At 46.8% G+C, this 72,089-nt stretch overlaps 1 protein-coding gene across 1 annotated transcript; it reads right to left on the reverse strand.

Annotated features, from left to right (window-relative positions):
• Window positions 1-11,840: 11,840 nt before the first annotated feature.
• On the reverse strand, window positions 11,841-59,130 carry LOC147098713 (transient receptor potential cation channel subfamily V member 6-like; the record flags this gene model as incomplete). Its single annotated transcript, XM_085969168.1, has 9 exons — window positions 59,112-59,130; window positions 58,685-58,807; window positions 49,173-49,313; window positions 48,556-48,654; window positions 47,629-47,801; window positions 47,250-47,396; window positions 42,194-42,406; window positions 16,947-17,044; window positions 11,841-12,006 (listed from the first exon to the last, which is right to left on the reverse strand). Coding segments are annotated over exons 1-9 (1,179 nt in total), but the record flags the coding sequence as incomplete, so codon positions are not given.
• Window positions 59,131-72,089: the final 12,959 nt, after the last annotated feature.

Consider the following 72,089-nt stretch of genomic DNA (forward strand, 5'->3'; position numbering starts at 1 on the left):
ATGCCTTACAGTATATTTGTCTGTGTTTTTGATTGCTTGTGCCTGAGCAGCAGAGGTCATGTGACACAGACAAGCAGGCTGAGAGTTTTACTTTCTGTTTCATTCTAGATGCATCACAGCATGGTGTGTCCTGTAAAGGCTGTTAAAAAGAGTTGAACAGACTTTAGATTAAACAACATTCTCTTTCATAAATGAGTCGTTATTGAACCCACAAGGAAATCAATACATGGTGTCAGAAGTGGCTGAAAGAGAAAAAATCTGAAGTTAGCAACTCGATGGGACAGTGAAAGGAATTGTGGCAAGTAAGCGACATCAGCTCTCCACATATTAGCAAGCCAGAAGAGAACATCGTTGCTTACCATTAGAGAATAGCTAACGAAGTGAAAAATGGAAGGTTTACTCCCACCGGCGACGCTTCAGTTGTCAGGTAATGTGGCTGAAAATTGGAGAAGGTTCAAACAACGTTTAGAGTTGTATTTAGCGGCAATTGGAGCTGATGAGAAAAGTGATAAACAGAAATCGTCCGTGCTCTTACATGTAGTGGGTGATGCAGCGCTGGAGCTGTATAATAATTTCATATTTGCTGTTGATGGAGACAAAATGAAGCTAGATAAAATAATGGAACAGTTTGAGGCCTACTGCATACCTAAACGCAACGTTACATTTGAGAGGCACAAATTTTTCACATGTGTACAGAAAACGGGTGAGACTATTGATCAGTTTGTGACTGAACTGAGAAACCGAAGCGAATCGTGTGAATTTGGGGGACTGACAGGCTCGCTGATAAAAGACAGACTGGTGTGTGGTATTCCAGATAATGGTCTAAGGGAAAGACTGCTAAGAGAGCAAGATCTAGACCTGGGAAAAGCCATAGCACTGTGTAGGGCTACAGAGACTGTGAAGTTGCAGGCAAAGGAGCTGTTCAGTGACAGTAGCTGCAACGTGGATGCAATGAGTAAGAATGGACATAAACCGCTTAACAAAGAGAGCGCCAATGTGAAAAAAGAGGCGTGGCCAGCAAACAAAAATGAAAGGGACAATCGGAAGTCATGTAGTCGATGCGGTACACAGCATCCACCAAGAAAGTGTCCAGCATATGGTAAAACATGCAATAGATGCAACAAAAACAACCATTATGCCCGTTGCTGTAAGAACCAAGCGCAACAAAGCAAGGTCCATACAGTAGATGAAAGCGAGATAGAGGAATTCTATGTAGATGTGGTGTCTGAAAACAAAAAAGAAGAAAGAGACTGGATGTTGACACTAAAAGTGAACGACATACACATTCCATTTAAATTGGATACTGGAGCACAAGTTAATGTGATATCAGAGACCGATTTTAAGAGAATTAGACCCAGACCAAAGTTACATGGAATACAAGTGAAAGTGACCGGATACTCAGGTACTGATATACCAGTGAAAGGAAAATGCATTGTCAAAGTAACACACAAGGACAGAGAGCACACGCTAGCATTAATCGTGGTGCCAAATGATGTGCAAGCCATACTAGGTTTAAAACAGAGCAATAAAGAGAGAGCACTTCAAGCTTCCTACACGTGAAGAAATCATGGCACACTTTGCAAATGCAAAATATTTCAGCAAGTTAGATGCATCCTCAGGATTTTGGCAGATGAAGCTGGACGAAGCAAGTTCAAGACTGTGCACGTTCAACACTCCATTTGGCAGATACAGATTCCTAAGGTTACCATTTGGCATTGCCTCAGCTCCTGAAGTGTATCACAAGACTATCCATATGATCTATGAGCACCTGGAGGGAGTTGATACATCAATAGATGACATCATAGTATGGGGAACCACGAGAACTGAGCATGACGAGAGACTGAAAAAAGTGCTGGAAGCAACAAGGAAAACAAACCTGAAGCTGAATAGAGAGAAATGCCAGCTCGGGGTGACAGAACTGACATTTGTGGGAGATATCCTTAGCAGTGAGGGCATCAGACCAGATCCCAGAAAGGTGTCCGCCATTGAGAATATGCCAAAGCCACAATGCAAAAAGGACGTGCAGAGGTTTAATGGAATGATCAACTACATGGGGAAATTCATATCCAACCTCTCAGAAAAGATGGCGCCACTGAGAAGACTAACTGAAAAGAACATAGAATGGGAATGGAATCATGAGCATGAGAAGTCATGGAGCGATCTAAAGAAACTGCTCACAGAGGAACCAGTTCTGAGGTTTTATGACCCAGCGAGACCCATCAAGATATCATCAGATGCATCACAGAGTGGGCTCGGTGCCGTTCTTCTGCAACAATATGACTACTGGCAACCTATTGCATATGCATCGCGCTCAATGACAGACGCGGAGACGCGATATGCTCAAATAGAAAAGGAGCTGCTCAGCATCACATACGCCTGTGAAAGATTTCACCAGTTTGTGGCAGGACAAGCAATCAGTGTAGAGACTGACCATAAGCCCTTGATTGCATTGTTCCAAAAGCCACTAAATAGCTGTCCACTTAGAATACAAAGAATGATGATCAGGCTGCAACGCTATACACTGAATGTTGCGTACACACCGGGTAAGCTGATGTATACAGCAGACACGTTGTCCAGAGCTGTAGACCCAAGTGAGCCCGCAAACACCACAATGGATGAAAAAGTGAACGCTTACGTGGACATGATCACAAGTGCACTGCCCATAGCAGATGCAAAAATGGAGCTCATAAAGACTGAGACAAACAAAGATGAAACAATGAGACGACTGAGAAAAAGCATCTTGGATGGATGGCCCAACATGAAGCAAGACGGCACGGTGGCATAGTGGTTAGCACTGTTGCCTCACAGCGCCAGGGACCCGGGTTCAAATCCGGCCTCGGGTGACTGTCTGTGTGGAGTTTGCACATTCTCCCCGTGTTTGCGTGGGTTTTCTCCGGGTGCTCCGGTTTCCTCCCACAGTCCAAAGATGTGCAGGTTAGGTTGATTGGCTATGATAAATTGACCCTTAGTGTTAGGGGGATTAAATACGGGGGGTTACAGGGATCGGGTGGGATATGTGTCGGTGCAGGCTCGATGGGCCGAAATGGCCTCTATCTGCACTGTGGGGTTTCTCTGATTCTGTGAAGACTGCTCACCTGATATAGCAGAGTACTGGAACTGCAGGGCGGAACTATCAGTGGTCGAAGACATCATCTACAAAGGAAGTAAAATAGTTATCCCAAAGAGTCTGAGAAGAACGATGCTAAAAAAGATCCATGGAGGACATCTGGGAATCGAAAAGTGTAAGAAAAGAGCACGAGAGGTGATGTACTGGCCACGAATGAACCAAGATGTGACAAATGAGGTGTCAAACTGCACAATATGCCTGAAATATTGAGCAAGCAATCCGGTAGAACCACTAAAGCCACACCCAGCACCAGACAGACCTTACCAGAAGGTAGGCGCTGACCTATTCGTATGTCAAGGGAAGGACTATCTTGTCGTCACAGACTATTACTCCCTGTATCCACAGGTTTGTAGACTGTACACCACCACTGCAGAAGCTGTGATAAGAAGTATGAAAGCCATATTCTCCAGACATGGCGTGGCAAGCGAGGTCTTCACAGACAACGGACCCCAGTTTAACAATGCAAATTTCCGACACTTTGCCAAAGAGTGGGATTTTTCCACACAACGTCAAGTCCTCACTATCCACAGTCCAATGGACTAGTGGAAAAATCGGTCCAGACAGTGAAAAGACTGATGTACAAGGCAAAAGACAGTGGAACTGACTTCTACCAAAGCATGCTTGTATACCGCACAACGCCGCTCGAGTGTGGTATGTCACCAGCCCAACTCCTGATGGGACGTCGGCTAAGGTCAAACCTACCCATCCCGGAGAACCTCCTGAAAACAAAAGAGGGGGAGAAAGTGAGGAAGTTCAAAGAGCAACAGAAAGAAAAGCAAAAGTACTATTATGACAGAGGAACACAAAACCTACCTGAACTCCACACTGGTGACCAAGTAAGGTTCAAAGACAAAACAAACACATGGACGGAGAAGGGAACTGTCCTGAGTGAAGTTCAACCAAGATCATACACCATTCAGACAGATGAGGGTGCTGTTCTGAGAAGAAATCGTCGAGATCTTCTCATGGAACCAGCCACAGCAGGTCAAAAGACTGATACTGTTGAACAACCTGATCACACAGCAGTTCACGAGACTGATACTGTTGAACAACTTGATCACACAGCTGAGAACCAATCATCTGAGGCAACAACTCAGATTCAAGGACACTCAATCAGAAAATCCTCAAGACACGTGAAGCCTCCTGAGAGACTCATTGAGCAAATTTAAGGACTATTGTTATAGAAGGAAGTAATGTTATCTTATTCTTTCTTCAAGTTCTAGTGTATTGACATATTTCATGTGAACACACAAAGCAAAGGTAAAAAACCTTGATCATGATAATGATAATGTAAGTTCATTAAATGTTGTTAGTTAAAAGTAAATTACTTTTGTTTTAAGAAAGGGAGATGTAATGATATCAGCAAATAGTGATGATATTTGTCTGTGTTTGATTACTTATGCCTTACAGCATATTTGTCTGTGTTTTTGATTGCTTGTGCCTGAGCAGCAGAGGTCATGTGACACAGACAAGCAGGCTGAGAGTTTTACTTTCTGTTTCATTCTAGATGCATCACAGCATGGTGTGTCCTGTAAAGGCTGTTAAAAAGAGTTGAACAGACTTTAGATTAAACAACATTCTCTTTCATAAATGAGTCGTTATTGAATCCACAAGGAAATCAATACAATCACCTCAGAGGAAGTGTTGGCTCACTTCAACCCAACGCTGCCTATTCGTTTGGCTTGTGATGCTTCTCCATATGGTATTGGGGCAGTACTCTCACACAAGTTGCCAAATGGCCTGGAGAGGCCAGTCGCATTCGCATCCAGATCATTGACCTCTGCGGAGCGCAACTATGCTCAGATAGATAGGGAGGCTCTCAGCCTTGTGTGGGGAGTAAAGAAGTTTAATCATTACCTGCAGGGCCAAAAGTTTACGCTTCTGACAGACCACCAGCCGTTGGTATCCATTTTTAACCCTAAGAAGGGTGTTTCGGTGATGACAGCACAGAGACTCCAGAGATGGTCCCTTTTCCTAGGGGCACATCAGTATCAGATTGAATTCAAAGGTACAAAGCAGCATGGTAATGCTGATGGGCTGTCGCGCCTGCCACTACCTACAGAGGAGGGGGCACCGACGGTTGACCCTGTTGAGTTATTTCACTCGACCATCATCGAATGTTTACCAGTCACCAATGCAAGTATTGAAAGAGAAACCAGGAACGACCCAACACTGTCCCGGGTCTACAAAGTGACAGTGAAGGGATGGCCAGCACATGGTGATCCACTGTTACCGGCATTCTCAGCAAGACGAGAACAGCTGTCCGTCTGTCAAGGAACATTGATGTATGGAACAAGGCTGATTATTCCTCCTAAGTTAAGAGAGAGAGTTCTAAAGGAACTGCATGAAGGTCATCTGGGGGGAGTCAAGATGAAAAGCCTTGCTAGGGCTTATGTGTGGTGGCCGGGTATCGACCAACAGATAGAGGATCTGACGAAAAGCTGCTCAGGGTGCCAAAAAGTCCAAAATGCACCTTCGATTGCACCGCTGCATCCATGGGAATGGCCTTCAACCCCATGGCAACATGTACATATTGACTTTGCTGGTCCATTCATGGACTCCATGTTTTTAATTGCGGTGGACGCACATTCTAAATGGCCAGAAGTGATTAAGATGACTACCACTACCTCAGAAAAGACGATCGCGGTGCTAAGAATGATATTTGCAAGAAATGGATTGCCAGAACAAATATGTTCAGACAATGGACCACAGTTCATGTCAGAAGAATTCCAGAAATTCATGAAGAAGAATGGGGTGAAACATTATACCTCTGCCCCATATCATTCGGCTACAAACGGGTTGGCCGAGAGATTTGTACAAACGTTCAAAAAAGCAATAAAGGCCATGAGCGAAGATCAGATTCCACTACAACACAAGGTGGACAAATTCCTACTGGCATATCGAAATGCCACTTATGCAGTGACAAACCAAAGTCCTGCCATGATGTTCTATAACAGGAGGTTGCGGTCCAGGTTGGACTTGTTAAAACCAAATGTGCGGAGGGAAGTTGAAAACAAACAGTTCCACTCGGAGTTTCGAAATAGGACAACCAGTGTTAGCCCGGGACTATAAAAATGAGAAATGGCAATCTGGAACAATTCGGGCCAGACAAGGACCCCTGATGTACACGGTAGATATTGGTGAAAATGTAATACGGCGTCATGCTGACCAACTGGTAGAATCGAGAACCCATGGTTACGGCAGAGACAACCGTGGAAGAAGTTAGTGAACCTGAAGTGAAAGTACCTGATGATGATGTCCAATCCATAAGAGACCAACTAGATGAGTCACCCCAGCAACGAGAATCAGAGACCCCTGAAAGGCGTTATCCAACTCGAATCAGGAGGCCTCCTCAGAGACTGAATCTTTGAACTGTTTTGCATGAAGTTGTATATATATATATGTTATTATGTTATGTTAAATGGGGATATAACTGTTAAGCTAAAAAGGGAGGATTGTGGTGTATGTAACCTGTTCCACCTTAAGAGAACTACCTTAAGAGATGTACTACTTTCTCTTGGCTGCTGTATACTGTAATACCGGTGGTGACCACACCGGTATATAAGTGTTGTGTAGGGATTTGCTGGGCAGTTCAGCCCTGACCTCCGAATAGTAACGACCTGTTAAAAGTTATTCTTGTTGTCTGTGTCCAGTGATTGATCCTAAGCATAAGCAACACAGACTCAACACTTGTTAAAAGAAATCATACCAAGGTTTGGAATACCAATGCAGCTTTCAAGCGACAGAGGATCGCACTTCACTGGAGCAATTATAAAAGAACTATGTAAAGCTTTGCAGATTAACCAGCATTTTCACTGCAGTTATCATCCACAATCCGCAGGACTGGTGGAAAGACATAATGGAGTGCTGAAGAATAAACTTTCTGAACTTTGCAATGAAACTGGACTTAAATGGGTCGAACTATTACCCTTAGCATTGATGATAATGCGAGCAGCAACTAGCAGGACAAATGGACTGTCTCCACATGAGATTGTTATGGGACGACCCCTAAGACTGCCATTTTCGGCACCATTTACGGTGAAACAAATGGACATTCATAAAATGGACGAGGCTATGCTAAACTATTGCATCACATTAACTAAATGTATTTCCAGCTTTCACCAACAGGTAAAGGAAGCTCAAACGAGTCCAGCAGAGGGAAAGTGCCATGACTTGGAACCTGGAGATGACGTCTACGTGAAGGTTTTTAAAAGGAAGAAAGGTCTGCAACCACGCTTCGAAGGACCATATCAAGTGCTCCTGGCTTCAAACACAGCCGTAAAAGTCAAGGAAAGATCTTCCTGGATTCACGCATCCCACTGCAAGAAGGCACCGAATAGAGACAATTGAATTTTGAAAGACTCTATATTTTGTATACTAATCGGACTACTGAGTCTAATATGCCAAGGAGATGGGGAAAGATCCCGAAAGAAACGAGAATTACACGTGAATACTTTTTTGTACATGTCTTATGAATATGCTAGATGCAGTAAGTCAGTATGAAAACCCAAAGAACCAAGGCTGGGCTGACTGGATATTGGGAGGATGGCTGGGATTAGTAGGACAAATATTATTGCATGGACTGGTAGTAGTAATAGCCCTGATTGTATGCATTGCTCTGTTTGTCACAACGATTAAGTGTTGTTGCAATAGGTTAGGCAAGGCAGTCTTGCCTGCAATTAATATGATGATAGAGAGAGAAGTAAAGTCAGTAGAGGAAAAGAATGGTCCCCTAGATGAGGAACTGAGATGATTGAATAAAATACAATTATAAGGATTAGAAGACTTAGACAAAATATATTTACATATATATTCCACATGCTCTCCTCTTTCTGTAAAACATATTTTTCCACTCAGAACAGAACACAGAAACCCCACAGTGCAGATAGAGGCCATTTTGGCCCATCGAGCCTGCACCGACACATATCCCACCCGATCCCCGTAACCCCTACACCAACACATATCCCACCCTATCCCCGTAACCCCACGTATTTAATCCCCCTAACACGAAGGGTCAATTTATCATAGCCAATCAACCTAACCCGCACATCTTTGGACTCAAATGAGAACTGCAGGCTAATATAAGCTGCAGAACTATACAAAGACATAAACCTGAAATCAAATCAAACATAATTAAACCCTACAAGAACACACGCCCAAACACTAAGAATAGACAGAGAAGAAAGACGATCTTAGACAAGGTCAACCATCAATACAGGTAAATCCCGGGGATGGTTCAAAACGGCAAAGAAGTCGGTATCCTCGGCTAAAATCTAAATTTAGTACGAGGACCGATAGGAAGAGGTTAATTTCAGTTATGTTGTCCTAGTAAGGACAAAAGGGAAGAATGTGGAAGTACAGTTTCTCACTTAGACACAAAATGGCTTCCTAGGCATAGAATAAAAACTCAAATGGTCGACAGCATGATTCACTAATCACTTTCAAGGGGATGAGACAATTTAGGAATGCTACATACGTACTCCTTATCTGTGACAAGCTTAACAAGGAGCCTCGTTTACCAAACAAATAGCCAAGGACAGGATAAGGTAAACATCGGCCCACAGGCTCAGTTGGTACAGTGGGAGAACAGAAGGATCCCATAATAAAGGATTAATTAATATTATCTCAAGGTATTTCTGTTCGTTATTCTAACGAAGCCTGGAATACATTGTTCCAATAATTCGCAAGGTCTGTGCCTTTGTAATCAGGTATGATTCAAAACTATGTCATGTGGCATAGAAAGCCTGTTTTGTTTCTGTACTGTATAAATATGTTACAAATTCTGTATTACTTTGAAGAGTTCTGATGTAGCCTTTGACTACACAACCCTTCCCTTGCAAGCAAATAAAGCCTGTCTTTGACGATACTTTGTGTTTAAGAGTCTTACTCGGGAGTCGAGACTTCGACACTACCCAGTCTGGGCCCACACCTGACTCCAGTCCCTCACTACCCAGTCTGGGCCCACACCTGACTGCAGTCCCTCACTACCCAGTCTGGGCCCACACTTGACTCCAGTCCCTCACTACCCAGTCTGGGCCCACACCTGACTCCAGTCCCTCACTACCCAGTCTGGCTTACACTTGACTCCAGTCCCTCACTACCCAGTCTGGGCCCACACCTGACTGCAGTCCCTCACTACCCAGTCTGGCCTACACTTGACTCCAGTCCCTCACTACCCAGTCTGGGCCCACACCTGATTCCAGTCCCTCACTACCCAGTCTGGGCCTACACCTGACTCTAGACCCTCACTACCCAGTCTGGGCCCACACCTGACTCCAGTCCCTCACTACCCAGTCTGGGCCTACACCTGACTCCAGCCCCTCACTACCCGGTCCGGGCCCACACCTGACTCCAGTCCCTCACTACCCAGTCTGGGCCTACACCTGACTCCAGTCCCTCACTACCTAGTCTGGGCCCACACCAGACTCCAGTCCCTCACTACCCAGTCTGGGCCCACACCTGACTCCAGTCCCTCACTACCCGGTCTGGGCCCACACCTGACGCTAGTCCCTCACTACCCAGTCTGGGCCCACACCTGACTCCAGTCCCTCACTACCCAGTCTGGGCCCACACCTGACTCCAGTCCCTCACTACCCAGTCTGGGCCTACACCTGACTCCAGTCCCTCACTACCTAGTCTGGGCCCACACCAGACTCCAGTCCCTCACTACCCAGTCTGGGCCCACACCTGACTCCAGTCCCTCACTACCCAGTCTGGGCCTACACCTGACTCCAGTCCCTCACTACCCAGTCTGGGCCCACACCTGACTCCAGTCCCTCACTACCCAGTCTGGGCCCACACCTGACTCCAGTCCCTCACTACCCGGTCTGGGCCCACACCTGACTCCAGTTCCTCACTACCCAGTCTGGGCCCACACCTGACTCCAGTCCCTCACTACCCGGTCTGGACCCACACCTGACTCCAGTCCCTCACTACCCGGTCTGGGCCCACACCTGACTCCAGTCTCTCACTACCCAGTCTGGGCCTACAACTGACTCCAGTCCCTCACTACCCGGTCTGGGCCCACACCTGACTCCAGTCTCTCACTACCCAGTCTGGGCCTACACCTGACTCCAGTCCCTCACTGCCCAGTCTGGGCCCACACCTGACTCCAGTCTCTCACTACCCAGTCTGGGCCTACACCTGACTCCAGTCCCTCACTACCCGGTCTGGGCCTAAACCTGACTCCAGTCCCTCACTACCCGGTCTGGGCCTACACCTGACTCCAGTCCCTCACTAACCAGTCTGGGCCTACACCTGACTCCAGTCTCTCACTACCCAGTCTGGGCCCACACCTGACTCCAGTCCCTCACTACCCGGTCTGGGCCTACACCTGACTCCAGTCCCTCACTGCCCAGTCTGGGCCTACACCTGACTCCAGTCCCTCACTACCCAGTCTGGGCCCACACCTGACTCCAGTCCCTCACTACCCAGTCTGGGCCTACACCTGACTCCAGTCCCTCACTACCCAGTCTGGGCCCACACCTGACTCCAGTCCCTCACTAACCAGTCTGGGCCTACACCTGACTCCAGTCCCTCACTACCCAGTCTGGGCCTACCCCTGACTCCAGTCCCTCACTAACCAGTCTGGGCCTACACCTGACTCCAGTCCCTCACTGCCCAGTCTGGGCCTACACCTGACTCCAGTCCCTCACTACCCAGTCTGGGCCTACCCCTGACTCCAGTCCCTCACTAACCAGTCTGGGCCTACACCTGACTCCAGTCCCTCACTGCCCAGTCTGGGCCTACACCTGACTCCAGTCCCTCACTACCCAGTCTGGGCCTACCCCTGACTCCAGTCCCTCACTAACCAGTCTGGGCCTACACCTGACTCCAGTCTCTCACTACCCAGTCTGGGCCCACACCTGACTCCAGTCCCTCACTACCCAGTCTGGGCCCACACCTGACTCCAGTCCCTCACTGCCCAGTCTGGGCCTACCCCTGACTCCAGTCCCTCACTAACCAGTCTGGGCCTACACCTGACTCCAGTCCCTCACTAACCAGTCTGGGCCTACACCTGACTCCAGTCCCTCACTACCCAGTCTGGGCCTACCCCTGACTCCAGTCCCTCACTAACCAGTCTGGGCCTACACCTGACTCCAGTCCCTCACTGCCCAGTCTGGGCCTACACCTGACTCCAGTCCCTCACTACCCAGTCTGGGCCTACCCCTGACTCCAGTCCCTCACTAACCAGTCTGGGCCTACACCTGACTCAAGTCCCTCTTTACCCAGTCTGGGCCCACACCTGACTCCAGTCCCTCACTACCCAGTCTGGGCCCACACCTGACTCCAGTCCCTCACTATCCGGTCTGGGCCCACACCTGACTCCAGTCCCTCACTACCCAGTCTGGGCCCACACCTGACTCCAGCCCCTCACTACCCAGTCTGGGCCCACACCTGACTCTAGTCCCTCACTACCCAGTCTGGGCCTACACCTGACTCTAGTCCCTCACTACCCAGTCTGGGCCCACACCTGACTCTAGTCCCTCACTACCCAGTCTGGGCCTACACCTGACTCTAGTCACTCACTACCCAGTCTGGGCCCACACCTGACTCTAGTCCCTCACTACCCGGTCTGGGCCCACACCTGACTCCAGTCCCTCACTACCCGGTCTGGGCCTACACCTGACTCCAGTCGCTCACAGCCTGAACCATGGTGCTCTACGCACTCCCATCCCAGTCACCTCGATGATAACCCATGGCTACGGCTCACCTTCTGGATCATGATGGTGAAGGGACCGAGCATGTGGAACCCTCGGGCGAAGTACATGACGTTACACCAGCCCAGGACCAGGGCCAGCGACATGGCAATCACCTCTCCCTCCGTACTCGTCAACCTCAGCACCAAGATCACCAGCACCAGGCATGCATAGCTAATACTGCGAGAGAGAGAACGGGAGTGTGAGAGAGAGGGAGGGGAGAGGGAGCGAGAGAGAGGGATAGAGGGGGAGACCGAATGAGGGGGAGAGGGAAAGAGAGAGAGAGACAGAGAGAGACAGAGACAGAGACAGAGAGAGAGAGAGACAGAGAGAGAGAGACAGAGACAGAGAGCGATAGACAGAGAGAGACAGAGAGTGATAGACAGAGAGAGACAGAGAGAGAGACAGAGAGAGAGAGAGACAGAGAGAGAGAGAGAGAGCGATAGACAGAGAAAGATAGACAGAGAGAGAGAGAGACAGAGTGAGGGGTAGAGAGCGAGAGACAGAGAGAGAGACAGAGAGAGAGAGAGAGAGAGACAGAGAGTGAGAGAGACAGAGAGTGAGAGAGACAGAGAGAGAGAGAGAGAGAGACAGAGAGAGAGAGACAGAGAGAGAGACAGAGAGAGAGACAGAGAGAGAGACATAGAGAGAGAGACACAGAGAGAGACAGAGAGCGAATGACAGAGAGAGAGGTACAGACAGAGAGGTACAGAGAGAGAGAGACAGAGAGAGAGAGACAGAGAGACAGAGACAGAGAGAGAGAGACAGAGAGAGAGACAGAGAAACAGAGGGAGAGAGACAGAGAGAGTGACAGAGAGAGAGAGACACAGAGAGAGTCAGAGAGCGAATGACAGAGAGAGAGGTACAGACAGAGAGGTACAGAGAGAGAGAGACAGAGAGAAAGAGACAGAGAGACAGAGAGAGAGACAGAGCGAGAGAGACAGAGAGAGTGACAGAGAGAGAGAGAGGGACAGAGAGAGAGAGAGAGACAGGGAGAGAGATAGAGAGAGAGAGAGAAATAGAGAGAGGCAGAGGGAGAGATAGAGTGAGGGGGAGAGGGAGAGAGAGAGGGTGAGGGAAAGAGAGAGTGAGAGACAGAAAGTGTGTGGGAGGGAGAGAGAGGGAGTGAGAGAGAGTGGGAGAGACAGAATGAGGGAAAGCGGGAGAGAGTTATTTTGACAGAGAGAGAGTGCGATAGAGGGAGACAGAGAGTGATGGGGAGAGGGGGAGAGAGAGAGATAGAGGGAGAGACAGAGTGAGGGGCAGAGAGAGAGACATAGAGAGAGAGACACAGAGAGAGACAGAGAGCGAATGACAGAGAGAGAGGTACAGACAGAGAGGTACAGAGAGAGAGAGACAGAGAGAGAGAGACAGAGAGACAGAGACAGAGAGAGAGAGACAGAGAGAGAGACAGAGAAACAGAGGGAGAGAGACAGAGAGAGTGACAGAGAGAGAGAGACACAGAGAGAGTCAGAGAGCGAATGACAGAGAGAGAGGGTGAGGAAGACAGAGGGAGAATGAGAGAGACAGAGGGAGAGAGACGGAAAATAAGAGATACAGATGGAGAGACAGAGGGAGAGAGAGATAGAGAAAGAGACAGTGAGTGAGAGACAGAGTGAAAGGGACACCGGTCATACATCCATGCAGAAAAGTTCTGTTTGCTCTTCAAAAGCAACTGAAGGCAAAGTTGGACAGGATGGAAAGCCTGAACGTGATTCAGAAGATAGATGAGCCAACTGAGTGGGTGAGTTCCCTCGTCGTAGTGGACAAAAAGAATGGAAAGCTCAGAATTTGCTTGGATGCAAGAGATCTAAACAGAGCAATAAAGAGAGAGCACTTCAAGCTTCCTACACGTGAGGAAATCATGGCACAGTTTGCAAATGCAAAATATTTCAGCAAGTTACATGCATCATCAGGATTTTGGCAGATGAAGCTGGACGAAGCAAGTTCAAGACTGTGCACGTTCAACAGTCCATTTGGCAGATACAGATTCCTAAGGTTACCATTTGGCATTGCCTCAGCTCCTGAAGTGTATCACAAGACTATCCATATGATCTATGAGCACCTGGAGGGAGTTGATACATCAATGGATGACATCATAGTATGGGGAACCACAAGAACTGAGCATGACGAGAGACTGAAAAAAGTGCTGGAAGCAACAAGGAAAACAAACCTGAAGCTGAATAGAGAGAAATGCCAGCTCGGGGTGACAGAACCGACACTCGTGGGAGATATCCTTAGCAGTGAGGGCATCAGACCAGATCCCAGAAAGGTGTCCGCCATTGAGAATATGCCAAAGCCACAATGCAAAAAGAACATGCAGAGTTTTAATGGAATGATCAACTACATGGGGAAATTCATATCCAACCTCTCAGAAAAGATGGCGCCACTGAGAAGACTAACTGAAAAGAACATAGAATGGGAATGGAATCATGAGCATGAGATGTCATGCAGCGATCTAAAGAAACTGCTCACAGAGGAACCAGTTCTGAGGTTTTATGACCCAGCGAGACCCATCAAGATATCATCAGATGCATCACAGAGTGGGCTCGGTGCCGTTCTTCTGCAACAATATGACTACTGGCAACCTATTGCATATGCATCGCGCTCAATGACAGACGCAGAGACGTGATATGCTCAAATAGAAAAGGAGCTGCTCAGCATCACATACGCCTGTGAAAGATTTCACCAGTTTGTGGCAGGACAAGCAATCAGTGTAAAGACTGACCATAAGCCCTTGATTGCATTGTTCCAAAAGCCACTAAATAGCTGTCCACTTAGAATACAAAGAATGATGATCAGGCTGCAACGCTATACACTGAATGTTGCGTACACACCGGGTAAGCTGATGTATACAGCAGACACGTTGTCCAGAGCTGTAGACCCAAGTGAGCCCGCAAACACCACAATGGATGACAAAGTGAACACCTACGTGGACATGATCACAAGTGCACTGCCCATAGCAGATGCAAAAATGGAGCTCATAAAGACTGAGACAAACAAAGATGAAACAATGAGACGACTGAGAAAAAGCATCTTGGATGGATGGCCCAACATGAAGCAAGACTGCTCACCTGATATAGCAGAGTACTGGAACTGCAGGGCGGAACATCATCTACAAAGGAAGTAAAATAGTTATCCCAAAGAGTCTGAGAAGAGAGATGCTAAAAAAGATCCATGGAGGACATCTGGGAATCGAAAAGTGTAAGAAAAGAGCACGAGAGGTGATGTACTGGCCACGAATCAACCAAGATGTGACAAATGAGGTATCAAACTGCACAATATGCCTGAAATATCGAGCAAGCAATCCGGTAGAACCACTAAAGCCACACCCAGCACCAGACAGACCTTACCAAGGTAGGCGTTGACCTATTCGTATGTCAAGGGAAGGACTATCTTGTAGTCACAGACTATTACTCCCTGTATCCAGAGGTTTGTAGACTGCACACCACCACTGCAGATGCAAGCGAGGTCTTCACAGACAACGGACCTCAGTTTTACAATGCAAGTTTCCGACACTTTGCCAAAGAGTGGGACTTTGTCCACACAACGTCAAGTCCTCACTTTCCACAGTCCAATGGATTAGTGGAAAAATCGGTCCAGACAATGAAAAGGCTGATGTACAAGGCAAAAGACAGTGGAACTGAATTCTACCAAACCATGCTTGTATACCACACAACGCCGCTCGAGTGTGGTATGTCACCAGCCCAACTCCTGATGGGACGTCGGCTAAGGTCAAACCTACCCATCCCGGAGAACCTCCTCAAAACAAAAGAGGGGGAGAAAGTGAGGAAGTTCAAAGAGCAACAGAAAGAAAAGCAAAAGTACTACTATGACAGGGGAACACAAAACCAGTGTGGAGACACTGGTGACCAAGTAAGGTTCAAAGACAAAACAAACACATGGACTCAGAAGGGAACTGTCCTGAGTGAAGTTCAACCAAGATCATACACCATTCAGACAGATGAGGGTGCTGTTCTGAGAAGAAATCGTCGAGATCTTCTCATGGGACCAGCCACAGCAAGTCAAGAGACTGATATTGTTGAACAACCTGATCACACAGCTGAGAAAACATCATCTGAGGCAACAACTCAGATTCAAGGACAATCAATCAGAAAATCCTCAAGACACGTGAAGCTTCCTGAGAGACTCATTGAGCAAATTTAAGGACTATTGTTATAGAAGGAAGTAATGTTATCTTATTCTTTCTTCAAGTTCTAGTGTATTGACATATTTCATGTGAACACACAAAGCAAGGTTAACAAACCTTGACCATGATAATGATAATGTAAGTTAAATAAGTGTTACAGTTAAAATGCAGATTAATACAAAGAAAACATGTTGTTAGTTAAAAGTAAAATACTTTTGTTTTAAAAGGAGATGTAATGATATCAGCAAATAGAGATGGTATTTGCCTGTTCGATTATGATGCCTTAATGGCATGATTGCATGTATTGATTGCTTGTGCCTGACCAGCAGAGGGCATGTGACCGAGAGAAGCAAGGCAGTTAGTTTAGTTTCAGTTTCATTCTAGATGCATCACAGCATCGTGTCTCCTCTAAAAGCTGTATAAAAGAGTTGAACAGACTTTAGATTAAAACTCATTCTCTTTCATAAATGTCTCATCATTGAACCCACAAAGAAATCAATACAGGAATAACATCAGTAGAGATATAGTCAGTAACACAGGGCACTGGGGGAGAGGGGTTACTGAGTGATTGTGTGAGGGAGCTGGATTAACATCAGTAGAGGTACAGTCAGTGACACAGGGTGTTGGGGGAGAGGGGTTACTGAGTGACAGTGTGAGGGAGTTGGATTAACATCAGTAGAGATACAGTCAGTTACACAGGTCGCTGGGGGAGAGGGGTTACTGAGTGACAGTGTGAGGGAGCTGGATTAACATCAGTAGAGATACCGTCAGTAACACAGGGCACTGGGGGAGAGGGGTTACTGAGTGACAGTGTGAGGGAGCTGGATTAACATCAGTAGAGATACAGTCAGTAACACAAGGTGCTGGGGGAGAGGGGTTACTGAGTGACTGTGTGAGAGAGCTGGATTAACATCAGTAGAGATACAGTCAGTGACACAGGGTGCTGAGCGGCTATAGACCCTTTGATGACCCATCCGTTACCTCTAATAGTAAGATTACAAGTGCTCCGAACACACTGATCACCTCTCCCACCAGCCGAACCTGATCGTCATGCCTAATATAGGCTTCCTGTGAGAAAAGACAGAGAAACTGGGTTCAGTGTGAAAGTGAGACACACACACAGAGACACAGACACACACGTACACAGAGACACACACACTGACACACACTAACATGTACACACAGACACACGTACAGAGACACACACACTGACACACACACATACGCAGACACACGTGCACAGAGACACACACACTGACACACACACACTGACACACACACACACGCACAGACACATGTACAGAGACACACACACTGACACACACACACTCACACACTGAGACACACACACACACTCACACACTGAGACACACATATAGCACCTTTAACATAGTAAAATATCCCAAGCTTCACAGGAGGGTAATAAAACAAAATTTGATACTGAGTTCATAAGGATGAAATTAGGGCAGCTGACCAAATGCTTGGTCACAGAGGGAGGTTTTAAGGAGCGTCTTAAAAGTGGAAAGAGATGTATCGAGGCGGAAAGGTTTAGGGAGGGAATTCCAGAGCTTAGGGCCCAGGCAACAGAAGGCACGGCCACCAATGGTTCAACGATTAAAATCAGGGGTGCTCAAGAGGCCAGAATTAGAGGAGCGCAGATATCATGGTGGGTGGGTGGGGGGGTGGGGGTTGTAGGGCTGGAGGAGGTTACAGAGATAGGGAGGGTTGTAGGGCCTGGAGGAGATTACAGAGATAGGGAGGGTTGTGGGGCTGGAGGAGGTTACAGAGATAGGGAGGTTTGTAGGGGCTGGAGGTGGTTACAGAGATAGGAAGTGTTGTAGTGCCTGGAGGAGTTTACAGAGATAGGGAGGGTTGTAGGGCTGGAGGAGGTTACAGAGATAGGAAGTGTTGTAGTGCCTGGAGGAGTTTACAGAGATAGGGAGGGTTGTAGGGGCCGGAGGAGGTTACAGAGATAGGGAGGGTTGTTCGGGCTAGAGGAGGTTACAGAGATAGGGAGGGATGTGGGGGCAGGAGGAGGTTACAGAGATAGGGAGGGTTGTGGGGCTGGAGGAGGTTACAGAGATAGGGAGGGTTGTAGGGGCTGGAGCAGTTTACAGAGATAGGGAGGGTTGTCGGGGCTGGAGGAGGTTACAGAGATAGGGAGGGTTGTAGGGGTTGGAGGAGGTTACAGAGATAGGGAGGGTTGTAGGGCTGGAGGAGGTTACAGAGATAGGGAGGGTTGTAGGAGGTTACAGAGATAGGGAGGGTTGTAGGGCTGGAGGAGGTTACAGAGATAGGGAGGGTTGTAGGGGCTGGGGGTGGTTACAGAGATAGGGAGGGTTGTTGGGGCTGGAGGAGGTTACAGAGATAGGGAGGGTTGTAGGGCTGGAGGAGGTTACAGAGATAGGGAGGGTTCTAGGGGCTGGAGGTGGTTACAGAGATAGGGAGGGTAGTAGGGGCTGGAGGAGGTTACAGAGATAGGGAGGGTTGTAGCTTTGGAGGCGGTTACAGAGATAGGGAGAGTTGTAGCTTTGGAGGAGGTTACAGAGATAGGGAGGGTTGTAGGGCTGGAGGAGGTTACAGAGATATGGAGGGTAGTAGGGGCTGGAGGAGGCTGCAGAGATAGGGAAGGTTGTAGGGCTGGAGGAGTTTACATAGATAGCGAGGGTCGTAGGGCTGGAGGAGGTCACAGAGGTAGGCAGGATTGTAGTGCTGGAGGAGGTTACAGAGATAGGGAGGGGTATAGGGCTGGAGGAGGTTACAGAGGCAGGGAGGGTTGTAGTTTTGGAGGAGATTACAGAGATAGGGAGGGTTGTAAGGCTGGAGGAGGTTACAGAGATAGGGAGGGTTGTACGGCTGGAGGAGGATACAGAGATAGGGACGGTTGTAGGGGCTGGAGCAGGTTACAGAGATAGGGAGCGTTGTAGGGCTGGAGGAGGTTACAGAGATAGGGAGTGTTGTAGGGCTGGAGGAGGTTACAGAGATAGGGAGGGATATAGGGGCTGTAGGAGGTTACAGAGAGAGTGAGGTTTGTATACTGGAGGAGGTTACAGAGATAGGTTGGGTTGTAGGGGCTGGAGGAGTTACAGAGATAGGGAGGGTAGTAGGGGCTGGAGGAGGTTGCAGAGATAGGGAGGGTTGTAGGCCTGGAGGAGTTTACATACATAGCGAGGGTCGTAGGGCTGGAGGAGGTTACAGAGATAGGTAGGGTTGTAGTGCTGGAGGAGGTTACAGAGATAGGGAGGAGTATAGGGCTGGAGGAGGTTACAGAGGCAGGGAGGGTTGTAGTTTTGGAGGAGATTACAGAGATCGGGAGGGTTGTAGGGCTGGAGGAGGATACAGAGATAGGAAGCCTTGTAGGGGCTGGAGGAGGTTACAGAGATAGGGAGGGTTGAAGAGGCTGCAAGAGGTTGCAGAAATGGGGAGGTTTGTACGGCTGGAGGAGGTTACAGAGATAGGTTGGATTGTAGGGGCTGGAGGAGGTTACAGCGATAGGGAGGATTGTAGGGGCAGGAGGAGGTTACAGAGATAGGGAGGGCTGCAGGGCTGGAGGTGGTTACAGTGATGGGGAGGGTTGTAGGGGCTGGAGGAGTTTACAGATATAGGGAGGATTGTAGAGCTGGAGGAGGTTACAGAGATAGGGAGGGTTGTAGTGCTGGGGAGGTTACAGAGATAGAGAGGGTTGTAGGGCTGGTGGAGTTTACTGAGATAGGGAGTGTTGTAGGGGCTGCAGGAGGTTACAGAGGTTGGGAGGATTGTAGGGCTGGAGGAGGTTACAGAGATAGGGAGGGTTGTAGGGCTGGAGGAAGTTACAGAGAATGGGGAGAATTGTAGGGCTGGAGGAGGTGACAGAGATAGGGAGGGTTGTTCGGGCTGGAGGAGTTTACAGAGGTAGGGAGGGTTGTAGGGGCTGGAGGAGGTTACAGAGATAGGGAGTGTTGTAGGTGCTGGAGGAGGTTACAGAGATAGGGAGGGTTGTATAGGTTGGAGGAGATTACAGATATAGAGAGGGTTGTAGGGGCTGGAGGAGATTGCAGAGATAGGGAGTGCTGTAGGGGCTGGAGGAGGCTACAGAGATAGGGAGGGTTGTAGGGCTGGAGGAGGTTACAGAGATAGGGAGGGTTTTAGCGCTGGAGGAGATGACAGAGAAAGGGAGCATTGTGGGGCTGGAGGAGGTTATAGAAATAGGGAGGGTTGTAGAGCTGGAAGAGGTTACAGTGATGGGGAGGGTTGTAGGGGCTGGAGGAGTTGACAGAGATAGGGAGGATTGTAGGGCTGGAGTAGGTTACAGAGATAGGGAGGGTTGTAGGGCTGGGGAGGTTACAGAGATAGGGAGGGTTGTAGGGCTGGAGGAGGTTACAGAGATAGGGAGGGTTGTAGCGGCTGAAGGTGGTTACAGAGATAGTGGGGGTTGTGGGGCTGGAGATGGTTACAGAGATATGGAGGGTTCTAGGGGCTGGAGGTGGTTACAGAGATAGGGAGGGTAGTAGGGGCTGGAGGAGGTTACAGAGATAGGGAGGGTTGTAGCATTGGAGGAGGTTACAGAGATAGGGAGGGTTGTAGCTTTGGAGGAGGTTACAGAGATAGGGAGGGTTGTAGGGCTGGAGGAGGTTACAGAGATAGGGAGGGTAGTAGTGCTGGAGGTTACAGAGATAGGGAGGGGTATAGGGCTGGAGGAGGTTACAGAGATAGGCAGGGTTGTAGTGCTGGAGGGGGTTACAGAGATAGGGAGGGTTGTAGCAGCTGGAGGAGGTTACAGCGATAGGGAGGGTTGAAGGGGCTGCAAGAGGTTACAGAGATGGGGAGAGTTGTAGGGCTGGAGGAGGTTACAGAGATAGGGACGGTTGTAGGGGCTGGAGCAGGTTACAGAGATAGGGAGGGTTGTAGGGCTGGAGACATTTACAGAGATAGGGAGGGTTGTAGTGCTGGAGGAGGTTACAGAGATAGGGAGGAATATAAGGGCTGTAGGAGGTTACAGAGTGAGTGAGGGTTGTATGCTGGAGGAGTTTACAGAGATAGGTTGGGTTGTAGGGGCTGGAGGAGTTACAGAGCGAGGGAGGGTTGTAGGGGGTGGAGGAGGTTACATAGATAGCGAGGGTCGTAGGGCTGGAGGAGGTTACAGAGATAGGCAGGGCTGTAGTTTTGGAGGAGATTACAGAGATCGGGAGGTTTGTAGGGCTAGAGGAGGATACAGAGATAGGGAGGGTTGCAGGGGCTGGAGGAGGTTACAGAGATAGGGAGGGCTGAAGAGGCTGCAAGAGGTTGCAGTGATGGGGAGGGTTGTTGGGCTGGAGGAGGTTACAGAGATAGGTTGGGTTGTAGGGGCTGGAGGAGGTTACAGAGATAGGGAGAATTGTTGGGGCTGGGGGTGGTTACAGAGATAGGGAGGGCTGTAGGGCTGGAGGTGGTTACAGAGATAGGGGGATTATAGGGGCTTGGGAGGTTACAGAGATAGAGGGGGTTGTAGGGCTGGAGGAGTTTCCTGAGATAGGGAGGGTTGTAGGGGATGGAGGAGATTGCAGAGATAGGGAGGGTTGTAGGTGCTGGAGGAGGTTACAGAGATAGGGAGGGTTGTATGGGTTGGAGGAGGTTACAGAGATAGGGATAATTGTAGGGCTGGAGGAGGTTACAGAGGTAGGGAGGATTGTAGGGCTGGAGGATGTTACAGAGATAGGGAGGGTTGTAGGGGCTGGTGGAGGTTACAGAGATAGGGAGTGTTGTCGGTGCTGGAGGTGGTTACAGAGATAGGGAGGGTTGTATGGGTTGGAGGAGGTTACAGAGATAGGGAGAGTTGTAGGGCTGGAGGATGTAACAGAGATAGGGAGAGTTGTAGGGGCTGGAGGAAGTTACCGAGATAGGTAGTGTTGTAGGGGCTGGAGGAGGTTACAGAGGTAGGGAGGATTGTAGGTCTGGAGGAGGTTGCAGAGATAGGGAGGGTTGTAGGTCTGGAGGAGATTACATAGATAGGGAGTGTTGTGGGGCTGGAGCAGGTTAGAGAGATTGGGAGAGTTGTAGGGCTGGAGGAGGTTACAGAGATAGGGAGGGCTGTAGGGCTTGAGGTAGTTACAGAGATAGGGAGAGTTGTAGGGGCTGGAGGAGGTTACAGAGATAGGGAGGATTGTAAGGGCAGGAGGAGGTTACAGAGAGAGGGAGGGCTGTAGGGCTAGAGGTGGTTACAGAGCTAGGGAGATTATAGTGGCTGGAGCAGGTTGCAGATATAGGGAGTGTTGTAGGGGCTGGAGGAGTCTACAGAGATAGGGAGGGTTGTAGAGCTTGAGGAGTTTACAGCGATAAGGAGGGTTGTGGGGCTGGAGGAGGCTAGAGAGATAGGGAAGTTTGTAGGGCTCGAGTAGGCTACAGAGATAGGGAGGGTTTTAGGGGCTGGAGGTGGTTACTGAGCTAGGGAGGGTTGTAGGGGCTGGAGGAGGTTACAGAGATAGTGAGGATTGTAGGGCTGGAGGATGTCACAGAGATAGGGAGGGTTGTAGGGCTGGAGGAGTTTACTGAGATAGGGAGGGTTGTAGGGGCTGGAGGAGGTTACAGAGATAGTGAGGGTTGTAGGGCTGGAGGATGTTACAGAGATAGGGAGGGTTGTAGGGCTGGAGGAGTTTACTGAGATAAGGAGGGTTGTGGGGCTGGAGGAGGCTAGAGAGATAGGGAGGTTTGTAGGGCTCGAGGAGGCTTCAGAGATAGGAAGGGTTTTAGGGGCTGGAGGAGGTTACTGAGATAGGGAGGGTTGTAGGTATTATGTCCGTGTATAATTGAGACACGGACTGCAGGAGTTGATTATAACAAGTCTTTACTGAATGGAGACAACCTGGAAACTGAAACTACAGAAGCCTGCTAGGGCCTTTAATACAGGGGTGGTCACTGCCGGTACTGTAGTCTGAGACCAGTTATTCCCTTAAAGGTACATATACAACAATTCCTCCCCTTTTAGATAAACAGTACATAACATTCATTTAACAACTAAATAATAACTAATTACAATTACAATTACAATTATGGTTGCTAGATACATTGGTTGAAGTTAAGCAATTATAAGTTCAGTCTGTGAGGAGGCTTCCTGATTCTGTCTGGATAACGCCTCTTTGGGATATCAGGTTCTTCTGGCAAGGTTGAGTCGGGATCAATGTCGTTGTTTGGTTCGTCTGCTTCCAATATTACCGATTCTGCGGTAGCTGCAATTGGTACTTCGGTTTCATCGCCAGGTGTATCAGATCGTGGTGTGGAGTTGCCGTTTTCCAGTGACTCTAGAATCTGGTCAGCATGGCGTCTTACAATGCTCTCTCCAACGTCCACGGTATACATTAGAGGTCCTTGCCGTGTACAGATCGTTCCTGGCTGCCATTTCTCTGTGCGGTAGTCCCGGGCCAAAACTGGTTGACCTATCTTAAAACTCCTGGTCGGCCTTTCATTCATATTCTGAAACTGCCTGTTCTCCACATCTCTTCTGACGTTTGGCTTAACCAAATCCAAGCGGCATCGTAGTCTTCGATTGAAGAACATCATGGCTGGAGTTTGGTTGGTAACCGCATGTGTTGCATTCTGCTAGGCAAACAAGAAGTTATCCACCTTGTGTTGTAGTGGTATATCTTCATTACACATTGCCTTGATAGCCTTCTTGAATGTTTGAACAAACCTCTCGGCCAATCCATTAGTGGCTGGATGATATGGGGCGGATGTGTAATGCTTAACACCATTGTTCTTTAAGAACCTCCGGAACTCTTCAGACACAAACTGTGGTCCATTGTCAGAGCAAATCTGTTCAGGCAGCCCATTCCTGGCGAATATGGTTCGTAAGACTGTGATAGTTTTTTCTGTGGTGGTTGAGGACATTTTTGTTACCTCTGGCCACTTTGAATGTACATCCACCGCAATTAAAAACATCGAGTCCATAAAGGGACCAGCAAAATCCATGTGCACCCTTTCCCATGGAGATGAGGGCCACACCCATGGATGTAGAGGGGCTTGTGGTGGGGCGTTTTGGACCTTCTGGCATCCTGTACAGCTCTTGGTCATCTCTTCGATTTCTCTATCGATTCCCGGCCACCACACAAACGCTCTGGCTAAGTTCTTCATTTTTACCCCTCCCAGATGACCCTCATGAAGCTCATTGAGCACTCTATCCTTCAAATTGGGTGGAATTACTACTCTGGATCCACACATCAAGGTTCCTCTGCACACTGACAGCTGTTCTCTTCTCGGCGAGAATGCTGGCAGCAGTGGTTCGCCATGTGCTGGCCATCCCTTCACCATTAAATCATAGACCCAGGAGAGTGTCGGGTCATTTCGTGTTTCCTTTTCTATGTTTGCATTCGTCACAGGGAGACATTCGACTATAGTCGAGTGGAATAACTCCACTGGATCCACTGCCAGTTCTTCTTCCACCGTCGGCAACGGTAGGCACGACAATCCATCAGCATTCCCATGCTGTTTAGTTCCTTTGTACTCGATGTCATATTGGTGTGCCCCTAGGAAAAGGGACCACCTCTGTAGCAGTTGTGCCGTCATTATCGGTACGCCCTTCTGAGGGTTGAAAATGGAGACGAGAGGTTGATGATCAGTTAGTAGAGTAAATTTCTGACCGTGCAGGTAGTGATTGAACTTCTTCACCCCCCACACCAGGCTGAGGGCCTCTCTGTCAATCTGGGCGTAGTTACGCTCGGCTGAATTTAACGAGCGTGACGCAAAAGCTATCGGCCTCTCTGAACCATCAAGGAATTTATGTGACAGTACCGCCCCAATGCCGTAGGGAGACGCATCACACGCCAGTCTTATCGGTAGTGATGGGTTGTAGTGAGCCAATGCTTCTCTTGAAGTGATTAGGTCCTTACTCTTCTGAAAGGCCCGCTTACATTCATCGCTCCATTTCCAAGCTACTCCCGTTCGTAGTAGGGCGTTCAGTGGATGCAGTATTGTGGACAAATTCGGCAAAAACTTATGGTAGTAATTCACCAATCCGAGGAATGACCTCAGTTGCAACACATTTTCAGGTGCTGGAGCCTTAACCACTGCTTCAATTTTGTCAGGGGACTTATGCAACCCCTCTTCATCAATCACGTGGCCACAATACGATATCTGTTTCTTAAAAAACTCGCACTTGGGGCGATTGGCTCGTAGCCCATGTTCACGTAGTCTAGTGAGCACCTGCTCTAGGTTGGCAAGGTGTTCACTGTCATCTTCACCTGTCACTAGGATGTCGTCCAAGTAACACTGAGTCCCCGGAATCCCTTGCAGGGCTTGTTCCATCGCTCTTTGCCATATCGCCGGAGCTGATGCTACTCCGAATACCAGTCGATTATACTGGTAAAGACCTTTGTGAGTGTTTATCGTGAGATACTTCCTAGAGGATTCTTCAACCTCCATCTGCAAATATGCTTGTGCTAAGTCAATTTTTGTAAAACGCTTCCCTCCAGATAGTGAGGTGAAGATATCTTCTATCCTTGGAAGAGGATATTGTACTGTGTGAAGGACTGGGTTCACCATCACCTTGAAGTCCCCACAGATGCGAACCTTCCTTGGCTCCTCAGACTTATTGTTTAACGTTTTCTTCATGACAGGAATGATGGGTGCCGCCCACTCACTCCAGTCTACCTTAGATAACACGCCTGCATTCTCCAGATTCTCCAGCTCTGCCTCGATGGCTGGGCAAATTGCATATGGTACCGGTCTTGCTTTGAAAAACTTGGGAATTGCATTCTCCTCTATTTTTATCGAGGCGGTTACGCCTTTAAGAGTGCCCAGTTCTTGTTGAAATACCTCTTTGGCGTCAGGTAAGATTGTTGACAATCGTCCAGGGGTGACGTCGTCATCCTTTTTACCAGCCACCGTCAGTGCCTGAATGGCGTGCCAGTCTAAACTTATCTTTCTGATCCATTCACGTCCCAATAACAGTGGTCCACCATCTTGCAGTATGTAGAGATACAATTTCCGTATTTTCTTGCCGTTGTATTCGACAGGCACCCTTATTTTTCCTCTGGGGTATACTTTTTGCCCCGTATACGTCCTCAAGACAATGGATGTCTCTCTCAAGGGTATGTGTGAGAATAGCCGCTCGTAGTCTCGTTCATTCATGACGGTTAGAGCTGATCCTGTATCCAATTCCATTTTGACTTGGGACCCTGTTATCGTGAGGGTGACCCAAATGGTTCGGTGATCCTCTTTTGTGAAGTTTGAGACAGCTTAGTCCCTTGTTCCCGGATTCACTATCGCTCATCTGGTCTTCGGAACTACTGTCCGTCATCTTTTGTACTTTCCTGTACGGTTCCTTAGTAGCCTTTTTGTTGTCGTTGGTCTTCTTCCCAGACCTGCAAACTCGTGCAATGTGTCCCATCTTTCCGCATTGCCTGCATATTTTGTCCTTGGACCAGCAGTCCTTCTGGTCATGGTTTGTTCTGCCGCAGCGATAACATTTTGCAAATCCCCGTGTCATTTCGTAGGTGCCGTATTCCTGTGGCTTTTGTTGTATTTCCGCAGCTCCCCTTGCTGCTGCTTCGTACGATACTGCCATGCTGAAAGCCTTATCTAGCGTCAGCTCTTTCTCTGAGAGTAACCTCTTCTGGGTTCCTTCACTCAGGAGTCCACAGACAAATTGGTCCCGTAAGGTATCTGCCAGTCCTGCTCTGAACTGGCAGTGCTTTGATAGCTTGCGTAGTTCCGTAAGGTAATCAGCATTGCTCTCATTTTTATGCTGATTTCTCCTGTGGAATTTAAATCTTTCTGCTATCAGCAGCGGTGTAGGATTTAGGTGTTCCTGTAGGATAGCAACAATTTCGTTAAAACTCTTCGCCTTCGGTTTGGCTGGAGTAATCAGGTCCCGCAATAGGCCATACGTTCTTGCGCCCATTAAATTTAGCAATACCGATGCCTTTTTCTCATCGGCTACTGCGTTTGCCTCGCAATATACCTCGACTCTTTCCACATACGTGGTCCAGTCTTCTATTGCATTATCGAAGGCAGTGATATCGCCAGTCTTTGGCATCTTAAAAATCTAAAATGGCGCCTCCCGTGCTTTGCCTTCGTCCCCGATGGATCAAAATGGTGCCTCCCGCGCTTTTCCTTCTTCCCCGCCGAGTTAAGATGGCGCCTCCCGCGCTTTCCCGCAGCTGCCGCTGCTGCCAACGCTGTTCTCTGCGGTATTTTTATTTTTCTATCGCGCTTCAATATTTGCTCCGTTAATTGAAGAACCATTCCCGTCGTAGAGCGGACCCTTTGGGACACTTCCCTCCCTCTTCTTAGGCGAAGCACTGGCCGCGCCCTGTGTGCTCCACCCTCTCTCTCTCTCTTTGCTTCCCGACTCGCTGCCCGGCCCCGTTGCAGAGCCACCTGATCGAGCTCTAGCCCGCCGCAGCCCAGGAAGGATCAGTGCACTACCTGCCACCAGCCCGATTAGCTGGGAAACCACAGACTGGAGAACCAATCCTGGCTCTTGACAGTCTCCCCTGCAAGTTTTCAATCCGATGATTTGGACGGCGGTTGCCCACGGTCGACGCCCGTTTCTCGAGTTTCTTTGGATTTTTTTTTTCTTTCTTCTGGCTTCGACCTTCAATAACGTCGTCTGAGGTGCTGCCGAGTTGCAGGTAAGTTCGTTTCTTACTCGTCGCCAGTATTAGATCCGTGTGTTAATGGAGACACGGAATGCAGGAGTTGGTTTAACAAGTCTTTACTGAATGGAGACAACCTGGAAACTGAAACTACAGAAGCCTGCTAGGGCCTTTTATACAGGGGTGGTCACTGCCGGTACTGCAGTCTGAGACCAGTTATTCCCTTAAAGGGACATTCACAACAGTGGGTGAGCCGGGCCCTCAAAAAGGTCAGAAACTGAGGTCTGCTGCAGGATGAACGCATCGTGGCTGCTCCCAGGGAATTGTGCGTTGACTGCCATGATCATCTGGCGGTGGTCACAGACCAGCTGGACATTGAAGGAGTGGAAACCCTTGCGGTTGCGGAACTCCTCAGGATTCCGTAATGGCGCCCACAAAGCAATCAATGGCCCCCTGCACCATGGGGAAGTCCGCAATAGCAGCGAAGCCCCGCGCACGCTCCGCCAGCTTCTCCAGGGTCACAGGGAAGGTGATTAATTGACGCCTCCTTCTATAGAGGGCAGCTGTCACTTGCCGGATGCAACAATGCACTGCAAATTGTGATATATTCGCGATGTCCCCAATGGCTGACTGAAAGGATCCGCTGGCGTAAAAGTTCAGGGCAACAGTCACTTTGACAGCCACCGACAGAGAGGTCCTGCACCATAGACGCGGCTGCAGGTCTTCAGCAAGCAGGTGGCACAGCTCAGTCACAACCTCCTTACCGAATCTGAGCCTTCGCAGACACTGCTCCTCCGACATGGTAAGGTATGACACCTGCTGCATGAAAACCCTCGCCACGTATCGTCGGATTGGGCGACCTCCATTGCCCCTCCTCCTTCTGGCCAATCCCGGCCCTCTCTGTGCCCCTTCCAAGTGTCCGGCCATGAGGACGTTCCCCTCCAAAGCAGCTCCCTTTGCTATGCCAGACGGGCAACACGCTGTAATGTCTAGCGCTCCAACTGCTCCGGACAGGCCTGCAGGTCCCAAGTCTCCGAAGGCTAAATCCGAAAAGTACTGTGCAACAGTAGTTCACCAACTCTCTCCAGCAACGATCAGAATGAACAGGCCAAGTGGCTGCAGCTTTTATACTAGAGCTGTCCCCTTTAAATAGCGCCCCCCGACTCCGAGAAGGGCCTGGGAACATTCCATCCAACTGTCACTAATAGCGCCAGGCAGAAAGGTTCCGGGCGCCACCGAATATCCGGTCAGGGGCGCCAAAAAGGCGTTGCACACTGAAATGATGTCATGATCTGCCTGCGCACGTGGGCGCGCACTAAGAGTTAGCGCGGCGCTAAATGGATATTCAATATGGGAGGTGTCGCTATCTTCATTGCGCCCGCCCGAACATTGGGTAACGCCCCAATTCTCGGGCTCTTTAGGCGCTAATCGCTGGCGCTACCAACCGAATTTCTAGGCCATAGAGTCATAGAGTTATACAGCACAGAAAGAGGCCCTTCGGCCCATCGCGTCCGTGCCGGCCATCAGGCCCTGTCTATTCTAATCCCATTTTCCAGCATTTGGTCCATAGCCTTGTATGCTATGGCATTTCAAGTGCTCATCCAAATGCTTCTTGAATGTTGTGAGGGTTCCTGCCTCTACCACCCTTTCGGGCAGTGAGTTCCAGATTCCAACCACCCTCTGGGTGAAAAAGCTCTTCCTCAAATCCCCTCCAAACCTCCTGCCCCTTAACCTTGAATCTATGCCCCCTTGTTATTGACCCCTCTACTAAGGGAAAAAGTTCCTTGCTATCTACCCTATCTAAGCCCCTCAAAATTTTGTACACCTCAATCAGGTCTCCCCTCAGCCTTCTCTGCTCCAAGGAAAACAACCCCAGCCTGTCCAGTTTCTCTTCATAGCTGAAGCGCTCCAGCCCAGGTAACATCCTGGTGAATCTCCTCTGCACCCTCTCCAAAGCAATCACATCCTTCCTATAGTGTGGCGACCAGAACTGCACACAGTACTCCAGCTGTGGCCTTACCAGCGTTTTGTACAGCTTCATCATAACCTCCCTGCTCTTATATTCTATGCCTCGGTTAATGAAGGCAAGTATCCCATATGCCTTTTTAACCACCTTATCCAGCTGTTCTGCTGCCTTCAGGGATCTATGTACATGCACACCAAGGTCCCTCTGATCCTCTCTCTTTCCTAGGGTCTTACCATTCATTGTGTATTCCCTTGCCTTGTTAGTCCCTCCAAAATGCATCACCTCACACTTTTCAGGGTTAAATTCCATTTGCCACTGTTCCGCCCATCTGACCAACCCATCTATATTCTCCTGCAGACTGAGGCTACCCTCCTCGCTATTTACCACCCCACCAATTTTCGTGTCATCTGCGAACTTACTGATCATACCTTTTACATTCACATCCAAATCATTAATGTAGACCACAAACATCAAGGGACCCAGCACCGATCCCTGCGGTACCCCACTGGACACAGGCTTCCAGTCACAAAAACAACCTTCGACCATCACCCTCTACCTTCTGCCACTAAGCCAGTTTTGGATCCAATGTGCCAAGGCACCCTGGATCCCATGGGCTCTTACCTTCTTGACCAGTCTCCTATGCGGGACTTTGTCGAAAGCCTTACTGAAATCCATGTATACCACATCCACTGCACTACCCTCATCCACACACCTAGTCACCCCCTCGAAAAATTCAATCAAATTAGTCAGACATGATCTTCCCTTGACGAAGCCATGCTGACTATTCCTGATTAATCCTTGCCTCTCCAAATGGAGACTAATTCTGTCCCTCAGAATTTTTTCCAATAATTTCCCTACCACTGATGTTAGGTTCACTGGCCTGTAGTTCCCTGGTTTATCCCTACTACCCTTCTTGTCCTCTGGCACATCCCCTGTGGCCAGTGAGGTTCTGAAAATTTGTGTCAGAGCCCCTGCAATCTCCTCCTTTGCCTCACGCAGCAGCCTGGGATAGATCTCATCTGGGCCTGGGGATTTATCCACTTTTAAGTCTGCTAAAACCGCCAGTACCTCCTCCCTCTCGAAGCTAATATGTTCAAGTATATCACAGTCCCCCTGCCCGATTTTTATTTCTATGTCTACATCGTCCTTCTCCATTGAATGGAGGAGCAGGCTCGAGGGGCCGAATGGCTATGTATCTATCTATTCTACCAGTTACATCCTCAAAAAATTCCAGTAGATTAGTCAAGCACGATTTACCTTTTGTAAATCCATGTTGACTTTGTCTGATCCTGTCACTGTTTTCCAAGTGCTCTGCTATTACATCTTTTATAATGGACTCTAGCATTTTCCCCACTAGCGATGTCAGGCTTACTGGTCTATAATTCCCCGTTTTCTCTCTACCACCTTTTTTGAATAGTGGGGTAACATTAGCTACCCTCAGCTACCCATGGGTATTGTTCCAGAGTCTATAGAATTTTGGAAGATGACCAGCAATGCGTCTACTATTTCTAGGGCCACTTCCTTAAGTACCCCAGGATGTAGATTATCAGGCCCTGGGGATTTATCGGCCTTCAATCCCGTCAATTTCCCTAACACCATTTTCCTACAAATACTGATTTCATTCAGTTCCTCCCTGTCATTAGACCTTATGTTCCCCAACATCTCTGGGAGGTTATTTGTGTCCTCCTTTGTGAAGACAGAACCAAAGTATGTATTTAAGTGGTCTTCCATTTCTTTGTTCCCCATTATAAATTCCCCTGATTCTGAATGCAAGGGACCTACGCTTGACTTCACCAATCGTTTTCTCTTCACATATCTATAGAAGCTTTTACAGTCAGTTTTTATGTTCCCTGCAAGCTTACTCTCATACTCTATTTTCCCCCTCTTAATTAATCCATTTGTCCTCCTTTGCTGAATCCTAAACTGCACCCAATCCTCAGGTTTGCTGCTTTTTCTGGCCAATTTATATGTCCTCTCCTTGGATCTTATGCTATCCCTAATTTCCCTTGTTATCCATGGTTGAGTCACCTTTTCTGTTTTATTTTTATGCCAAACAGAGATGAACAAATTCTGTAGTTCATCCATGCGATCTTTAAATGTTTGCCATTGCCTATCCACCGTCAACCCTTTAAGTAACATTCCCCAATCCATCCTACCCAACTCGTGCCTCATACATCGTAGTTTCCTTTATTTAAATTCAGGACCCTAGTCTCTGATTCAAATACCTCGCTCTCCATCTTAATGAAGAATTCTATCATTTTATGATCACTCCGCCCCAAGGGGCCTCACACAACTAGATTGCTAATTATTCCTTTCTCATTACATAATACCCAGTCTAAGATGACCTGATCTCCAGTTGGTTCCTCGACATATTGGTCCAGGAAACCATCCCATATACACTCCAGGAATTCCACCTCCGCAGTACTGTTACTAATTTGGTTAGCCCAATCTATATGTAGATTAAAGTCACCCATGATAACTGCTGTGCCCTTACTGCACGCGTCTCTAATTTCCCGTTTAATGCAATCCCCAACCTCCGCATTACTGTTTGGGGGTCTGTATACAACTCCCACTAATGTTTTCTGCCCCTTGGTATTTCTCAGCTCTACCCATACAGATTCCACATCATCAGAGCTAATATCCTTCCTTACAATTGTGTGAATCTCCTCTTTAACCAGCAATGCTACCCCACCTCTTTTTCCTTTTTGCCTGTCCTTCCTGAATATTGAATACTACTGGATGTTGAGTTCCCAGCCTTGGTCACCCTGGAGCCATGTTTCCTTAATCCCAATTATATCATATCCATTTACATCTATTTGCGCAGTTAATTCATCCACCTTATTACAAATGCTCCTCGCATTATGACACAAAGCCTTCAGGCTTGTTTTTTTAACACTCTTAGACCTTTTAGAATTATTATTTACTGTGGACATGTTTGATTTAAACCCTTGATTTCTCTAACTGCCACTTTTGCTTTTCTCCTTCCTGTCTTTTGCTTCTATCCTTGTTTCCCTTTCCTCTGTCTCCCTGCACAGGTTCCCAATGCCCTGCCATTTTAGTTTAACCCTCCCCAACACACACAGACAAGAAACACACACACACACACACACACAGACACACACACACAGGAAGGAAAGGGAGGTGGGGTGGCTGTGTTAATAAAGGATGGAATCACTGCAATAGTGAGAAATGATATTGGGTCAAAGGATCAGGATAGTGAAACGGTTTGGGTGGAGATAAGGAATAATAAGGGGAAAAAGTCACTAGTGGGTGTAGTCTATCGGCCTCCTAACAGTTGCAACTCTATTGGTCGGAGTATAAATCAGGAAATAGTTGGGGCTTGTAATAAGGGAACAGCTATAATCATGGGAGATTTTAACTTTCATATTGACTGGACAAATCAAATTGGGCAGGGCAGCCTTGAGGAAGAGTTCATAGAGTGCATTAGGGACAGGTTCCTTGAGCAGTATGTTACTGAACCAACCAGAGGGCAGGTAATCTTAGATCTGGTCCTGTATAATGAGACAGGATTAATTAAAAATGTCCTTGTAAAGGATCCCCTTGGAATGAGTGACCATAACATGGTTGAATTCCAAATTCAGTTGGAGGGTGAGAGAGCTGGATCTCAAACCAGCGTACTAAGCTTAAATAAAGGAAACTATGAAGGTATGAGAGCAGAGTTGGCTAAAGTGGACTGGGAAAATAGATTAAGGTGTAAGACGGCACATGAGCAGTGGTGTACATTCAAGGAGATATTTCACAACTTTCAAGAAAAATATATTCCACTGAGGAAAAAGGGGCGTAAAAGAAAAGACAGCCATCCGTGGCTAAGTAAAATAATAAAGGATAGTATCCGACTGAAAACAAGGGCATATAAAGTAGCCAAATCTAGTGGGAGGATAGAAGATTGGGAAGCATTTAAAAGCCAGCAAAGAATAACTAAAAGATGAATTAAGAAAGGGAAGATAGATTATGAAAGTAAACTAGCAAAAAATATAAAAACAGATAGCAAGAGTTTCTACAGTTATATAAAAAGAAAAAGGGTGGCTAAAGTGAATGTTAGTCCCTTAGAGGACAAGACCGGGAAATTAGTAGTGGGGAACATGGAGATGGCAAAAACACGGAACAAATATTTTGTATCAGTCTTTACAGTAGAGGACACTAAAAATATCCCAACACTGGACAAACAGGGGGCTATAGGGGGGAGGAGCTAAACACGATTAAAATCACTAAGGAGATGGTACTCGGTAAGATAATGGGACTTAAGGCGGATAAATCCCCTGGACCTGATGGCTTACATCCTAGGGTCTTGAGAGAAGTAGCGGTAGGGATTGCGGATGCATTGGTGGTAATTTTCCAAAACTCACTGGATTCAGGAACGGTCCCAGCAGATTGGAAAACTGTTAATGTAACACCCTTATTTAAAAAGGGAGGCAGACAAAAGGCTGGAAACTATAGACCAGTGGTTGGTAAAATGTTGGAGTCCATTATTAAGGAAGCAGTAGCAGGACATTTGGAAAAGCATAATTTAATCGGGCAGAGTCAGCATGGTTTTATGAAGGGGATGTCATGTTTGACAAATTTGCTCGAATTCTTTGAGGATGTAACAAGCAGGGTGGATAAAGGGGAACCAGTTGATGTGGTGTATTTGGACTTCCAAAAGGCATTTGACAAGGTTCCACACAAAAGATTACTGCACAAGATAAAAAATCATGGGATTGGGGGTAATATACTGGCATGGGTGGAAGATTGGCTATCTAACAGAAAATAGAGAGTTGGGATAAATGGTTCATTCTCGGGTTGGCAATCAGTAACTAGTGGTGTTCCGCAGGGGTCGGTGCTGGGACCCCAACTCTTTACAATCTCTATTAACGATTTGGAGGAGGGGACCAAGTGCAACATATCCAAGTTTGCCGATGATACAAAGATGAGAGGGAAAGCAGTGAGTGAGGAGGACATAAAAGACCTGCAAAAGGACATAGACAGGCTAAGTGAGTGGGCAGAAATTTGGCAGATGGAATATAATGTTGGAAAGTGTGAGGTTATGCACTTTGGCAGAAAAAATCAAAGACCAAGTTATTATCTAAATGGAGAGAAACTGCAAAGTGCTACAGTACAAAGGGATCTGGGGGTCCTGGTGCATGAAACACAGCAGGTTAATATGCAGGTACAGCAGGTGATCAGGAAGGCCAATGGAATCTTGGCTTTTATTGCAAGGGGGATTGAGTATAAAAGCAGGGAAGTCTTGCTTCAGTTATACAGGGTACTGGTGAGGCCACACCTGGAATATTGCGTACAGTTTTGGTTTCCATATTTAAGAAAAGATATACTTGCTCTCGAGGCAGTTCAGAGAAGGTTCACTCGGTTGATTCCGGAGATGAGGGGGTTGACTTATGAGGAAAGGTTGAGTAGGTTGGGCCTCTACTCATTGGAATTCAGAAGAATGAGAGGCGATCTTATCGAAACATATAAGATTGTGAGGGGGCTTGATCGGGTGGATGCGGGGAGGATGTTTCCACTGATGGGTGAGACTAGAACTAGGGGGCATAATGTTAGAATAAGGGGCTGCCGTTTCAAAACTGAGATGAGGAAAAACTTCTTCACTCAGAGAGTAGTAAATCTATGGAATTTGCTACCTCAGAGACCTGTGGAAACTGCGACATTAAATAAATTTAAAACAGAGATAGACAGTTTCCTAGCTGATAAGGGAATTAGGGGTTACGGGGAGTGGGCAGGGAAGTGGACGTGAGTCTAGGTTCGGATCAGCCATGATCCTGTTGAATGGCGTAGCAGGCCTGATGGGCCATATGGCCTACTCCTGCTCCTACTTCTTATGTTCTTATGTTCTTATGTACACAGACACAGAAACACACACAGACACAGACACACAGAAACACAGACACACAGAAACACAGACACACAGACACACAGAAACATACACACACACAGAAACACAAACACACACACACACAAACACACACTTAAAGAAACACACACATAGAAAAACACACACAGAAACACACACAGACAGAAACACACACAGAAACATACAGAAACAGAATCACACATATACAAAGACATACGCATAAACGCACACACACAAACACACACACACAGAAACACACACACACAGAAACACACACACACAGAAACACACACAGAAACACACACACAGAGAAACACACACAGAGAAGCACACACACAGACAAACACACACACACACAAACATACACACAAATGCACACAAACACATACACGCACACACACAAACACACACACACAGAAACACACACACACAGAAACACAAGCACACACACACACAAACACACACTTAAAGAAACACACACATAGAAAAACACACACACACACAGAGAAACACAAACACACACACAGAAACACAAACACACACAGAAACACACAGACAGACACACACACATAGACACATACACGCAGAAACACACACAGGCACATAGAAACAGATATAGAAACACACACAGAAAAACACACAGAAACACACACAGAAACACACACAGACAGAAACACACACAGAAACACACAGAAACAGAAACACACATATACAAACACATACGCATAAACACACACGCAGAAACACACACACATAAAGAAACACACAAAGAAACACACAAAGAAACACACACAGAAACACACACAGAAACACACACACAGAGAAACACACACAGAGAAACACACAGAGAAACGCACAGAGAAACACACACACAGACAAACACACACACACACAAACATACACACACACACAAATGCACACAAACACATACACGTGTAATGATATCAGCAAATAGTGATGATATTTGTCTGTGTTTGATTACTTATGCCTTACAGCATGTTTGTCTGTGTTTGATTGCTTGTGCCTGAGCAGCAGAGGTCATGTGACACAGACAAGCAGGCTGAGCTTTTTAGTTTCACTTTAGCTGCAGCTCAAGCATGGTGTGTCCTGAAAAGCTGTATGAATTCTTGAACAAACCTTAGATTGAAAGTTATTCTCTTTTATATAAATGTCTCATCATTGAACCCACAAGGAAATCAATACATGGTGTCAGAAGTGGCTGAAAGAGATGAAGTTAAATCAGCTCTCCACAGATTAGCAAGCCAGAAGAGAAAATCGTTACTTACCTTGGAGAATAGCTAACGAAGTGAAAAATGGAAGGATTACTCCCACCGGCGACGCTTCAGTTGTCAGGTAATGTGGCTGAAAATTGGAGAAGGTTCAAACAACGTTTAGAGTTGTATTTAGCGGCAACCGGAGCTGACGAGAAAAGTGATAAACAGAAATCGTCCGTGTTCTTCCATGTAGTGGGGTGATGCAGCGCTGGAGGTATATAATAATTTCATATTTGCTGTTGATGGAGACAAAATGAAGCTAGATAAAATAATGGAACAGTTTGAGGCCTACTGCATACCTAAACGCAACGTGACCTTTGAGAGGCACAAATTTTTCACATGTGTACAGAAAATCGGCGAGACTATTGATCAGTATGTGACTGAACTGAGAAACCGAAGCAAATCGTGTGAATTTGGGGGACTCACAGGCTCGCTGATAAAAGACAGACTGGTGTGTGGTATTCCAGATAATGGTCTAAGGGAAAGACTGCTAAGAGAGCAAGATCTAGACCTGGGAAAAGCCACAGCACTGTGTAGGGCTACAGAGACTGTGAAGTTGCAGGCAAAGGAGCTGTTCAGTGACAGTAGCTGCAACGTGGATGCAGTGAGAAAGAACGGATACAAACCGTTTAACAAAAAGAGCGCCAATGTGAAAAAAGAGGCGTGGCCAGCAAACGAAAATGAAAGGGACAATCGGAAGTCATGTAGTCGATGCGGTACACAGCATCCACCAAGGAAGTGTCCAGCATATGGTAAAACATGCAATAGATGCAACAAAAACAACCATTATGCCCGTTGCTGTAAGAACCAAGTGCAACAAAGCAAGGTCCATACAGTAGATGAAAGCGAGATAGAGGAATTCTATGTAGATGTGGTGTCTGATGTTGACACTAAAAGTGAGCGACATACACATTCCATTTAAATTGGATACTGGAGCACAAGTTAATGTGATATCAGAGACCGATTTTAAGAGAATTAGACCCAGACCAAAGTTACATGGAATACAAGTGAAAGTGACCGGATACTCAGGTACTGATATACCAGTGAAAGGAAAATGCATTGTCAAAGTAACACACAAGGACAGAGAGCACACGCTAGCATTAATCGTGGTGCCAAAGGATGTGCAAGCCATACTAGGTTTAAAAGCCTGTGAGAGACTGAACCTGGTAAAGAGAGTCCTCGTTGTGGAAAGCGAAGGAGAGACAGTCTATGATGAACTCATGAAAGAGTACAAAGACCTATTTAAGGGTCTAGGCTGCATTCCAGGAGAACACACGATCAGAGTAGATAAAAGTATGACACCGGTCATACATCCATGCAGAAAAGTTCCGTTTGCTCTCCAAAAGCAACTGAAGGTAGAGTTGGACAGGATGGAAAGCCTGAACGTGATTCAGAAGATAGATGAGCCAACTGAGTGGGTGAGTTCCCTCATCGTAGTGGACAAAAAGAATGGAAAGCTCAGAATTTGCCTGGATCCAAGAGATCTAAACAGAGCAATAAAGAGGCACGTTCAACACTCTATATGGCAGATACCATTTGGCATTGCCTCAGCTCCTGAAGTGTATCACAAGACTATCCATATGATCTATGAGCACCTGGAGGGAGTTGATACATCAATGGATGACATCATAGTATGGGGAACCACGAGAACTGAGCATGACGAGAGACTGAAAAAAGCACTGGAAGCAACAAGGAAAACAAACCTGAAGCTGAATAGAGAGAAATGCCAGCTCGGGGTGACAGAACTGACATTCGTGGGAGATATCCTTAGCAGTGAAGGCATCAGACCAGATCCCAGAAAGGTGTCCGCCATTGAGAATATGCCAAGGCCACAATGCAAAAAGGACGTGCAGAGGTTTAATGGAATGATCAACTACATGGGGAAATTCATACCCAACCTCTCAGAAAAAATAGCACCACTGAGAAGACTAACTGAAAAGAACATAGAATGGGAATGGAATCATGAGCATGAGAAGTCATGGAGCGATCTAAAGAAACTGCTCACAGAGGAACCAGTTCTGAGGTTTTATGACCCAGCGGGACCCATCAAGATATCATCAGATGCATCACAGAGTGGGCTCGGTGCCGTTCTTCTGCAACAATATGACCACTGGCAACCTATTGCATATGCATCGTGCTCAATGACAGACGCAGAGACGTGATATGCTCAAATAGAAAAGGAGCTGCTCAGCATCACATACGCCTGTGAAAGATTTCACCAGTTTGTGGCAGGACAAGCAATCAGTGTAGAGACTGACCATAAGCCCTTGATTGCATTGTTCCAAAAGCCACTAAATAGCTGTCCGCTTAGAATACAAAGAATGATGATCAGGCTGCAACGCTATACACTGAATGTTGCGTACACACCGGGTAAGCTGATGTATACAGCAGACACGTTGTCCAGAGCTGTTGACCCAAGTGAGCCCGCAAACACCACAATGGATGAAAAAGTGAATGCCTACGTGGACATGATCACAAGTGCACTGCCCATAGCAGATGCAAAAATGGAGCTCATAAAGACTGAGACAAACAAAGATGAAACAATGAGACGACTGAAGAAAAGCACCTTGGATGGATGGCCCAACATGAAGCAAGACTGCTCACCTGACATAGCAGAGTACTGGAACTGCAGGGCGGAACTATCAGTGGTCGAAGACATCATCTATAAAGGAAGAAAAATAGTTATCCCAAAGAGCCTGAGAAAAGAGATGCTAAAAAGGATCCATGGAGGACATCTGGGAATCGAAAAGTGTAAGAAAAGAGCACGAGAGATGATGTACTGGCCACGAATGAACCAAGATGTGACAAATGAGGTGTCAAACTGCACAGTATGCCTGAAATATCGAGCAAGCAATCCGGTAGAACCACTAAAGCCACACCCAGCACCAGACAGACCTTACCAGAAGGTAGGCGCTGACCTATTCGTATGTCAAGGGAAGGACTATCTTGTCGTCACAGACTATTACTCCCTGTATCCAGAGGTTTGTAGACTGTACACCACCACCGCAGAAGTTGTGATAAGAAGTATGAAAGCCATATTCTCCAGACATGGCGTGGCAAGCGAGGTCTTCACAGACAATGGACCCCAGTTTAACAATGCAAATTTCCGACACTTTGCCAAAGAGTGGGACTTTGTCCACACAACGTCAAGTCCTCACTATCCACAGTCCAATGGACTAGTGGAAAAATCAGTCCAGACAGTGAAAAGACTGATGTACAAGGCAAAAGACAGTGGAACTGACTTCTACCAAAGCATGCTTGTATACCGCACAACGCCGCTCGAGTGCGGTATGTCACCAGCCCATCTCCTGATGGGACGTCGGCTAAGGTCAAACCTCCCAGAGAACCTCCTGAAAACAAAAGAGGGGGAGAAAGTGAGGAAGTTCAAAGAACAACAGAAAGAAAAGCAAAAGTACTATTATGACAGAGGAACACAAAACCTACCTGAACTCCACACTGGTGACCAAGTAAGGTTCAAAGACAAAACAAACACATGGACGGAGAAGGGAACTGTCCTGAGTGAAGTTCAACCAAGATCATACACCATTCAGACAGATGAGGGTGCTGTCCTGAGAAGAAATCGTCGAGATCTTCTCATGGAACCAGCCACAGCAGGTCAAGAGACTGATACTGTTGAACAACCTGATCACACAGCTGAGAACCAATCATCTGAGGCAACAACTCAGATTCAAGGACAATCAATCAGAAAATCCTCAAGACACGTGAAGCCTCCTGAGAGACTCATTGAGCAAATTTAAGGACTATTGTTATAGAAGGAAGTAATGTTATCTTATTCTTTCTTCAAGTTCTAATGTATTGACATATTTCATGTGAACACACAAAGCAAGGGTAAAAAACTTTGATCATGATAATGATAATGTAAGTTCATTAAATGTTACAGTTAAAATGCAGATTAATATAAAGAAAACATGTTGTTAGTTAAAAGTAAAATAATTTTTTTTTAAGAAAGGGAGATGTAATGATATCAACAAATAGTGATGATATTTGTCTGTGTTTGATTACTTATGCCTTACAGCATGTTTGTCTGTGTTTGATTGCTTGTGCCTGAGCAGCAGAGGTCATGTGACACAGACAAGCAGGCTGAGCTTTTTAGTTTCACTTTAGCTGCAGCTCAAGCATGGTGTGTCCTGAAAAGCTGTATGATTTCTTGAACAAACCTTAGATTAAAAGTTATTCTCTTTTATATAAATGTCTCATCATTGAACCCACAAGGAAATCAATACAACACGCACACACACAAACAGAAACACACAGACACAGACACACAGAAAAACACACACACACACAGAAAAACACACACACAGAAACACACACACAGAAAAACACACACACACAAAAACACACACACAGAAACACACACACACAGAAACACACACACACACAAAAACACACACACAAACAAACACACACACACAGAAACACACACACAAAGAAACACACACACACAGAAACACACACACAGAAGCACCCACATAAAGAAACACACACAGAAAAACACACAAACACAGAAACACTCACACACACACAGAAACACTCACACACACAGAAACACACACACACACAGAAACACACACATAAAGAAACACACACAGAAAAACACACAAACACAGAAACACTCACACACACACAGAAACACTCACACACACAGAAACACACACACACACAGAAACACACACACACACACAGAAACACACACACAGAAACACAGACACACACAGATACACACACACAAAAACACACACACATGCAGAAACACACACACACGCAGAAACACACACATGCAGAAACACACACGCAGAAACACACACACGCAGAAACACACACACATGAAACACACACATGCAGAAACACACGCAGAAACACACACACGCAGAAACACACACACGCAGAAACACACACACATGAAACACACAGAAACAGAAACGCACACAGAAACAGAAACACACACAGAAACACACACACACAGAAACACACACACACAGAAACACACACACACACAGAAACACACACACACACACAGAAACACACACACAGAAACACACACAGACAAACACAAACACACACAGAAACACAAACACACACAGAAACACAGACACAGAAACACACACACAGAAACACACACAGAAACACACACAGAAACACACACACACAGAAACACACACACACACACAGAAACACACACAGACAAACACAAACACACACAGAAACACAAACACACACAGAAACACAGACACAGAAACACACACACACACACACACACACACACAGAAACACACACACAGAAACACACACAGACACAGAAACACACACACACACACAGAAACACAAACACACACAGAAACACACACACACAGAAACACTCACACACACAGAAACACACACACAGAAACACACACACACAGAAACACACACACACAGAAACACTCACACACACAGAAACACACACACAGACACAGAAACACACAGGCAGACACAGACACACAGAATCACACAGGCAGACACACACACACAGAAAGACACACTCCCCGATAGGGTGTCTCTCACCTGCAGATTTCTCTGGATGAAGATGGTGGTATCTCTAGGATCGCTGACGTTTCCTCGCCGCTCTTTCAGTGGCCGATAGGCACAGCAGAGTGTGAAGGTGATAATATAGGCCAGGTAGAGGAAGGTAAGAATCTGGAAGTAATATTTCCCGTACTTATTCCACTTCAAACTAATCAGCTGCTTAAGGGGTGAGAGGTCCAGGATGCGGAGCGCCTGCGATATGGGAAGTCCAGTCAGAGCACAGCACAATCCCAAGGGAGACACAGTCCCCTGTGAGCAGTCCCACAAGGAACAATACAAACTGTATAAAGGAACACAATCCACCCCTTCCCATTCACCCCCACTGTACACAATCCCAATGGACCCAACCCCTTCCCATTCACTCCCACTGTACACAATTCCAATTGAACCAAACCCTTCCCATTCACCCCCACTGTACACAATCCCAATGGAACCAAACCCTTCCCATTCACTCCCACTGTACACAATCTTCTTAGGCAGTCCCTCGGAACTGAGGATGACTTGCTTCCACATTAAAAATGAGTTCTCAGGTGACTGATGCGTCCAATGCGGGACCTACAGTCTCTCACAGGCAGGGCAGACAGTGGTTGGAGGGGCGGGTGGGTGGGGTGCTTGGGTTGACATGCGCTCCTTGCGCTGCCTGCACTTGGCTTCTGCTTGCTCCCGGCGAAGAGACTTGAGGTGTTCAGCACCTTCCTGGATGCTTCTCCTCCACTTTGTGCGGTCTTGGGCCAGGGATTCCCAGGTGTCGATGGGGATGTTACACTTTTTCAAGGAGGCTTTGAGGATTTCCTTGAAGCATTTCCTCTGCCCACCTGGGGCTCTCTTGCCGTGTCGGAGCTTCGAGTAGAGCGCTTGTTTTGGGAGTCTCGTATCGAGCATGCGGACAATGTGACCCGTCTATTGGAGCTGATTGAGCGTGGTCAAAGCTTCGATGCTGGGGATATTGGCCTGAGCAAGAACACTGATGTTGGTTCGCCTATCCTGCCAATGGATCTGCAGGATCTTGCGGAGGCAGCGTTGGTGGTACCTCTCCAGTGCTTTGAGGTGCCTGCTGTACATGGTCCATGTCTCTGAGGCATTAAACAGGGCGGGTATCACTGCTGCTCTGTAGACCATGAGCTTAGTGCTGGGTTTGAGGTCTGGTCTTCAAACACTCTGTTCCTCAGGTGACCGAAGGCTGCACTGACGCACTGAAGGCGGTGTTGGACTTCGTCGTGGACGTCTGCCCTTGTTGACAGTAGGCTCCCGAGGTATGGAAAGTGGTCCACGTTGTCCAAGGCCTTGTCGTGGATTTTGATAATCGGGGGGCAGTACTGTGTGGCAGGGGCAGGTTGGTAGAGGACCTTTGTCTTACGGATGTTTAGTGTAAGGCCCATGCTCTCGTATGCTTCGGTGAAGGTGCTGACGATGGTTTGGAGTTCGATCTCCGAGTGAGCGCAGACGCAAGCGTCATCTGCATATTGTAATTCGACGGCAGAGGACGGGGTGACCTTGGATCTGGATTGGAGGTGACGGAGGTTGAACAGTTTCCCATTTGTTCTGTAAATTAGCTCCACTCCAGTGGGGAGCTTACTGAGGGTGAGATGGAGCATTGCAGCAAGGAAGGTCGAGAAGAGCGTTGGTGCAATGACACAGCCTTGTTTGACCCCGGTTCGTACGTGAATTGGGTCTGTGGTGGAACCGTTGGTCAGGATCAGAGCTTGCATGTCATCGTGAAGCAGGCGGAGGATGGTGACAAACTTTTGAGGGCAGCCGAATTTGAGGAGGACACTCCATAATCCCTCACGGTTGACAGTGTCGAAAGCCTTTGTGAGATCAAAGAAGGCCATGTACAGCGGTTGGTGCTGTTCCCTGCATTTCTCTTGTAATTGACTTGCGGCGAAGATCATGTCCATTGTGCCCCTTAGTGGGCGGAATCCACATTGTGACTCTGGGAGGAGCTCTTTGGCCACTGGGAGAAGGCGATTGAGGAGGATTCTTGCGATGACTTTCCCTGTGGCAGACAGCAGGGAAACTCCTCTGTAATTACCACAATCGGACTTGTCACCTTTCTTGAAGATGGTCACAATTACGGCATCTCTGAGATCCCCTGGCATGCTCTCATCCTTCCGGATAAGAGAAATGAGTTCATGAATTCGTGCCAGTAGTGCTTCTCCACCATGCTTTAGTGCCTCGGCGGGAATTCCATCTGCTCCTGAGGCATGTTGTTCTTCAGTAATCGGATGGCCTTTACAAACTCATGCCAGGCTGGGTTGTGCGGAGATGGTGGCGGGTAGCATGCTGTGGGATGGAGTTGAGGACACTCGCGTCGAAGACAGAGTCGCAGTTAAGGAGACCCCTTCCCATTCACACCCACTGTACACAATCCCAATGGACCAGATCCCTTTCCATTCACTCCCACTGTACACAATCCCAATCGACTCAACCCCTTCACATTCAATCCCACTGTACAGAATCCCAATGGACCCAAACCTCTTCCCATTCACTCCTACTGTACACAATCCCAATGGACCCAAACCCTTGACATTCACTCCCACTGTGCACAATCCTAATGGACCCATAACCTTCCCATTCACTTCCAATGTACAAACTCCCAATGGACCCAAACCTCTTCCCATTCACTCCCACTGTACACAATCCCAATTGACCCAAACCCCTTCCCATTCACTTCCACTGTACACAATCCAAATGGACTCAAACCCTTCCCATTCACTCCCACTGCACACAATCCCAATGGATCAGGCCCCTTCCCATTCACTCCCACTGTACACAATCCCAATGGACCCAACCCCTTCACATTCAATCCCATTATACACAATCCCAATGAACCCAAACCCTTTCCCATTCACTCCCACTGTACACAATCCCAATGGACCAACTCAATCCTATTCACTCCCACTGTAGACAATCCCAATGAACCCAAACCCCTTCCCATTCACTCCCACTGTACACAAGCTCAATGGACCCAAGCCCTTCCCATTCACTCCCACTGTACACTATCCCAATGGAACCAAATCCCTTAGAAATATAGACATAGTAGCTAGGAGCAGGAGTAGGCCATTCGGCCCCTTGAGCCTGCTCCGCCATTCAATGCGATCATGGCTGATCATCCAAATTCAGTACCCAGTCCCTGCTTTCTCCCCATACCCCTTGATCCCTTTAGCCTTAAAAAATATATCCAACCCCTTCTTGAATATATTTTAATGAATTGGCCTCTACCGCCTTCTGTGGTAGAGAATTCCACAGGTTCACCACACTCTGGGTGAAGAAATTCCTCCTAATTTCTGTCCTAAATGGCCAACCCCTTATCCTTAGACTGTGACCCCAGGTTCTGGACTCCCCGACAATCGGGAACACCCTTCCTGCATCTAGTCTGTCCAGTCCTGTCAGAATTTTATAAGTTTCAATGAGATCCCCTCTCATTCTTCTAAACTCCAGCAAGTACAAGCCCAATCGACCCAATCTCTCCTCATATGTCATTCCTGCCATCCCAGGTATCAGCCTGGTGAATCTTCGCTGAACTCCTTCCATGGCAAGAACATCCTTCCTCAGATAAGGCAACCAGAACTGCACACAATACTCAAGATGTGGTCTCACCAAGGCCCTGTACAACTGCAGCAAGTCATCCTTGTTCCTGTACTCAAACCCTTTCGCTATGAAGGCCAACAAACCATTTGCCTTCTTAACCGCCTGCTGCATTTGCATGCTTACCTTCAGCGACTGGTGCACAAGGACACCCAGGTCTCGTTGCACTTCCCCTTCTCCCAATCTATTGCCATTCAGATAATAATCTGCCTTCCTGTTTTTGCCACCAAAGTGGATAATCTCACATTTATCCACATTATATTGCATCTGCCATGCTTCTGCACAATCACCCAACCTGTCCAAATCATCCTGGAGTTTCTCGGCATCCTCCTCACAGCACACACGCCCACCCAGCTTTGTGTCATCTGCAAATTTGGAGATATTACATCTAGTTCCCTTGTCTAGATCATTAATATATATTGTGAATAGCTGGGGTCCAAGGACCGATCCCTGCAATACCCCACTAGTCACTGCCTGCCACTCAGAAAAAGACCCGTTTATTCCAGCTCTTTGCTTTCTGTCTGCCAACCAGTTCTCTATCCAAGTCAATACCTTGCCCCCAATCCCATGTGCCTTAACTTTACACGCTAATCTCTTATGCGGGACCTTATCGAAAGCCTTCTGAAAGTCCAAATACACCACATCTACTGGTTCTCCCTTATCTATTTTACCAGTTACATCCTCAAAAAATTTCAGTAGATTAGTCAAGCACGATTTACCTTTTGTAAATCCATGTTGACTTTGCACTGTTTTTCAAGTGCTCTGCTATTACTACATCTTTTATAATGGACTGTAGCATTTTCCCCACTACCGATGTCAGGCTTACCGGTCTGTAATTCCCCGTTTTCTCTCTACCACCTTTTCTGAATAGTGGGGTAACATTAGCTACCCTCCAATCCATGGGTACTGTTCCAGATTCCATCGAATGTTGGAAGATGATCAGCAATGCATCTACTATTTCTATGGCCACTTCCTTAAGTACCCTAGGATGTAGATTATCAGGCCCTGGGGATTTATCGGCCTTCAGTCCCATCAATTTTCCTAACACCATTTCCCTACAAATACTGATTTCTTTCAGTTCCTCCCTTTCATCAGACCCTATGTTCCCTGACATCCCTGGGAGGTTATTTGTGTGCTCCTTTGTGAAGACAGAACCAAAATATGTATTTAATTGGTCTGCCATTTCTTTGTTCCCCATTATAAATTCCCCTGATTCTGACTGCATTCACTCCCACTGTACACAATTCTAATGGACCCAAAGCCCTTCCCATTCACACCCACTGTACACAAACCCCCACTGTACACAAACCCAATGGAGACAAACCCCTTCCCAGTCACTCCCATGGAACACAAACCCAATGGACTCAGTAATTTTCATGGATTTGGAGATATGAGAGGAGGACAGAACGAGAGCAGATCAAGACGTGGGTCAGCTGTTCAGACTTACCTCATTTATTTTGCTGGAGACCACCAGTTCGAGGACAGAATAATCTTCTCCCCAGGAATCGATCTCCGACAGATTGTACAAGGAGGTGGAGATGGGTCCGAAGGCCCATTGTACCAGTCGTCGCTTGTTCATCAGGTGCTGGAACATCTAGGACCCAATCACCCTCAATTAACTCGGTTAGCAGAACCCTCACATCACCCTGACCCTTCACACATCACCCCGACCCTTCACACCCATACACTCAGACACACATACACTTATGTACGCTCACACATACAAACACTGAAACATACATACACACAAACCCATATTCACACTCACACTAACACATGTTCGCATAGATTCTCACTCTCACACTGATCTCTCAGTGCCCCCTCACCACAATGTTGCCTTCGACAGCAGCCAGTTTAATCGGAGTCAGTCCTTCCTTGTTTGGGATCATTTCAGCTGTGATCCCATTCTCTGCCTCGTCAAAGGACTGGATGAAATCGTAAACCTGACAAGCAATGGTTTTATTGGGTTGTAGCGTGAGGATATGAAGGACAGTGTTACCTGGACAGACAGAGAGAGAGAGAGGGTCAGCAAGTCAACATACACCAATTCTGATGAAAGGTCATTGACCTGAAATGCTAACTCTGTTTCTCTCTCCACAGACGCTGCCTGGCATGCTGAGTATTTCCAGCATTTTCTGTACAACAACACTCCCTTATCCCGTAATACTCCCACTGTACACAATCCCAATGGACCCAAACCCCTTCCCATTCACTCCCACTATACACAATCCCAATGGGCCCAAACCCTTCCCATTCACTCCCACCGTACACAATCCCAATGACCCCTAACCCTTCCCATTCACTCCCACTGTACACAATTGCAATAGACCCAACCACATCACATTCACTCCCACTATACACAATCCCAATGGGCCCAAACCCTTCCCATTCACTCCCACCGTACACAATCCCAATAGACCCAACCACATCACATTCACTCCCACTGTACACAATCCCAATGGATCCAACCACATCCCATTCATTCCCACTGTACACAATCCCAATAGACCCAACCCCTTCCATTCACTCCCACTGTACACAATCCCAATGGATCCAACCCCTTCCATTCACTCCCACAGTACACAATCCCAATGGACCCAGCCGCATCCCATTCATTCCCACTGTACACAATCCCAATGGGCCAAACCGCATCCCATTTATTCCCATTGTACACAATCCCAATGGACCGAAACCCTTCCCATTCATTCTCAGTCTGCAGACCTGTAATCACCAGCCCACTTTCTGACACTTACCCAGGGTGTCCAGTGCCTTGATATCAGCCCCACTCTCAATAAGTAACTGGATAATCTCTTCATTCCCAATACAGGCAGCAAAAGACAAGATGTACTCCCCTAATAGGAAGAGGAGATTGGGTCAGTACCTGTTGCATGGAAACTTCTACCTCCTCCCTCTCTCCTTCACCCACTCCCACTATTCCCCCTCTCCCACTCCTCCCCCTCTCCCTGTCCTCCCCCTCTCCCCCTCCTCCCACTCCTCCTCCTCTCCCCCGCCTCCCACTCCTCCCATCTCCCACTCCTCCCCCTCACACTCCTCCCCCTCTCCCTGTCCTCCCGTCTCCCACTCCTCCCATCTCCCACTCCTCCCGCCTCCCACTCCTCCCGTCTCCCACTCCTCCCCTCTCCCACTCCTCCCCTCTCCCACTCCTCCCCCACTCCCTGTCCTCCCCCTTTCCCACTCCTCCCGTCTCCCACTCCGCCCCTCTCCCACTCCTCCCCTATTCCACTCCTCCCCTCTCCCACTCCTCCCCCACTCCCTGTCCTCCCCCTCTCCCACTCCTCCCCTCTCCCACTCCTCCCCCTCTCCCTGTCCTCCCCCTCTCCTTCCCCTCTCCCTCCCCCTCCGCACTCACCAAAGTACAGCAGGTTGTCCCGCCTCCTCCTGAAGTAGGTTCCCGTTGCTCGAGGTGCAATCACATCTGCCCCCCGCGAGATCATCTCCCTCACCAGCTTCACATCCTGATTCACCACTGCAATATGGAGGGGAGTCTCACCTGTGGAATACAAGGCACGATTCGTGGCCAACTCACCACTCCACCTCATCCAACTGAAGTCTACCACAATCCAATCACATCCAAACCACCCCACCCCAACACCTCCCAACCCAACTCCATCTCAACCCAACCCCATCACCCCCGACCCCATCACCAACACCCTGCGACCCCATCACCCCTGACCCCATCACCCCCCGACCCCATCACCCCCCGACCCCATCACCCCTGACCCCAACACCCCCGACCCCAACAACCCCCGACCGCATCACCCCCAGATCCCATCACCCCCAGATCCCATCACCCCCAGATCCCATCACCCCCGATCTCATCACCCCCCGACCCCATCACCCCCGACTGCATCACCACCCGATCCCATCACCCCCGACCCCATCACCCCCGACCCCATCACCCCCAGATTCCATCACCCCCCGATCCCATCACCCCCCGACCCCATCACCCCCGACCGCATCACCACCCGACCCCATCACCCGCGACCCCATCACCCCCCTACCCCATCACCCTGTCCCCTTCACCCCTGACCCCTTCACCCCGACCCCTTCACCCCCTGACCCCATCACCCCGACCCCAACACCCCTGACCCCATCACCCCCGACCCCATCACCCCCGACCCTATCACCCCCGACCCCATCATCCCCAACACCATCACCTGTATTTGGAGCGAGGAGCGCGGCGGAGGATAAAAGCGGCGGCAGAGGTGAGGCCCGACCAGAGCGGACCTGTTTGTGGAGCGAGGAGCGCGGCGGAGGATAAAAGCGGCGGCAGAGGTGAGGCCCGACCAGAGCGGACATGTGTGTGGAGCGAGGAGCACGGCGGAGGATAAAAACGGTGGCTGAAGTGAGGCATACCAACTCAGCAGCGGGAGAGAGAGGTAAAAAGTAATCAAAGTGTGACGTCACCAGGAAGCAGGTAAGTGATTGGTTCGTGAGTATTTCTCTATTTTTAAACTTTAACTGTGTGGTTTATAGTTACTAAGCTCTCTCTGGTGTAGTGGGGACTGTTGGTAAACCATTTAACTGTAGTGTAATTAGTGGGATTGATTGATTTAATTTAAATTCAATTAATTAAAGGGTAAGTCATGGCAGGACAGCCCAGCCACATGGTATGCTCCTCCTGCGATATGTGGGAACACTTCCTGTGTCCCTGACAACTACATGTGCAGGAAGTGCATCCAGCTGCAGCTACTGACAGACCGCATTGTGGCGCTGGAGCTGCGATTGGATGCATATTGGAGCATTCGTGATGCTCGGGACATCGTGAATAGCACGTTTAGAGAGTTGGACACACCGCAGGTAGAGGTTGGACAGGAAGAAAGGGAATGGGTGACCAACAGGCAGAGTACTAGGCGCAGGCAGGTAGTGCAGGGGTCCCCTGTGGACATCCCCCTCTCAAACAAATACACCACTTTGAGTGCTGTTGGGGGAGATGGCTTATCAGAGGAAAGCAGCAGCAGCCAACTTCCTGGCACCAGAGGTGGCTTTGCTGCACAGCACGGGACGAAAAAGAGGGGTAGAGCTATAGTAATAGGGGATTCTATTGTAAGGGGAATAGATAGGCGTTTCTGCAGCTGCAAACGAGACTCCAGGATGGTGTGTTGCCTCCCTGGTGCAAGGGTCAAGGATGTCTCAGAGCGGCTGCAGAACATCTTGGAAGGGGAGGGTGAACAGGTAGTTGTCGTGGTGCATATAGGCACCAACAATATAGGTAAAAAGCAGGATGAGGTCCTAAAAGTGGAATATAGGGAGTTAGGAGGTAAATTAAAAAATAGGACCTCAAAGGTAGTAATCTCAGGATTGCTACCAGTGCCATGTGCTAGTCAGAGTAGAAATAGAAGGATATTTCAGATGAATACGTGGCTAGAGGAATGGTGCAACGGGGAGGGATTCAAGTTCCTGGGACATTGGAACCGGTTCTGGGGGAGGTGGGACCAGTTCAAACCGGACAGTTTGCACCTGGGCAGGGCTGGAACCGATGTCCTAGGGGGAGTGTTTGCAAGTGCTCTGGGGGAGGGTTTAAACTAAAATGGCAGGGGGTTGGGAACCTGAGCAGGGAGACAGAGAAAAGGGAAACAAGGATAAAAGCAAAAGATAGGAAGGAGATAAACAAAAGTGGCAGTCAGAGAAATCAACAGTTTAAATCAAACGTGGCCACAGTAAATAATAATTCTAATAGGTCTAAGAGCGTTAAAAAAACAAGCCTGAAGGCTTTGTGTCTTAATGCGAGGAGCATTCGTAATAAGGTGGATGAATTGGCTGCGCAAATAGAGGTAAACGAATATGATTTGGTTGGGATTATGGAAACGTGGCTCAAGGATGGCCAAGGCTGGGACCTCAACATCCAGGGGTATTCAATATTCAGGAAAGGGAGGTGGGGTAGCATTGCTGGTTAAAGAAGGGATTAACACAATTGTAAGGAAGGATATTAGCTCTGATGATGTGGAATCTGTATGGGTAGAATTGAGAACTACTAAGGGGCAGAAAACATTCGTGGGAGTGGTATATAGACCTCCAAACAGGAAGGCGGAGGTTGGGGATGGCATTAAAAGGGAAATTAAAGAAGCGTGCAATAAGGGCACAGGAGTCATCATGGGTGACTTTAATCTACATATAGATTGGGCTAACCAAATTAGTAACAATACTGTGGAGGAGGAATTCCTGAAGTGTTTACGGAATGTCGAGGAACGAACCAGAGATCAGGCCATCTTAGACTGAGTATTATGTCATTACAGAAAGGAGAGAGGATTGGGAAAACTTTAAAAGACAGCAAAAAATAACAAAAAGATTGATTAAGAAAGGGAAGATAGATTATGAAAGTAAATTAGCAAAAAATATAAAAACAGATAGTAAGAGTTTTTATAGTTATATAAAAAGAAAAAGGGTGGCTAAAGTAAATGTTGGTCCCTTAGAGGATGAGACCGGGAAATTAATGGTGGGAAATATGGAGATGGCAAAAACACTGAATGAATATTTTATATCAGTCTTTACAGTAGAAGACACTAAGAATATCCCAACACTGGACAAACAGGGGGCTAAAGGGGGGGGAGGAGCTAAACACGATCAAAATCACTAAGGAAGTGGTACTCGGTAAAATACTGGGACTCAAGGCGGATAAATCACCTGGACCTGATGGCTTACGTCCTAGGGTCTTGAGGGAAGTGGTGATAGGGATTGTGGATGCATTGGTAATAATTTTCCAAAACTCCCTGGACTCGGCAAAGGTCCCGGCAGATTGGAAAACTGCTAATGTAACACCCTTATTTAAAAAGGGCAGTAGACAGAAGGCTGGAAACTATAGACCGGTTAGCCTAACATCTGTGGTAGGTAAAATTTTGGAGTCCATTATTAAGGAGACAGTAACAGGACATTTGGATAATCATAATTTAATAGGATAAAGTCAGCATGGTTTTATGAAGGGGAAGTCATGTTTGTCAAATTTGCTGGAGTTCTTTGAGGAAGTAACATATAGGGGAACCAGTGGACGTAGTGTATTTAGACTTCCAAAAGGCATTTGACAAGGTGCCACACAAAAGATTATTGCTTAAGATAAAAAATCACGGGATTGGGGGTAATATTCTGGCATGGATAGAGGATTGGCTATCTAACAGAAGGCAGAGAGTTGGGATAAATGGTTCATTCTCAGACTGGCAATCAGTAACTAGTGGTGTTCCGCAGGGGTCAGTGCTGGGTCCCCAACTCTTTACAATTTATATTAATGATTTGGAGGAGGGGACCGAGTGTAACATATCAAAGTTTGCAGATGATACTAAGATGGGAGGGAAAGTAGTGAGTGGGGAGGACATAAAAAACCTGCAAGGGGACATAGACAGGCTAAGTAAGTGGGCAGAGATTTGGCAGATGGAATACAATACTGGAAAGTATGAGGTTATGCACTTTGGCAGGAAAAATCGTAGAGCAAGTTATTATCTTAATGGCAAGAAACTGGAAAGTACTGAAGCACAAAGGGATCTGGGGGTCCTGGTGCACGAAACTCAAAAGGTTAGTATGCAGGTGCAGCAAGTGATTAAGAAGGCCAATGGAATGTTGGCTTTCATTGCTAGGGGGATAGAATATAAAAATAGGGAGGTATTGCTTCAGTTGTACAAGGTATTGGTGAGACCGCACCTGGAATACTGCGTACAGTTTTGGTGTCCATACTTAAGAAAGGACATACTTGCTCTCGAGTCAGTACAAAGAAGGTTCACTCGGTTAATCCCGGGGATGAGGGGATGGACATATGAGGAGAGGTTGAGTAGATTGGGACTCTACTCATTGGAGTTCAGAAGAATGAGAGGCGATCTTATTGAAACATATAAGATTGTGAAGGGGTTGGATCGGGTGGATGCGGGGAAGATGTTCCCGATGATGGGTGAAACTAGAACTAGGGGGCATAGTCTTAGAATAAGGGGCTGCTCTTTCAAAACTGGGATGAGGAGGAACTACTTCACTCAGAGGGTGGTAGGTCCATGGAATATGCTGCCCCAAAAAGCTGTAGAAGCTACATCATTACATAAATTTAAAACAGAAATAGACAGTTTCCTAGCAGTAAAGGGAATTAAGGGTTACAGGGAGCGGGCAGGAATTTGGACATGAGTCTAGGTACGGATCGGTCATGGCCCTGTGGGTAGCGGAGCCGTGTAGCCTGATCCTGCTCCTATTTCGTGTGTCTAATTCTGTTAGATTCAGGAGATGGTTCTGTGATAGTGGATTGGCAGTTAGGATCAGATCAGCCATGATCTTATTGAATGGTGGAGCAGGCTCGAGGGGCCGATTGGCCTACTCCTGCTTCTATTTCTTATGTTCTTATGTTCTTATGATTAATTAGCAATCTTGTTGTACGAGGCTCCTTGTGTCGGAGCGATCATAATATGATCGAATTCTTCATTAAGATGGAGAATTAAGTAGTTGACTCAGAGACTAGGGTCCTAAATTTAAATAAAGGAAACTACGATGGTCTGAGGAGCGAGTTGGGTAGGATTGATTGGGGAATGTCAGTCAAAGGGTTGATGGTGGATAGGCAATGGCAAACATTCAAAGACCGCATGGATGAACGACCGAATTTGTTCATCCCAGTTTGGCATAAAAATAAAACAAAAAAGGTGACTCAACTGTGGCTAACAAGGGAAATTAGGGATAGCATAAGATCCAAGGAGAGGACATATAAATTGGCCAGAAAAAGCAATAATCCTGAGGATTGGGAGCAGTTTAGGATTCAACAAAGGAGGACAAAGGGATTAATTATGAAGGCGAAAATAGAATATGAGAGTAAGCTTGCAGGGAACATAAAAACTGACTGTAAAAGCTTTTATAGATATGTGAAGAGAAAAAGATTGGTGAAGTCAAGCGTAGGTCCCTTGCAGTCAGAATCAGGGGAATTTATAATGGGGAACAAAGAAATGGCTGACCAACTAAATACATATTTTGGTTCTGTCTTCACAAAGGAGGATACAAATAACGTCCCAGAGATGCCGGGGAACATCGGGTCTGATGAAAGGGTGGAACTGAAAGAAATCAGTATTTGTAGGGAAATGGTGTTAGGAAAATTGATGGGACTGAAGGCTGATAAATCCCCAGGGCCTGATAATCTACATCCTAGGGTACTTAAGGAAGTGGCCCTAAAAATAGTAGATGCATTGCTGGTCATCTTCCAGAACTCAATAGACTCTGGAACAGTACCCATGGATTGGAGGGTAGCTAATGTTACCCTACTATTCAAAAAAGGTGGTAGAGAAAAAGCAGTGAATTATGGACCGGTAAGCCCGACATTGGTATAAAAGATGTAATAGCAGAGCACTTGGAAAGCAGTGACAGGATCAGACAAATTCAACAATGATTTACAAAAGGTAAATCGTGCTTGACTAATCTACTGGAATTTTTTGAGGATGTAACTGGTAAAATAGATAAGGGAGAACCAGTGGATGTGCTGTATTTGGACTTTCAGAAGGCTTTCAATAAGGTCCCACATAAGGCACATGGGATTGGGGGCAAGGTATTGACTTGGATAGAGAACTGGTTGGCGGATAGAAAGCAAAGAATTGGAATAAACGGATCATTTTCTGAGTGGCAGGCAGTGACTAGTGGGGTACCGCAAGGATCGGTCCTAGGACCCCAGCTGTTCACAATATATATTAATGATCTGGACGAGGGAATTGGATGTAATATCTCCAAATTTGCAGACGACACAAAGCTGGGTGGGAGGGTATGCTGTGAGGAGGATGTCGTGAAACTCCAGTACGATTTGGACAGGTTGGGTGATTGGGCAGAAACATGGCAAATGCACTATAATGTGGATAAATGTGAGGTTATCCACTTTGGTGGCAAAAACAGGAAGGCAGACTATTATTTGAACGGCAATAGATTGGGAGAAGGGGAAGTGCAAAGAGACCTGGGTGTTCTGGTGCACCAGTCGCTGAAGGTAAGCATGCAGGTGCAGCAGGCGGTTAAGAAGGCAAATGGTATGTTGGCCTTCGTAGCGAGAGGGTTCGAGCACAGGAACAAGGATGTCTTGCTACAGTTGTACAGGGCCTTGGTGAGACCGCACCATGAGTATTGTGTGCAGTTTTGTTGGCCTTATCTGAGGAAGGACGTTCTTGCCATGGAAGGAGTGCAGTGAAGATTCACCAGGCTGATACCTGGGATGGCAGGAATGACGTATGAGAAGAGATTGTGTCGATTGGGCTTATACTCACTGGAGTTTAGAAGATTGAGAGGGGATCTCATCGAAACCTGTAAAATTCTGTCAGGCCTGGACAGACTAGATGCAGGAAGGATGTTTCCGATGACCGGGGAGTCCAGAACCAGGGGTCATATTCTAAGGATGAGGGGTACGCCATTTAGGACTGAAATGAGGAGGAATTTCATCACCCAGAGAGTGCTGAATCTGTGGAATTCTCTGCCACAGAGGCGGTGGAGGCAAGTTCATTAAATATATTCAAGAAGGATTTGGATATATTTCTTAAGTCTAAAGGGGTCAAGGGATATGGGGAGAAGGCAGGGACCGGGTACTGAATTTGGATGATCAGCCGTGATCTCATTGAATGGCGGAGCAGGCTCGAGGGGCCGAATGGCCTACTCCTGCTACTTTCTTCTATGTTTCTATGTATCACCCCAGAACCCATCACCCCCGACCCCATCACCCCCGACCCCATCACCCCCCAACCCCATCTCAACCCCAGCCCAGAACCTCCCAGCCTACTGTCGGAGGGGCAGTACTGAGGGAGCGCCGCACTGTCGGAGGGGCAGTACTGAGGGATCGCTGCACTGTCAGAGGGGCAGTACTGAGGGATCGCTGCACTGTCGGAGGGGCAGTACTGAGGGAGTGCCGCACTGTCAGAGGGGCAGTACTGAGGGAGCGCCGCACTTTTGGAGGGGCAGTACTGAGGGAGCACCGCACTGTCAGAGGGTCAGTACTGAGGGAGCGCTGCACTGTCAGAGGGGCTGTACTGATGGAGGGTCAGTACCGAGGGAGCCCTGCACTGTCAGAGGGGCTGTACTGATGGAACACTGCACCATCAGAGGGGCAGTACTGAGGGCGCGCTGAACTGTTGGAGTGGCAGTACTGAGGGAGCGCCGCACTGTCAGAGGAGTAGTACTGAGGGCGTGCTGCACTGTCGGAGGGGCAGTACTGAGGGAGTGCTGCACTGTCGGAGAGGTAGTACTGAGGGAGTGCTGCACTGTCGGAGAGGCAGTACTGAGGGAGTGCTGCACTGTCGGAGGGGCAGTACTTAGGGAACGATGCACTGTCGGAGGAGTAGTACGGAGGGCGTGCTGCACAGTCGGAGGGCAGTACTGAGGGAGCGCTGCACTGTCGGAGGGGCAGTACTGAGGGAGCGCTGCAATGTCAGAGGGGCAGGACTGAGGGAGCGCTTCACTGTTGGAGGGTCAGTACTGAGGGAGCGCTGCACTGTCGAAGGGTCAGTACTGAGGGAGCGCTGCACTGTCGAAGGGTCAGTACTGATGGAGCGCTGCACTGTCGAAGGGTCAGTACTGTGGGAGCGCTGCACTGTCGGAGGGGCAGTACTGAGGGAGCGCCGCACTGTCGAAGGGTCAGTACTGAGGGAGCGCTGCACTTTCGGAGCCTCAGTACTGAGGGAACGCTGCATTTTCGCAGGGGCAGTACTGAGGGAGCGCTGCACTGTCGGAGGGGCAGTACTGAGGGAGTGCTGCACTGTCAGAGGGGCAGTACTGAGGGAGCGCTGCACTGTCAGAGGGGCAGTACTGAGGGAGCGCTGCACTGTCAGAGGGGCAGTACTGAGGGAGCGCTGACTTTTGGAGCAGCAGTACTGAGGGAGCGCTGCATTGTCGGAGGGCCAGTACTGAGGGAGCCCTGCACTGTCTGAAGGGCAGTACTGAGGGAGCACTGCACTGTCGGAGGGGCAATACTGTGGGAGCCCTGCACTGTCAAAAGGGCAGTACTGAGGGAGCCCTGCACTGTCTGAAGGGCAGTACTGAGGGAGCACTGCACTGTCGGAGGGGCAATACTGAGGGAGCGCTGCATTGTTGGAGGGGCAGTACTGAGGGAGTGCTGCACTGTCGGAGGGTCAGTACTAAGGGAGCGCTGCACTGTCAGAGGGGCTGTACTGATGGAGCACTGCACTCTCGGAGGGGCTGTACTGAAGGAGTGCTGCACTGTCGGAGAGGCAGTACTGAGGGAGTGCTGCACTGTCGGAGAGGCAGTACTGAGGGAGTGCTGCACTGTCGGAGAGGCAGTACTGAGGGAGTGCTGCACTGTCGGAGAGGCAGTACTGAGGCAGTGCTGCACTGTCGGAGAGGCAGTACTGAGAGAGTGCTGCACTGTCGGAGGGGCAGTACTGAGGGAGTGCTGCACTGTCAGAGAGGCAGTGCTGAGGCAGCGCTGCACTGTTGGAGGTGCCGTCTTTCAGATGAGATGTTAAACCGAGGCCCCCTCTGCTCTCTCAGGTGGACGTAAGAGATCCCATGGCACAATTCAGAAGAAGAGCAGGGGACTTTTCCCCCATGTTCTGGGGTCAATATTTATCCCTCTCTCAACATCACTAAAGCAGATGATCTGGTCATTATCACATTGCTGTTTGTGGGAGCTTGCTGTAATGGCTGCTGCATTTCCTACATTACAACAGTGACTACACTTCAAAAAGTACTTCATTGGCTGTAAAGCGCTTTGGGACGTCCGGTGGTCATGAAAGGCGCTATAGAAATGCAAGTCTTTTCTTTTTTCTTTCTTTTTCTGTCTTTCATTCCATCCACAGCCCCACAAGATGGGGAGGCACAGCAAGCGGTTGTGGGGAGTGAACAGGTCTTGTAAGATCAGGGTCCTTTCATGAGCAGCATCCCCGATGAACACATGCCGATGGATTTGATTGAGAGACACCAGCCCACCTTCGTACAGCTCGGAGATGGCCGGTTCATTCATGAGCTCCGGGGCTGCATCCAGCAGGACCAAGGCAGCCTCATAGTTGTCGTAGAGAGTGGCGATATGAAGTGCTGTCTCTCCCAGTGCGCCTGTGGTGTGGGGCGGGGAGGGGAGGAGGGGAGAGCGAGAGGTTAGTGTCACAGAACACAGTCAACAGAGCACACAGACCCAGTCAAGGGACATTCAGCATTCAGTACACAGACCCGATATCCATTTCTACTTAACATTCACGGGCCCAGAAATTCATCTCAGGCAGTGAAACAAAACGGGCCATATCGGATCAGCTGACTGTATGGTATTTTAACAGACTTCTCAACCTGTCCAGCCACCTTCAAAGATTTGTGCAAGAGTATCCCAGGTCTCTCTGTTCCTGCACCCCTTTTAAAATTGTACCATTTAGTTCATATCGCATCGTCTCATTCTTCCTTCCGGCAAAGCCTCAATTTTTAAATTCTCATCCTTGTTTTCAAATCGCTCCATGGCCTTGCCCCTCCCTATCTCTGTAATCTCCTCCAGTTCCAAAGCATAGAAACATAGAAGACAGGAGCAGGAGTAGGCCATTCGGCCCCTTGAGCTTGCTTCGCCATTCAATAAGATCATGGCTGATCATCCAAACTCAGGACCCTGTCCCTACTTTCTCCCCATATCCCTTGATCCCTTTAGCCTTAAGAAATATATCTAACTCCTTCTTGAATATATTTAATGAATTGGCCTCAACTGTCTTCTGTGGTAGGGAATTCCACAGGTTCACCACTCTCTGGGTGAAGAAATTCCTCCTCATCTCTGTCCTAAATGGCTTACCCCTTATCCTTAGACTGTGACCCCTGGTTCTGGACTCCCCCGCCATCAGGGACATCCTTCCTGCATCTAGTCTGTCTAGTCCTGTTAGAATTTTATAAGTTTCAATGAGATCCCCTCTCATTCTTCTAAACTCCAGTGAGTATAAGCCCAATCGACCCAATCTCTCCTCATACGTCATTCCTGCCATCCCAGGTATCAGTCTGGTGAATCTTCGCTGCACTCCCTCCATGGCAAGAACATCCTTCCTCTGATAAGGCGACCAAAACTGCACACAATACTCAAGATGCGATCTCACCAAGGCCCTGTACAACTGCAGCAAGACATCCTTGCTCCTGTACTCGAACCCTCTCGCTACGAAGGCCATCATAGTTTTTGGAGTGAGGATTTTGGAGTTATTGGACTGAGGATTTTGGAGTTTTTGGAATGACGAGTGGAGTTTTTGGAGTGAGGATTTTGCAGTTTTTGGAATGGGGATTTTGGAGTTATTGGACTGAGGATTTTGGAGTTTTTGGAGTGATGAGTGGAGTTTTTGGAGTAAGGATTTTGGAGTGGAGTTTTTGGAGTGAGCATTTTGGAGTTTTTGGAGTGAGGGGTGGAGTTTTTGGTGAGGATTTTGGACTTTTGTAGTGAGGAGTGGAGTTTTTGGAGTTAGGATTTTGAAGGTTTTGGAGCGAGGAGTGGAGTTTTTGGAGTGAGAATTTTGGAGTGAAGTTTTTGGAGTGAGAATTTTGGAGTTATTGGAGAGAGGAGTGGAGTTTTTGGAGTGAGGATTTTGGAGTTTTTGGAATGAGGAGTGGAGCTTTTGGAGTGAGGATGTTGGAGATATTGGACTGAGGATTTTGGAGTTTTTGGAGTGACGAGTGCTGTTTTTGGAGTGAGGATTTTGGAGTTTTTGGAGTGAGGATTTTGGAGTTATTGGACTGAGGATTTTGGAGTTTTTGGAGTGACGAGTGGAGTTTGTGAAGTGAGGATTTTGCAGTTATTGGAGTGAGGATTTTGGAGTTATGGACTGAGGATTTTGGAGTTTTTGGAGTGAGGAGTGGAGTTTTTGGAGTGAGGATTTTGGACTTTTTGGAGTGAGGAGTGGAGTTTCTGGAGTGAAGATTCTGGAATTTTTGGAGTGGTGAATTTGGAGTGAGGATTTTGGAGTTTTTGGTGTGAGCAGTGGAGTTTTTGGAGTGAGGATTTTGGAGTTTTTTGAGTGAGGAGTGGAGTTTTTGGAGTGAGGATTTTGGAGTTATTGGACTGAGGATTTTGGAGGTTTTTGGAGTGACGAGTGGAGTTTTTGGAGTGAGGATTTTGGAGTTTTTGGAGTGGAGTTAATGGAGTGAGAGTTTTCAAGTTTTTGGAGAGAGGAGTGGAGTTTTTGGTGTGAGGATTTTGGAGTTTTTGGAATGAGGATTTTGCAGTTTTTGGAGTGAGGATTTTGGAGTTATTGGTCTGAGGGTTTTGGAGTTTTTGGAGTGACGAGTGCAGTTTTTGGGGTGAGGATTTTGGAGTTTTTGGAGTGAGGATTTTGGAGTTATTGGACTGAGGATTTTGGAGTTTTTGGAATGACGAGTGGAGTTTTTGGAGTGAGGATTTTGCAGTTTTTGGAATGAGGATTTTGGAGTTATTGGACTGAGGATTTTGGAGTTTTTGGAGTGATGAGTGGAGTTTTTGGAGTGAGGATTTTGGAGTGGAGTTTTTGGAGTGAGCATTTTGGAGCTTTTGGAGTGAGGGGTGGAGTTTTTGGTGAGGATTTTGGAGTCAGGATTTTGGAGTTTTTGGAGTGGAGATTTTGGAATGATGATTTTGGTGTTTTTGGAGCGAGGAGTGGTGATTTTGGAGTGAGGATCTTGGAGTTTTTGGAGTGAGGATTTTGGATTTTCTGGAGTGCAGAGTGGAGTTTTTGGAGTGAGGATATTGGAGTTTTTGGAGTGCAGAGTGGAGTTTTTGGAGTGAGGATTTTGGAGTTTTTGGAGTGATGAGTGGAGTTTTTGCAGTGAGGATTTTGGAGTTTTTACAGTGAGGAGTGGAGTTTTTGGAGTGAGGATTTTGGAGTTTTAGGAGTGGGGAGTGGAGTTTTTGGAGTAGGGATTTCGGAGTTTTTGGAGTGGAGTTTTTGGAGTGAGGATTTTGGAGTTTTTGGAATGAGAAGTGGAGTTTTTGGAGTAGGGATTTCCGAGTTTTTGGAGTGGAGTTTTTGGAGTGAGGATTTTGGAGTTTTTGGAGTGAGGGGTGGAGTTTTTCGAGTGAGGATTTTGGAATTTTTGGAGTGGAGTTTTTGGTAGTGAGGATTTTGGAGTTTTTGTAGCTATCAATGGAGTTTTTGGAGTGAGAATTTTGGATTTTTTGGCGTGAGGAGTGGAGTTTTTGGAGTGAGGAGTGTAGTTTTTGGAGTGAGGATATTAATGTTTTTGGAGTGGGGATTGGAGTTTTTGGAGTGAGAATTTTAGAGATTTTAGAGTGAGGAGTGGAGATTTTGGAGTGAGGATTTTGGAGTTTTTGGAGTGGAGTTAATGGAGTGAGAGTTTTCAAATTTTTGGAGAGAGGAGTGGAGTTTTTGGAGTGAGGATTTTGGAGTTTTTGGAATGAGGAGTGGAGTTTTTGGAGTGAGGATTTTGCAGTTATTGGACTGAGGATTTTGGAGCTTTTGGAGTGACGAGTGGAGTTTTTGGAGTGAGGATTTTGGAGTTTTTGGAGTGAGGGGTGGAGTTTTTGGTGAGGATTTTGGAGTTAGGATTTTGAAGGTTTTGGAGCGAGGAGTGGAGTTTTTGGAGTGAGAATTTTGGAGTGGAGTTTTTGTAGTGAGGATTTTGGAGTTATTGGAGTGACGAGTGGAGTTTTTGGAGTGAGGATTTTGGAGTTTGTGGAGTGAGGAGTGGAGTTTTTGGAGTGAGGATTTTGGAGTTTTTGGAGTGTGGATTTTGGAGCTATTGGAGTTAGGTTTTTGGAGTTTTTCGAGTGAGGAGTGGAGTTTTTGGAGTGAGGATTTTGTAATTTTTGGAGTGACGAGTGGAGTTTTTGGAGTGAGGATTTTGGAGTTTTTATAGTGGAGTTTTTGGAGTGAGGATTTTGGAGTTCTGGGAGTGAGGAGTGGAGTTTTTGGAGTGACGGTTCTGGAGTTTTTGGAGTGAGGACTGGAGTTATTGGAGTGAGGATTTTGGAGTTTTTGGAGCGAGGAGTGGAGTTTTTGGAGTGAGGATTTTGGAGTTTTTGGAGTGAGGAGTGGAGTTTTTGGAGTCAGGATTTTGGAGTTTTTGGAGTGGAGATTTTGGGATGAGGATTTTGGTGTTTTTGGAGCGAGGAGTGGTGATTTTGGAGTGAGGATCTTGGAGTTTTTGGAGTGAGGATTTTGGATTTTTTGGAGTGCAGCTTGGAGTTTTCGGAGTGAGGATTTTGGAGTTTTTGGAGTGCAGAGTGGAGTTTTTGGAGTGAGGATTTTGGAGTTTTTGGAGTGAGGAGTGGAGTTTTTGAAGTGAGGATTCTGGAATTTTTGGAGTGGTGTTTTTGGAGTGAGGATTTTGGAGCTTTTGGAGTGAGGATTGGAGCTTTTGGAGTGAGGCTTATGGAGTTTTTGGAGGGACGAGTGGAGTTTTTGGAGTGAGGATTTTGGAGTTTTTGGAGTGAGGGGTGGAGTTTTTGGTGAGGATTTTGGAGTTTTGGAGTGAGAATTTTGGAGTGGAGTTTTTGGAGTGAGGATTTTGGAGTTATTGGAGTGACGAGTGGAGTTTTTGGAGTGAGGATTTTGGAGTTTTTGGTGTGAGCAGTGGAGTTTTTGGAGTGAGGATTTTGGAGTTATTGGACTGAGGATTTTGGAGGTTTTGGAGTGACGAGTGGAGTTTTTGGAGTGAGGATTTTGGAGTTTTTGGAGTGGAGTTAATGGAGTGAGAGTTTTCAAGTTTTTGGAGAGAGGAGTGGAGTTTTTGGTGTGAGGATTTTGGAGTTTTTGGAATGAGGATTTTGCAGTTTTTGGAGTGAGGATTTTGGAGTTATTGGTCTGAGGGTTTTGGAGTTTTTGGAGTGACGAGTGCAGTTTTTGGGGTGAGGATTTTGGAGTTTTTGGAGTGAGGATTTTGGAGTTATTGGACTGAGGATTTTGGAGTTTTTGGAATGACGAGTGGAGTTTTTAGAGTGAGGATTTTGCAGTTTTTGGAATGAGGATTTTGGAGTTATTGGACTGAGGATTTTGGAGTTTTTGGAGTGATGAGTGGAGTTTTTGGAGTGAGGATTTTGGAGTGGAGTTTTTGGAGTGAGCATTTTGGAGCTTTTGGAGTGAGGGGTGGAGTTTTTGGTGAGGATTTTGGAGTCAGGATTTTGGAGTTTTTGGAGTGGAGATTTTGGAATGATGATTTTGGTGTTTTTGGAGCGAGGATTGGTGATTTTGGAGTGAGGATCTTGGAGTTTTTGGAGTGAGGATTTTGGATTTTCTGGAGTGCAGAGTGGAGTTTTTGGAGTGAGGATATTGGAGTTTTTGGAGTGCAGAGTGGAGTTTTTGGAGTGAGGATTTTGGAGTTTTTGGAGTGATGAGTGGAGTTTTTGCAGTGAGGATTTTGGAGTTTTTACAGTGAGGAGTGGAGTTTTTGGAGTGAGGATTTTGGAGTTTTAGGAGTGGGGAGTGGAGTTTATGGACTAGGGATTTCGGAGTTTTTGGAGTGGAGTTTTTGGAGTGAGGATTTTGGAGTTTTTGGAATGAGAAGTGGAGTTTTTGGAGTAGGGATTTCCGAGTTTTTGGAGTGGAGTTTTTGGAGTGAGGATTTTGGAGTTTTTGGAGTGAGGGGTGGAGTTTTTCGAGTGAGGATTTTGGAATTTTTGGAGTGGAGTTTTTGGTAGTGAGGATTTTGGAGTTTTTGTAGCTATCAGTGGAGTTTTTGGAGTGAGAATTTTGGATTTTTTGGAGTGAGGAGTGGAGTTTTTGGAGTGAGGAGTGTAGTTTTTGGAGTGAGGATATTAATGTTTTTGGAGTGGGGATTGGAGTTTTTGGAGTGAGAATTTTAGAGATTTTAGACTGAGGAGTGGAGATTTTGGAGTGAGGATTTTGGAGTTTTTGGAGTGGAGTTAATGGAGTGAGAGTTTTCAAATTTTTGGAGAGAGGAGTGGAGTTTTTGGAGTGAGGATTTTGGAGTTTTTGGAATGAGGAGTGGAGTTTTTGGAGTGAGGATTTTGCAGTTATTGGACTGAGGATTTTGGTGCTTTTGGAGTGATGAGTGGAGTTTTTGGAGTGAGGATTTTGGAGTTTTTGGAGTGAGGGGTGGAGTTTTTGGTGAGGATTTTGGAGTTAGGATTTTGAAGGTTTTGGAGCGAGGAGTGGAGTTTTTGGAGTGAGAATTTTGGAGTGGAGTTTTTGTAGTGAGGATTTTGGAGTTATTGGAGTGACGAGTGGAGTTTTTGGAGTGAGGATTTTGGAGTTTGTGGAGTGAGGAGTGGAGTTTTTGGAGTGAGGATTTTGGAGTTTTTGGAGTGAGGATTTTGGAGCTTTTGGAGTGAGGTTTTTGGAGTTTTTCGAGTGAGGAGTGGAGTTTTTGGAGTGAGGATTTTGTAATTTTTGGAGTGACGAGTGGAGTTTTTGGAGTGAGGATTTTGGAGTTTTTATAGTGGAGTTTTTGGAGTGAGGATTTTGGAGTTCTGGGAGTGAGGAGTGGAGTTTTTGGAGTGACGGTTCTGGAGTTTTTGGAGTGAGGACTGGAGTTATTGGAGTGAGGATTTTGGAGTTTTTGGAGCGAGGAGTGGAGTTTTTGGAGTGAGGATTTTGGAGTTTTTGGAGTGAGGAGTGGAGTTTTTGGAGTCAGGATTTTGGAGTTTTTGGAGTGGAGATTTTGGGATGAGGATTTTGGTGTTTTTGGAGCGAGGAGTGGTGATTTTGGAGTGAGGATCTTGGAGTTTTTGGAGTGAGGATTTTGGATTTTTTGGAGTGCAGCTTGGAGTTTTCGGAGTGAGGATTTTGGAGTTTTTGGAGTGCAGAGTGGAGTTTTTGGAGTGAGGATTTTGGAGTTTTTGGAGTGAGGAGTGGAGTTTTTGAAGTGAGGATTCTGGAATTTTTGGAGTGGTGTTTTTGGAGTGAGGATTTTGGAGCTTTTGGAGTGAGGATTGGAGCTTTTGGAGTGAGGCTTATGGAGTTTTTGGAGGGACGAGTGGAGTTTTTGGAGTGAGGATTTTGGAGTTTTTGGAGTGAGGGGTGGAGTTTTTGGTGAGGATTTTGGACTTTTGGAGTGAGAATTTTGGAGTGGAGTTTTTGGAGTGAGGATTTTGGAGTTATTGGAGTGACGAGTGGAGTTTTTGGAGTGAGGATTTTGGAGTTTGTGGAGTGAGGAGTGGAGTTTTTGGAGTGAGGATTTTGGAGTTTTTGGAGTGGAGATTTTGGAATGATGATTTTGGTGTTTTTGGAGCGAGGAGTGGTGATTTTGGAGTGAGGATCTTGGAGTTTTTGGAGTGAGGATTTTGGAGTTATTGGACTGAGGATTTTGGAGGTTTTGGAGTGACGAGTGGAGTTTTTGGAGTGAGGATTTTGGAGTTTTTGGAGTGGAGTTAATGGAGTGAGAGTTTTCAAGTTTTTGGAGAGAGGAGTGGAGTTTTTGGTGTGAGGATTTTGGAGTTTTTGGAATGAGGATTTTGCAGTTTTTGGAGTGAGGATTTTGGAGTTATTGGTCTGAGGGTTTTGGAGTTTTTGGAGTGACGAGTGCAGTTTTTGGGGTGAGGATTTTGGAGTTTTTGGAGTGAGGATTTTGGAGTTATTGGACTGAGGATTTTGGAGTTTTTGGAATGACGAGTGGAGTTTTTAGAGTGAGGATTTTGCAGTTTTTGGAATGAGGATTTTGGAGTTATTGGACTGAGGATTTTGGAGTTTTTGGAGTGATGAGTGGAGTTTTTGGAGTGAGGATTTTGGAGTGGAGTTTTTGGAGTGAGCATTTTGGAGCTTTTGGAGTGAGGGGTGGAGTTTTTGGTGAGGATTTTGGAGTCAGGATTTTGGAGTTTTTGGAGTGGAGATTTTGGAATGATGATTTTGGTGTTTTTGGAGCGAGGATTGGTGATTTTGGAGTGAGGATCTTGGAGTTTTTGGAGTGAGGATTTTGGATTTTCTGGAGTGCAGAGTGGAGTTTTTGGAGTGAGGATATTGGAGTTTTTGGAGTGCAGAGTGGAGTTTTTGGAGTGAGGATTTTGGAGTTTTTGGAGTGATGAGTGGAGTTTTTGCAGTGAGGATTTTGGAGTTTTTACAGTGAGGAGTGGAGTTTTTGGAGTGAGGATTTTGGAGTTTTAGGAGTGGGGAGTGGAGTTTATGGACTAGGGATTTCGGAGTTTTTGGAGTGGAGTTTTTGGAGTGAGGATTTTGGAGTTTTTGGAATGAGAAGTGGAGTTTTTGGAGTAGGGATTTCCGAGTTTTTGGAGTGGAGTTTTTGGAGTGAGGATTTTGGAGTTTTTGGAGTGAGGGGTGGAGTTTTTCGAGTGAGGATTTTGGAATTTTTGGAGTGGAGTTTTTGGTAGTGAGGATTTTGGAGTTTTTGTAGCTATCAGTGGAGTTTTTGGAGTGAGAATTTTGGATTTTTTGGAGTGAGGAGTGGAGTTTTTGGAGTGAGGAGTGTAGTTTTTGGAGTGAGGATATTAATGTTTTTGGAGTGGGGATTGGAGTTTTTGGAGTGAGAATTTTAGAGATTTTAGACTGAGGAGTGGAGATTTTGGAGTGAGGATTTTGGAGTTTTTGGAGTGGAGTTAATGGAGTGAGAGTTTTCAAATTTTTGGAGAGAGGAGTGGAGTTTTTGGAGTGAGGATTTTGGAGTTTTTGGAATGAGGAGTGGAGTTTTTGGAGTGAGGATTTTGCAGTTATTGGACTGAGGATTTTGGTGCTTTTGGAGTGATGAGTGGAGTTTTTGGAGTGAGGATTTTGGAGTTTTTGGAGTGAGGGGTGGAGTTTTTGGTGAGGATTTTGGAGTTAGGATTTTGAAGGTTTTGGAGCGAGGAGTGGAGTTTTTGGAGTGAGAATTTTGGAGTGGAGTTTTTGTAGTGAGGATTTTGGAGTTATTGGAGTGACGAGTGGAGTTTTTGGAGTGAGGATTTTGGAGTTTGTGGAGTGAGGAGTGGAGTTTTTGGAGTGAGGATTTTGGAGTTTTTGGAGTGAGGATTTTGGAGCTTTTGGAGTGAGGTTTTTGGAGTTTTTCGAGTGAGGAGTGGAGTTTTTGGAGTGAGGATTTTGTAATTTTTGGAGTGACGAGTGGAGTTTTTGGAGTGAGGATTTTGGAGTTTTTATAGTGGAGTTTTTGGAGTGAGGATTTTGGAGTTCTGGGAGTGAGGAGTGGAGTTTTTGGAGTGACGGTTCTGGAGTTTTTGGAGTGAGGACTGGAGTTATTGGAGTGAGGATTTTGGAGTTTTTGGAGCGAGGAGTGGAGTTTTTGGAGTGAGGATTTTGGAGTTTTTGGAGTGAGGAGTGGAGTTTTTGGAGTCAGGATTTTGGAGTTTTTGGAGTGGAGATTTTGGGATGAGGATTTTGGTGTTTTTGGAGCGAGGAGTGGTGATTTTGGAGTGAGGATCTTGGAGTTTTTGGAGTGAGGATTTTGGATTTTTTGGAGTGCAGCTTGGAGTTTTCGGAGTGAGGATTTTGGAGTTTTTGGAGTGCAGAGTGGAGTTTTTGGAGTGAGGATTTTGGAGTTTTTGGAGTGAGGAGTGGAGTTTTTGAAGTGAGGATTCTGGAATTTTTGGAGTGGTGTTTTTGGAGTGAGGATTTTGGAGCTTTTGGAGTGAGGATTGGAGCTTTTGGAGTGAGGCTTATGGAGTTTTTGGAGGGACGAGTGGAGTTTTTGGAGTGAGGATTTTGGAGTTTTTGGAGTGAGGGGTGGAGTTTTTGGTGAGGATTTTGGACTTTTGGAGTGAGAATTTTGGAGTGGAGTTTTTGGAGTGAGGATTTTGGAGTTATTGGAGTGACGAGTGGAGTTTTTGGAGTGAGGATTTTGGAGTTTGTGGAGTGAGGAGTGGAGTTTTTGGAGTGAGGATTTTGGAGTTTTTGGAGTGGAGATTTTGGAATGATGATTTTGGTGTTTTTGGAGCGAGGAGTGGTGATTTTGGAGTGAGGATCTTGGAGTTTTTGGAGTGAGGATTTTGGAGTTATTGGACTGAGGATTTTGGAGGTTTTGGAGTGACGAGTGGAGTTTTTGGAGTGAGGATTTTGGAGTTTTTGGAGTGGAGTTAATGGAGTGAGAGTTTTCAAGTTTTTGGAGAGAGGAGTGGAGTTTTTGGTGTGAGGATTTTGGAGTTTTTGGAATGAGGATTTTGCAGTTTTTGGAGTGAGGATTTTGGAGTTATTGGTCTGAGGGTTTTGGAGTTTTTGGAGTGACGAGTGCAGTTTTTGGGGTGAGGATTTTGGAGTTTTTGGAGTGAGGATTTTGGAGTTATTGGACTGAGGATTTTGGAGTTTTTGGAATGACGAGTGGAGTTTTTAGAGTGAGGATTTTGCAGTTTTTGGAATGAGGATTTTGGAGTTATTGGACTGAGGATTTTGGAGTTTTTGGAGTGATGAGTGGAGTTTTTGGAGTGAGGATTTTGGAGTGGAGTTTTTGGAGTGAGCATTTTGGAGCTTTTGGAGTGAGGGGTGGAGTTTTTGGTGAGGATTTTGGAGTCAGGATTTTGGAGTTTTTGGAGTGGAGATTTTGGAATGATGATTTTGGTGTTTTTGGAGCGAGGATTGGTGATTTTGGAGTGAGGATCTTGGAGTTTTTGGAGTGAGGATTTTGGATTTTCTGGAGTGCAGAGTGGAGTTTTTGGAGTGAGGATATTGGAGTTTTTGGAGTGCAGAGTGGAGTTTTTGGAGTGAGGATTTTGGAGTTTTTGGAGTTATGAGTGGAGTTTTTGCAGTGAGGATTTTGGAGTTTTTACAGTGAGGAGTGGAGTTTTTGGAGTGAGGATTTTGGAGTTTTAGGAGTGGGGAGTGGAGTTTATGGAGTAGGGATTTCGGAGTTTTTGGAGTGGAGTTTTTGGAGTGAGGATTTTGGAGTTTTTGGAATGAGAAGTGGAGTTTTTGGAGTAGGGATTTCCGAGTTTTTGGAGTGGAGTTTTTGGAGTGAGGATTTTGGAGTTTTTGGAGTGAGGGGTGGAGTTTTTCGAGTGAGGATTTTGGAATTTTTGGAGTGGAGTTTTTGGTAGTGAGGATTTTGGAGTTTTTGTAGCTATCAGTGGAGTTTTTGGAGTGAGAATTTTGGATTTTTTGGAGTGAGGAGTGGAGTTTTTGGAGTGAGGAGTGTAGTTTTTGGAGTGAGGATATTAATGTTTTTGGAGTGGGGATTGGAGTTTTTGGAGTGAGAATTTTAGAGATTTTAGACTGAGGAGTGGAGATTTTGGAGTGAGGATTTTGGAGTTTTTGGAGTGGAGTTAATGGAGTGAGAGTTTTCAAATTTTTGGAGAGAGGAGTGGAGTTTTTGGAGTGAGGATTTTGGAGTTTTTGGAATGAGGAGTGGAGTTTTTGGAGTGAGGATTTTGCAGTTATTGGACTGAGGATTTTGGAGCTTTTGGAGTGATGAGTGGAGTTTTTGGAGTGAGGATTTTGGAGTTTTTGGAGTGAGGGGTGGAGTTTTTGGTGAGGATTTTGGAGTTAGGATTTTGAAGGTTTTGGAGCGAGGAGTGGAGTTTTTGGAGTGAGAATTTTGGAGTGGAGTTTTTGTAGTGAGGATTTTGGAGTTATTGGAGTGACGAGTGGAGTTTTTGGAGTGAGGATTTTGGAGTTTGTGGAGTGAGGAGTGGTGTTTTTGGAGTGAGGATTTTGGAGTTTTTGGAGTGAGGATTTTGGAGCTTTTGGAGTGAGGTTTTTGGAGTTTTTCGAGTGAGGAGTGGAGTTTTTGGAGTGAGGATTTTGTAATTTTTGGAGTGACGAGTGGAGTTTTTGGAGTGAGGATTTTGGAGTTTTTATAGTGGAGTTTTTGGAGTGAGGATTTTGGAGTTCTGGGAGTGAGGAGTGGAGTTTTTGGAGTGACGGTTCTGGAGTTTTTGGAGTGAGGACTGGAGTTATTGGAGTGAGGATTTTGGAGTTTTTGGAGCGAGGAGTGGAGTTTTTGGAGTGAGGATTTTGGAGTTTTTGGAGTGAGGAGTGGAGTTTTTGGAGTCAGGATTTTGGAGTTTTTGGAATGGAGATTTTGGGATGAGGATTTTGGTGTTTTTGGAGCGAGGAGTGGTGATTTTGGAGTGAGGATCTTGGAGTTTTTGGAGTGAGGATTTTGGATTTTTTGGAGTGCAGCTTGGAGTTTTCGGAGTGAGGATTTTGGAGTTTTTGGAGTGCAGAGTGGAGTTTTTGGAGTGAGGATTTTGGAGTTTTTGGAGTGAGGAGTGGAGTTTTTGAAGTGAGGATTCTGGAATTTTTGGAGTGGTGTTTTTGGAGTGAGGATTTTGGAGCTTTTGGAGTGAGGATTGGAGCTTTTGGAGTGAGGCTTATGGAGTTTTTGGAGGGACGAGTGGAGTTTTTGGAGTGAGGATTTTGGAGTTTTTGGAGTGAGGGGTGGAGTTTTTGGTGAGGATTTTGGAGTTTTGGAGTGAGAATTTTGGAGTGGAGTTTTTGGAGTGAGGATTTTGGAGTTATTGGAGTGACGAGTGGAGTTTTTGGAGTGAGGATTTTGGAGTTTGTGGAGTGAGGAGTGGAGTTTTTGGAGTGAGGATTTTGGAGTTTTTGGAGTGGAGATTTTGGAATGATGATTTTGGTGTTTTTGGAGCGAGGAGTGGTGATTTTGGAGTGAGGATCTTGGAGTTTTTGGAGTGAGGATTTTGGATTTTTTGGAGTGCAGAGTGGAGTTTTTGGAGTGAGGATATTGGAGTTTTTGGAGTGCAGAGTGGAGTTTTTGGAGTGAGGATTTTGGAGTTTTTGGAGTGATGAGTGGAGTTTTTGCAGTGAGGATTTTGGAGTTTTTACAGTGAGGAGTGGAGTTTTTGGAGTGAGGATTTTGGAGTTTTAGGAGTGGGGAGTGGAGTTTTTGGAGTAGGGATTTCGGAGTTTTTGGAGTGGAGTTTTTGGAGTGAGGATTTTGGAGTTTTTGGAATGAGAAGTGGAGTTTTTGGAGTAGGGATTTCCGAGTTTTTGGAGTGGTGTTTTTGGAGTGAGGATTTTGGAGTTTTTGGAGTGAGGGGTGGAGTTTTTCGAGTGAGGATTTTGGAATTTTTGGAGTGGAGTTTTTGGTAGTGAGGATTTTGGAGTTTTTGTAGCTATCAGTGAAGTTTTTGGAGTGAGAATTTTGGAGTTTTTGGAGTGAGGATTTTGGATTTTTTGGAGTGAGGAGTGGAGTTTTTGGAGTGAGGAGTGTAGTTTTTGGAGTGAGGATATTAATGTTTTTGGAGTGGGGATTGGAGTTTTTCGAGTGAGAATTTTAGAGATTTTGGAGTGGGGATTGGAGTTTGTGGAGTCACAATCTTAGAGATTTTAGAGTGAGGAGTGGAGATTTTGGAGTGAGGATTTTGGAGTTTTTGGAGTGGAGTTAATGGAGTGAGAGTTTTCAAATTTTTGGAGAGAGGAATTTGGAGTTTTTGGAATGAGGAGTGGAGTTTTTGAGTGAGGATTTTGCAGTTTTTGGAGTGAGGATTTTGGAGTTATTGGACTGAGGATTTGGGAGTTTTTGGAGTGACGAATGC

This window comes from Somniosus microcephalus, chromosome 28 (assembly GCF_052327205.1).
Source record: "Somniosus microcephalus isolate GS21.2 chromosome 28, FLI_Smic_1.0, whole genome shotgun sequence".
NCBI lineage: Eukaryota > Metazoa > Chordata > Chondrichthyes > Squaliformes > Somniosidae > Somniosus > Somniosus microcephalus.